Source organism: Lissotriton helveticus, chromosome 3_1 (genome assembly GCF_964261635.1).
Source record: "Lissotriton helveticus chromosome 3_1, aLisHel1.1, whole genome shotgun sequence".
Taxonomy (NCBI): Eukaryota; Metazoa; Chordata; class Amphibia; order Caudata; family Salamandridae; genus Lissotriton; species Lissotriton helveticus.
The window spans coordinates 194,263,442-194,335,530 of NC_136061.1; positions in this window are offsets into that span (position 1 = coordinate 194,263,442).

The following is a 72,089-nucleotide window of genomic DNA, read 5'->3' on the forward strand; positions in this document are numbered from 1 at the left end:
CGTCATTTTCATTGAACATAGCTTGTAATCTCTGAGTGTGTAAAATGTCCTCATTTTGAAGGAGGTCATCTACTGCTTGCACACATTGCAGTAGTTCTTGGTCCCAAGTTTCATCCATAAATTCTATATAATTTGGATCAATTAATTCTTGGCTGCTCTCTTGCAGGACAATTTGAAATGAAACTTTCTGTTCGCCTTCCATGTTGCCTGAAATTTGGATAAAAAAAATATATATTAGTAGAGATAGGGCACTGTTGGGATTAATTTTAGATAGGCAGTTTTTATCAGTGAATTTATCTTTGGGCAGTGTATAGTATCAGAGTGGAAGTAGGAATATAAAAAAGTGTATGTGATTTAACGTAAGTAAATTCATAATTATACAAGAGAAACCTAACTCCATCCATAACTATAACAGAGAAGTCTATCTAAATCTATAACTACTACAGAGGGATAGTATATAACTATCAGAACAAGTTTACCATATTAACTGATAGTGCACAATATACTTCAGTTTTTAAAATAACAACTTACCTTTACAAAGAAGTTGAAGTGATTAGTGAAAATCCAATTGAAATGTACACCAGGAAGTAGTAGTCAAAATGGCTGTGTTTCCTTCTCTTCCTTTATATATATTCAGGTATATAACCAATCAAATGTCAGGTAAAAAAAGTAGAAAATGAAAGTAACATTTTCATTGGTTGTCAATTCCAACACTTCAGATGTGTTTTGTGAAGTAATTTACCTCACGGTATTTAGAGAGGTCTACAGGCTAAATGGCTAAATGGAATTTCAATCAAATTTGTGAAAATGATAGGGATTGGTATGTAGTATGAGCTAATCTATATTTGGTGAAAGTGTCTCCAGTCGTTTTTCTGTAAATTACTTTCCCACCTTTTTTGATGGAGCGCTTCCCGGGGAGCGCCCCGGTACGCGAACTGGTGAGCGCCCCGGTACGCGAACGTGAAGCGTTACGGGAGTCCACCATTTTGTGTTTCGGTCGAATTAAGATACAAGATGGAGGGCAACTAATGTTCAGAATGGGTAGAAGGGGGCACGGTAGACTTATCTTGACCCCCTAGGTTTTCTGAGGGTGGCTGAGGAGGCCCATATGTGCGAAAAAAAACCATTTTTTTTTTAAATTTCGCGAGGTTAGCTTCCGGTTCGCGTACCGGGTAGCGCCCCGGGGAGCGTACTTTGTTCAAAATTAGTGAAAAAAGTTAGAGTAAAATAATAATTGTGAGTGATCAGATGTAGGGTAGCTCTGAGAAGAGCTTTTGGGTTTATGGTACATTTAGGTACTTATAAGTAGGTACCAATGCACAGTCTTAAATTCAGAATGAAAATTCTGTTGCCCTCATCTGAGAAGTGAACTCCATCTCCTCTGTAGATATCTTGCATGTAGTAACGCAAGTTATTGTTGTACATGGAGCCCATTCCATGGTCTCTCATGTAAGCTGAAACAGATTTGTTTACATGCTTCCTCGACTTCTCAATTTGTGGACAAAATTGGTTCGACCACCTCCATTTCTGTCTTTGGCATATATTTGAATGTACCAAGGCAGTCTGAGGAAAAAGTGCCATTAATTGCTCAAAGGTGTCCTTTAAAAGCATTTCCAGACCTACCCCAGTCAAAGTGCCCAAGTCATTACCTCCACAGTGCACAATTAACAGGTCAGGTTTTGGCAAATGCATAAAGGTTTTCACCAATGGTATCAATTGGTGACATTTTAATCCTCTGTGGCCAAACCACTTAATTTCCACATCTTGTAAATTGAGGTTAGGTAAATTTCTGTTCTTAGCATACCTGTGAGCCCAGTGGATATAACTATGTCCAACAATCCAGACAGAAAACATGGTGAGAGAAGGTTCTGCTGCAGTCAGATGAAGTGTGGCAATGAAATGGCAGTTGAAAAAATAAGAGTTTAAAATGAAAAAAACTGTGGAGTTTCTGTGTTAATGAAGCAGTAACAGTGATTGGTGGATTTTGATTGCTGAAAACAGAAAGTTAGGGTGCATGGATGAGTTCTTTGAAAGATGTATTTTGAATGGTCAAGAAAAAATCATTAAATGAAAGATTGCACTGGATATGCAGGTGCACTGAGAGTTCAGAGTTCAATTGAAACATTGTTGTGTGAACTTGCAAACACCAGAGGTCTTCCAAGAGGTGGTTGCTATGCAAAAAAGGCAGAGAGGACAGAGGGGGGAAGGGTTTTGATTTGAAAAAAGTGAGGGAAGAGTTTTGATTGGGTGACATGAGAGATATGTGTGAAGAATTACAGCATTTCTGTGCTTTTGATAGCTGCAGACTCTGGAGTGCATACCTTTTGCTCTGCTAAAGACAAAGTGGTGTGTTTCTGAGACTGTTTTGAAACTCATAAAGTATTTGCTAAGGTGAGAAAAGATTTATTTAATTTAGATAGAGAATAGTGTGCTTTAAGGAGAAAATTATGAAGAAAGTTGTGTTTTTAAAATGTTGCTTTGCCTCAAGTGTTTTACAAATAGATTTTGTTTCTTTGAGAAATTGTAATTGGAGAAAATGTGAAGTATTAGTACTGACAGGGTGTTTTTGTGCATAGGAGCTGTGCAGTGTTTTCAAATTATGACTTGAAAATCGTTTTTGAGGTAAAGGAATGCTTTTAACATTTATGACAAGGACATAATGGTGTCTGCTTCTTTATAAGGCATTTCAGTGTCTCTGATGTTATTTTTCCCATTTTAATGTAAGACCTTTCCCCGTGGTGCAAATTCCTTGTAAATATGCTCCCACCTGTGCTTGGCAAATTTACATTTTGATAGTTTGAGTTACATAGCCATGTTAAAAGTGACCTAAAAATGCTGCAAAGGCAATCAAAAAACGTTTTCATGTGTCTTAAGGACATTTTAAGTCATTTCCCCATGTGCAGTGTTTTCAAATTAAGACTTGAAAATCGTTTTTGAGGAAAAGGAATGCTTTTAACATTTATGACAAGGACATAATGGTGTATGCTTCTTTATAAGGCATTTGAGTGTCTCTGATGTTGTTTTTCCATTTTAATGTAAGACCTTTCCCCGTGGTGCAAATTCCTTGTAAATATGCTCCCACCTGTGCTTGGCAAATTTACATTTTGATAGTTTGAGTTACATAACCATGTTAAAAGTGACCCAAAAATGCTGCAAAGGCAATCAAAAAACGCTTTCATGTGTCTTAAGGACATTTTAAGTCATTTCCCCATGTGCAGTGTTTTCAAATTAAGACTTGAAAATCGTTTTTGAGAAAAAGGAATGCTTTTAACATTTATGACAAGGACATAATGGTGTATGCTTCTTTATAAGGCATTTGAGTGTCTCTGATGTTATTTTTCCATTTTAATGTAAGACCTTTCCCCGTGGTGCAAATTCCTTGTAAATATGCTCCCACCTGTGCTTGGCAAATTTAGATTTTGATTGTTTAAGTTACATAGCCATGTTAAAAGTGACCCAAAAATGCTGCAAAGGCTTTAAAAAAACGCTTTCATGTGTCTTAAGGACATTTTAATTCATTTCCCCATGAATGTAGGTAGGCCTCACCTTAAACAAACCTCTGGATAGGCCACACCTTATCGTCATCCTGAATTAATCATTTAAAATGCTAGGGACAGATTTATGATAGGTGTATGCCTCTTTTGCGCCACTGTGCGTCACTTTTGTGACGCAGTGGCGGTGCAAATGATTTGCTATGTGGCGACAAAATTACAAATTGATGCATCTAGGCAGATGTGTCATGCTGTAAAAAAAACCGTGCCACATGAAACCGATGCAGCAGTGATGCAAAAGATGCACCATGTTGCAAGACAGGCCTCACTTCATCTCCAACAAGATAAGAAGCTTAGGGATAGATTTATGATGACTGGTGCATCCCCAGGGATGTGCCAGTCATCCTGCGCCGCTGTTCCGCCACCCATGGTGCGCTGCATTTACAATGCGGCGCACCATGGGGCAAAAACAGCACAGATGCGTGACGCATCTGTGCCGTAAAGGTGGCGCATTGCTGGAGCTGCATCGCAAGTGCCATGCAGCTCCAGCAAGGCTCAGGGGTGCCCCATCTCCATTTAATCTGCAACCCTGAGTAGGCCTCACCTTAAACAAACCTCTGGATAGGCCACACCTTATCGTCATCCTGAATCAATCATTTAACATGTTAGGGACAGATTTATGATAGCCGTGTGCCTCTTTTGTGCCGCTGTGCGTCACTTTTGTGACGCAGCGGCGGTGCAAAAGATTTGCTATGTGGCGACATATTTAAAAATTGATGCATCTAGGCAGATGTGTCATGCTGTAAAGTCCTGTGCCACATGAAACCTGCGTCAGTTTTCATATAGGTGTTTTGTTGCAAGGTATGCATTAATTTGCAAGAAAGCCCTGTAAAACTAACACAGTGAAATTTAGAAGATTTCACTGACTCAGCTTTATAGCATTGCTGAATCAAATCATTACGCCTGTTTGAAACAGGCATAAGGAGTGATGCACCATGCAATGTGTGGCTTGCTCCTGTGCATTGCAGTAGACATGTTGCGCTTACGACGTGATTCCTGCAATGTGCTGCTTTTGCGGCACAGATGCGTGACGCATCTGTGCTGTTTTCACTCAATGGTGCTCCACATTGTAAATGCGGCACACCATGGGTGGCAGAGCAGCGGTGCACATTAACTGGTGCATCCCTGGGAATGCGTCAGTTAACATAAATCTGCCACTTTACATTTAAGTATGAGCAGGGGACACAGAGTTGGTAAGGCTTATCCAAGGTTAAGAAGAGATGAGTCCTGTTCACTGAAAACTTGGACATAGGCCTTACCTCCTCAGCATCGCTGGTCATGGCTAAATAATAGCTGCAAAATGTTACTCTTGTTAAACAATTTTACTATTATAGTCTCTGAGATTTGTGCCTTACTCTGCAACATCTCATTGTTGTTCTCTTTCTTTAAAGATAACGACAACATCAACATGAGCGACAATCAGCAATCAGTTGATCTCGACCTCATCATTGAACTCGTAATTGAAACATCAGTGGAAGTAGATCCCTTGGATGATTTAAATCCTGAGGATGAAGAAGAACATGATGAGGATGCAGATTTGTCAGAATTGTATGACATAGGGTGGGAAGCTGACGTGCTTGAGCCTATGGAACTATAAACATTTATTTTTAAAAATTTATAATAAATGAAAAGTAAAAATGTAAACCGTTTCATTTAAAAATAAAGACACCTTCAAAAACAGGTTATGTGTAGTGTCTTCAATAAAATATTAAAATATGCTCATAAAATTAGATCAGATTCACATATAAAACAGCACAGGTAAAATGAATATGAATTCCATTTCTTTTCTGCGATTTCTGTATTCTAAATTTGCCAAGCACTACAAATGTCAAGTAGTGTGTTAAGTTTTTGATGACTGTTATTGATTTACTGTTTGGTAATAGTGGTTAATAACATTTTTTATTATATTTTACCACAGATTCAACTGCAGATCATTTCAAGATTTCAGCATGCCAACTAAAGAAAGACTTAGAAAGGCTGCAAAACGTCAAAGACAGCAGGTACATGATATAATGCAGCAGTCCTCTAACAAAAAAACTTGTCAAGTCACCAAGAAAGCACCGGGTAAGAGCACAAAAACATTTATAAGAAATATTTGTAGTAAAAAAAATATTACTACAGAAAATGTTTCAGTCCAGAAAAAGAGAAGCATTTTAAACGGAAAGGAAAGGCCAATCAAAAATGTTACTGCTAGAGCAAGAGATAACTCTGTGCATGATAGTACAAGGAAACAACAGTTTAGGGACATTCGTAAACGAATGTTCCGCAACAGGATAATTGGCAATTTGTTAAAAAATATTAAGAAAGGTCAACAGAAAGTGGTTTTTTATAAGAGAAAAAAAAAAGTTGAGAAAGTTATTGATCAGGCATTTGAAATTAAACGTAAGTTATTTATTTTGATAATCAATAGAATTAGGAAGCTAAACAAGGTAATTTATGATTTCAAAAGAAATAGTAGATGGAAGAGAATAGTAAATCGTAGTAATTTTTGTGAAGTTTTTTCCGGAGAATGGATGCATAGTTCAAGTTGTGAGGCATTTTTTAATGAGGAGAGTTATTTCCAGGATAATGATTTGGTGCATGCAGTTGACACCAGTGGTCGAGCTTATGAAGTGAAAGATGGTTGTCCAGTTGAAAAAGAAAAACTTGTGACAACAGAGACAGAAGAGGTGTTAGGTAATGAGGTTTTAGGAAGACGTCCTAAGGGTCCTGTGTACACCTGGAAGTGTAGTAGTATTTGCAGTGTGCGACAGGATTCCATCAATTTGCTTTGTGATTTTGTACGGACATTTAATAAGAAAAGTTTGAAGCAGAAAATGAAGTTGTTGCAAGAATTAGATCCTTGCAGAGTGAGAGAAGTGACAGGTTTGCATGGTCATTCACTGGCTTGTCTTTCCAGGAGAGTATGCCAGAGTGTTTTTCATCATTTCAGGATGCTAGCAGTGCATCATAATAAAGTGAGGAAATTAGTTAGAATGTTGTATTATGCTAAGAGTCCAGCAATTATGCTTAAACAATTATGCGCTGCTCTTTTACATGGTTCTGAAATAGATGTGAAGAATGTTTGTGAAGAAATTGAGTTTTGTTACTTTGGAAGTAAAGAGGAGAATGTTGAAATTGACCAAGAAGAAGAGGGTAATGTGGAAGATAGTGTACAGGTTTCCAGTACAGATAATTTTCAGAGGGAAATTGCGACGTTTCAGGGGAAATCAAGTGAGAGGCCTAATTTCACTTGTGTGTTTTGTCGACGCACTTATTATAAGAATCAGACTAAGTTAGTGGATTTATATGCAAAAAGTGAAAGGGAAAATAATAGTGAATTGAAGGATTTCACAACATACTTGATGGTAGAAAAATGTTTTGATTTGGGATCGGATCAACGTGTGTGTACTTATTGTTGTAGCAAATTAAATCAAAACCAGATGCCTGCTAGAGCAGTTCATAATAATCTGGAATTGGTTGAGATTCCTTCTGAATTGAAGGATTTAAATACTTATGAATCTATTTTGATTCAAAGTATCCATCCCTTTCAGGCTATTGTAAGAATGGAGCCAAAGACAGGGAAATTGCCTCCATCAGATTTACAGAGCGGATTAAAGGGAAGAGTTGTTTATTTGCCTCTAGATTTGAAGAAAAACATTAACACAATTGGAGTAGAAAAAGTGGAAGAGGACCCTCTGGTTATCTTAGTTAATGGGGTTCCGACAAAGAATAAGAAAATATGGCAAGATTTAGTGGATGTTAGGAAAGTCAAAAAGGCAACATTGTACTTGAAAAAAAATAATAAGTACTATAAGAATATATATGTTGCAGAAGAGGAAGTAAGTGAGGAAGAGGATAGCGTTTGTGTGCTGGTCAAATTGAGAAAGTAGAACCCTCTACTAGTGAAGAAATATATGAACATTATAGTGTTCATCCTTTGCATTCCAAGGAAGTCATGGGGAATGCTATTGAGTTGTTTCAAATGAAACAAACCAAAGGGAGTCCCATTAGTGTTTGGGAGGAAAGTTTGGAAGCTCGGTGTTTCCCACAGCTTTTTCCAACAGGTCAGGGAGGAAGATATGATGAGCGACCTCATCAAATTCCTGCTTCTGAATACCGGACTTTGCGATTGTATGCAGGAGATGCTAGGTTTCGACAATGTATTCCCTATTTGTTTCATCTCCTGTTTGAAAGCGATCTGTCTGGACTGTCATATGCAGTGAACCACATCTTGAAAAGTGGTATACACATGCAAAACATCTCGGCAAGTGACTTTATGGATAAAGTCAATGTCCAAGACAGTATTTTGGATTCTCACCTGATTAATCTCATGGCGTGTCAGCGTGGTACTAATGAGTACTGGTACCGTCGTCATGGTGATTTAAAATGTATGCTGAGGAACTTAGGAACTCCCACATGGTTCCTCACTCTGAGCTGTGCCGAGTATGGCTGGGAAGACTTACTTGAATTTCTACGAGAGGCAAATGGAAACATCGAATTCAAGACACCCGGAGAACTGTGCTCTTTGGATCCAGTCAATGTATGCCGGTACTTCAATCATAGATTTGAAGCTATGATGTCTTTCATCATGAATAAGAAGAATCCACCTCTTGGAGAGGTGTTGGATTTCTTCTGGAGAAAGGAGTACCAAGCAAGAGGTGCTCCTCACATACTTATGCTGTTGTGGATCAAGGATGCACCTAAATTTGGAACAGATCCAGAAGACTCAGTGATGAGTTTCATACAACAGTATTCTACATGTGCTGTTCCAAACGCAAAGGAGAAGAAAAGCCTAAGAGAAAAAGTTCTACGTTTCCAAAGCCATCGTTGTGGAAAGTACTGTCGTCGTAAATTCCGAAACAAGGACAAGTTCTACACCAAATGTCGTTTCGGCTTTCCACGACCGGTGATTTCTAAAGGAAGAGTAAACAGTTTGATGTCTTCGCTGCGACATAATGTGATGAAGAAATCACCTAAAAACACATACAATTTGAAGAGGAACGAAGAGTCCAAGTACATCAACGATTACAACCCGGTGATTTTGTCCATGTGGAATGCTAACATGGATATACAGTTTGTGGCTGATAACTGTATGGCTGTGGCTCGGTATGTAACATCTTACATCACCAAAAAAGAGAAGACAGAATTGAAGGATATGTGGGAGGACATTTCCCATGAAAAGAGCCTCAGTAAGAAGTTGTACAGTTTCAGTCTGAAGATGTTGTCGCATCGAGAAATCGGAGCTTACGAATGTTCTGACCGGTTGTCTTCAGCAAGTCTCTATGCCAAATCTAGGAGTATCGTTTGGGCGAGTCTTGGTCTTGCTGCAACACGTAATCGAGTTCTGAAACCTGTGCGGGAAATTGAGTATTTGGCGGAAAAGGAGCCAAACAGTACCGACATTTTGAAGACCAACATGTTGGATACATATTATCCAAATCGAAGCAGTCACCTCGAGAATGTTTGTCTGTATGAGGTTCTACAAAATTACATATTCAAGAGGAACATCAAAGAAGATACTGAGAAAGGAGTGTATGCTGTAATTGGAAGTGAGGGATGTCTGGTCAAGCAAAGAAAATGCCACTTGGTAAACCATCGAAAATTGAGTGGCGAATCTCCTGAAAAAAAGGAGTTTTTCTATTTAGCACTTTTGCAACTTTTCAAGCCTTGGAGTGCAGAAGAGGAACTGCTTGGAGATTTCCTCTGTTACGAAGACTCTTTCACTGCCGCCAAGGAGACCATAGAATGTCCTGCTTTTCCCAAATATGTAGAAATGTTGAATGCGGAAATCGAGCAGGAAGCAACGATTGCAGCCGAGATTGCCAGAGACAGTTCTCAGGATAGTCAGAGTTCTGCTTCTTTGAGTCAGGATCCACTAGGAGGACCTGTTATTGAAAATGAAGCTGCCACTGCTATGAATGAAGTGGAAAGAGCCATGGCACATGCTCAGGAGGATGCGGTTAACTTAGAAGAGTTGGAAAGACAACTCAACGTTGAGCAGAGGAAAATATATGACGAAGTTACCATGCAAATTGAGCATGGATTAAGTCATGAGAAGAAAGAGTGCTCATGTACGTCGTTGAAGCCTGTCCGACTGTACGTGAGTGGAGAAGCGGGAACTGGAAAAAGTTTCCTTATTAAAGCAATTTCATGTTATTTGCAGGAAAGGACTGAGTCATCGCTGTCTTGTGTTGTCACTGCTCCAACTGGACTGGCAGCACATAACATTAAAGGGATTACTTTACATCGTTTACTGATGCTGCCAGTGGAGCATGACAACAAATTACAATATCACAAGCTATCTGGAGATGCTTGTTGTGAAGTTTCAAGAATCTTGAGGAAAATGAAACTTCTTATCATTGACGAAGTAAGCATGGTTTCCAATGTCATGCTTGCCTTTGTGCATTTGAGAATGCAAGAAGTTCTCAAAACAGAGTATGATGTGTTATTTGGTGGCAAACACATCATTGTTTTCAGAGATCTTCTGCAGCTGACACCAGTGAAAGGGCAACCTGTGTTCAAAATGCTCACGCATGAAGATACCAGGAAGTGCCTAGGGAGCATTGGCAACGTCAATATATGGTTAAACTTCAATTATGCTGAACTGCATGAAAATATGCGTCAGGCGAAGGATGAAGTTTACAAGAATATTCTACAAGATGTTAGAATTGGAAAAGTGACCGAGCATGGGAAAGAAGCTTTACATGCACGATTACTGTCAAATTTATATCCAGAACAAGATGTTGTGCCTGAGAATATTTTTCAGAAAATTACTGAGAAGAAATCTGGAATATGTTTGATGCCAACTCTTGCAGAATGTGCCATCTTCAACAACAAAATGTTGCATTTAGAAAAGCAAGAGATTGTGAAACTGGAAGCTATTGACAGAGTAGAGCATATGGGATCAACAATTATTTTGTCTGAGAATTTGAAAACAAAATTGGATTCATTAGAGAAGACTATATCTAAAACTGCAGGTTTTGAAAAGACTCTGAATGTGTGCTTGAACTGCCGTATAATTTTAAGAAGGAATTTACATGTTGAAAGAGGTCTGGTAAATGGATCAATGGGTAATGTTGTTGATTTTGTGAAATACAGAAATAGAGATGGAATTGAATTTTTAAAAATTAAATTTGATGGCATTGAGGAAGTACAGCTAATTGGTCATTGTTCTGCTAGATTTTTGCTTGTAAAAGACTTATATGTTCGCCGTAAGCAGTTTCCTGTTTGCTTGGCATATGCGGTGACAATCCATAAATCGCAAGGTTTAAGTGTAGACAGTGCATTGGTGAATATTGGCAGTTCTGTGTTCAAGGAGGGTATGCATATGTGGCATTGTCACGAGTTAGAACTTTATCGGGATTGTACTTGATTGAGTGTGATGTCACAAACATTTGTGCGGATCTAGATTGTGTTAAGGAATACAATAGGTAAAGAAGAGAGTATGCGCCACATTTGCCTCAATATCCTTTGTTTGAGAAATGTGTGGTAGGCCGGAAACGAACAAATGTGACCAATACTAGGGAGGTTGTAGCAAAAAGACGAAAAGTCGATGAACCTGAAATTATAAGCAGAAACAAAAAGGATTCGGTTGAAGATGTTGTTGGTTTTCAATTTGAAAACAATTCTGGTGTCAACTGCTATGCTACTGTAGTGGTTAATGTTTTGTTTTCTCTAGAAAATGTAAAAGAAGAGATTGTGGTCAATTCTGATCAAAGATTTTGCAGTTTGTTAAATTCTGTGTTAGAGAAATGTAGCACTGATAGAACAAAAATAGAAAGTGTGTCTGAAATTCGACATCTGTTAGACAGATGTTCAGGTCAAACACAATTCTCTAAAAATATTCAGCAAGATTGTCAGGAGTTTTTAATGTATATGCTTGATGTATTGCATGCTGAAGGTGTAGATGTAGATCACCTGTTTGGGTTTTCTTATCAATGGCAGCATGACTGCGAGAACTGTAGGGTATCAAGTACTACTAGTGTAGACTCAGAAAGATTTATATATTTAACTTTGCCAGACAGTAAATCAGTCTCTTTTAATAAGCTAGTAAAAGCAGCAGATCACAACATGGAATGTAGCCAATGTAAATCTGAAATGATGTCAACATTATTTATACGAACATATGGCCAGTATGTCATTTTAATGTTCCAACGATGTAGGCCTGATGGAACAAAATTGACAACTTTAATTAAAAATTTTGTGGCTTCACAGTTGTCAATATCAGGAAGGACTTTTGTAACTGTAGCAATTATATATCATGACGGTCCTTCAATAACATCAGGACATTACACAGCTTATTTAAAGTCTAGAAATTGCTGGTCATTCTGCAACGATTCTGTTTTAATTTTCAAAAAAAAATTGCCGTATGACCTTAAAAATTCTTACCTGGTGTTTTTAAAACCAAAATTTTAGGGAAAGAATCTCGGGATGTGCTCTGAGGAATTTCAAGAAGTTCTAATGGCTCCTACACGATTTGGCCTTGAGGATAAGTGTAGTACAGAGACATAACTTCTTACCATAACACTGGACGTTCTGGAAAAATAACTGCACTTTGAATGAGTTCAGAAAAACTATTTCTTTTTATAAGCTAATTCAAGCAGCCAATCAAAACATGGAGTAGAGGGAATGTAAGTCTGCAATGCTGTCTACTGTTTTATATTGCTTTGTGATTAAAAGTGATGTAGAGAATTAAATAATTGTAGTAGTCATAGAGGTAGTGTAAGTCTGCTTCATAGTAAGCAGTATCAGTGTTATAGGAAATGTAGAACATGAGTGAGCAAGAAGGGTAAGATATTAGTAGTCCTGGATTGTGAAAATGATCATCAACATTTTAATTCTGAAAGTTGCGGAAATACAACATGACGGGATTGGCTTACAAGAATTCCAAGAGTTCTAAATGGCTCTGACATGATTTGGCCTTGTGGAAACGTGTGGTAGAGAGCGAGAAGTCATTTATTGTATGTAACATATTTTTCCAAACCAATGGAGGTTTTCTTTCAGAAAGTGGCGGGCTGAAAGTAATAACAGCACAACAGAGTGTAAGCTGTTCATAGGACATCCTTCGACGTCATGGAAAGTAAGTTAACTTTAAGGAGTTCTGAATTCTGATTTGTTATGTTGTATGGGTTTTTTAAACACAATCATTTTGATTGTGTTTTTTTTTCCCCGCTGTTATATGATGAATACCTTCAAGTCACTGTTTTTAGTGAAATTTGATACATTCTGAGAACAGCAAAAATAAACCATTTAACATGTATAATTAATTCTGTACTGTTTGCATTTATGATGTACATGTAGAACTGTGTAGGAGGCATGGAGAAGGTGAGACTTCTGTAAGTGTCAAAGTTGTTGCATACAATGCTCATATTCTACGTAGTCTTTCATATGATAGACTACATTTCCACAATGAGATACCTAAGCAAAGGAAACACAGGTGATATGATTGTGGAATGAGCAAAAAAAATTGCACGTTTTTCAATTATATTACCTGTGTTTCCTAACATTACACATCACATTGTGTAGATGAGGTTTAGGCCTGTTCCTGGAGACAGAGGAGGTCTGACATTTGTTCAAGAGTGCAGTAGACATGACTCACTTCGTTGGTAGGCCTGCACATGTATTATCTCCTCTGTATTCTTCAACAAACCTAAATTTCATCTGCAAGTCTGAGTAGGACTTACCTGAAACAAATCTGTGGATAGGTTACACCTTATCGGCATCTTGAAACAATCATTTAAAATGTTAGGGTCAGATTTATGATGGCCGTGCGCCTCTTTTGCTCCGCTGTGGGTCACTTTTGTGTAAAAGATGCACCATGTTGCAAGATAGGTTTCAGTTCATCTCCAGCAAGATACCATCAGTTTAAAATTTATATAATTAGCACTGTGTAGGGGGCATGCAGAAGCTGAAGCTTTTGTAAGTGTCAAAGTTGTTGCATGCAGTGCTGCACTTCTGGGTACTGTTTCATATGCTGGACTACATCTGCACTATGAGATACCTAAGCAAAGGCAACACAGCTGATGTGATTGTGAAATCAGGAAAAGAAACTCCACATTTTTCAATTACATCACCTGTGTTTCCTAAGTTTACGAATGACATTGTGCAGATGAAGTTTAGGTCTGTCCACGGACACAGAAGAGGTCTGGCCTTTGTTCAAGAGTGAAGTGGACATGACTTACTTCATTGGTAGGCCTTCACATGTATTATCTCCTCTGTATTCTTCAACAAGCATAAATTTGATATGCAATCCTGAGTAGGCCTCACCTTAAACAAACCTCTGGAGAGGCCACACCTTATCGTCATTCTGAATCAATCATTTAAAATGTTAGGGACAGATTTATGATAGGTGTAAGCTTATTTTGCGTCACTGTGCGTCACTTTTGTGAAGCAGCGGCGGTGCAAAAGATTTGCTATGAGGCGACAAAATTACAAATTGATGCATCTAGGCAGATGTGTCATGCTGTAAAAAACCCGTGCCACATGAAACCGATGCAGCAGTGATGCAAAAGATGCACCATGTTGCAAGACAGGCCTGACTTCATCTCCAACAAGATAAGAAGCTAAGTCTTCTGTAAATGTCAAAATTGTTGTATATACTGCTCAACTTCTATGTACTCTTTGATATGCTAGACTCCATCTGCACTATGAGATACCTAACCAAAGGTAACACAGGTGATGTGATTGTGAAATGAGGAAAAGAAACTCCACATTTTTCAATTACATCACCAGTGTTTCCTAAGTTTATGAATGACATTGTGCAGATGAACTTTAGGTCTGTCCACGGACACAGAAGAGGTCTGGCCTTTGTTCAAGAGTGAAGTGGACATGACTTACTTCATTGGTAGGCCTTCACATGTATTATGTCCTCTGTTCTCTTTAACAACTCGAAATTTCATTTGGAACCCTGAGTAGGCCTCATCTCAAACAAACCTCTGGATAGGACACATCTTATTGGCATCCTGAAACAATCATTTAAAATGTTAGTGTCTTGCGACACTTTTGTGAGACAACAGCAGTGCAAAAGATGCACCATGTTTTAAGATAGGCCTCACTTCATCTGCATCAAGATACTGTTAGTTTAAAATGTATATCTTTAGGACTGTGTAGGGGGCCTGGAGAAGCAGAAGCTTCTGTAAGTGTCAAAGTTGTTGAAAAACTGTTTGTCCTTCAATCTTTTCCCTTGTCTTTTCTAATTTTTAAATACATGTTTTAATATTTTTCAAATGTTTGTTCTCTCTTTCACAGATTGAAAGTATAAAAATAAAAAGTGAGTAAGTTAACGACAATTATAAGGTAAATGTTTTGTACTCTTTTCGTTACATTTCTATCACATTCACCTACTATTAGTTCCACAGCTTCATTTCTTTAACCCTCAGTTTCCCGCCTTTGCTACTTTCCTCATTCCTTTCTCTATTACCTACTTACTCAACTCCTTCCACTCTTTTTCTCAGTCCCTCTCTTCTCATAGTTCCTCACTCTTGTTCACTCACTCCGTCTCTATTACTCTTGGTGTCTTTGACTGATCACTCTTTCACTACTTGTTCATAATGCTTTCTCTGTGTAGTTGAAGCACACTAAGGGGCATATTATGAACACAGCCAATAAAATTATTGCTGTTTTTATTGGCAGAAAACTGCTGCAAAAGTGGTTTTAGCAGCAGTTTTCTGCCGCAAAAGCGGCTTTAGCGACACATTTCTGCCGATAAAAGCTGCAAAACTTTTATTGGCTATGTTGATGATATGGCTCTATGTTATTTACATTTCTTTGCTGTTTCAATTAATCTTTTTCTGTTATTTTTTCTTTTCTGTTTTCTGTTTTTTCTCTCTGTTATTCCACATGTTTTAATCTTATTTTGTACATTCACTCACATTCTCCAAGAAACTCTTCTTTGTTATTGTTCTACTCTCTTTTTTTTCTTTCACTTCCTTTTTTATTTTGTTTTTCACAATTATACCCTCTTCTATCTTTTCTTCGGTAAATAGATCTATTAAACAGTATCTCTGGTTTACTCCCTATAGCTGTCTTTCTTTTAACATTACTCTCTGTTTACTTCCCTTATACTAACTCTTCTTTTTTTTTTTTTGGTTCGCTCCCGGTTCGCGAACCGGGAAGCGAACGGGAAAGCGAACCAAAAGAAATAGAGCTTGCCAGAGTGCTAAACATTCTAGCAATTTTTTTTGAAAGGGGAGGTAGTTCTGAAAATATGTTTTTGTTGTTTTATATATTTTTTTATTTTTCTGAACATTTTTTGTTTTTTTTTAACAGTTTTATGTTTTTTTTGGTTTTTGATGGAGGGGAAACAACAAAAACAGGCATTGGAAAGGGCTCAACAGGAGCAAAAAAAAAAATTACTGTCTGTGGCGTTTAGGGCAATTGTGATTTTCATAAGCTCGGTTGATTAAGGTAATACTCATTTTGCCACAAGACAGTAATGCACCACAATACAAGCAGGTAAACTTCATATGGACAAAGTTGTCCTGAATGTTTGGCACGGTTTCCCGTGCCTCTGCTGCTGTCAAAGATATCTGTGATGATGACCTGGCCACAGGAGTTGTTGGGTTGTCCTGCTGGTCACGCATCTCTGCCCGGCTGTAGTTTAATGGATGCCACCTGCTCATGTGACGATGCATGGTGTAGTTACCGAAGCTATACTTTTTTAAGGTGCCTCTAGATAACTTCTCTTTACATATGAGGCAGGTGACATATCTGGCATTTACTTTCTTCTGCCCTTCAGGGATCGAAAAAAACTGCCAAATAAAACTGGTTTTCCGATGAGAAACCCGGGGCTGCTCTTGTAAAAACTGTGGTCCTTCTGTCTCCTCTTCCTCTTGCTCATCCTCTTCCTCCTCTGTGTTGCTGATGAACTGGGGAGGTGGTCCTCTCTTCCCATGAGGAGGTGGTGGTGGTGGTGGTGGTGGTGGTGGGGGTCCACCAGCTGAAGCTACCAATGAAGCCATTGCTGAAATATCAAAAAAGGTCTTCCTCTCACAAAGATGAAAGTCAGAGTGAGGAAAGAAGGAGGGGTTTTCATCATTTGGGAAAAACAATAGTTCTAAACCAATGAAAAGTGTTATTTTTAGGTCACCTGACCTAGCCTTACATCATTATGAAACCAAAAGTGAAATGAACCAATGAAAAGTTTTATTAACAAGTCACATGACCTGTTACGCTTATGTTACGTGCTGCGGAACGCGCCCCGGATCGCTTCCGGGTCGCTGCGCTTCGTGCCTCGGTTCGCGCTCCGGAGCACTTCCGGGTGCGCTAACGCGGCGCGTCATAAGACGCATTACGCGGCAACGCGATATGTCGCGCTTTCGCGACGCGCCCCTGATCGCTTCCGGGGAGCTGCGCTTTGCGTCTCAGTTCGCGTACCGGAGCACTTCCGGGTGCGCTAACGCGGCGCGTCATAAGACGCATTACGCGACAACGTGATACGTCGCGCTTCCGCGACGCGTCACGATGTTGATTTCTAACGCGGCAGTTGCGCAAACGGAACGTTTACCGGTTCGCGGACCGGGTCGCGGCATCAAATTGAGCTAACGGGAAGCTTCCCGGTTCGCGAACCGGGAGCGAAGAAATTTAAAAAAAAAAATAATAATTATTAATAAACATATAACATATATTTTTGGATTTAAAGAAGAATACATTTTACAGCTACAGATATTAGCTTTTAAAAAACCAATGAAATTCACTGAAAAAACCATAGGTTATAGACCATATATAGTTAGGAATTAGCATTTACAAAACCTTGAAAATTCACTGAAAAAACCATAGGTTATAGACCATATATAGTTAGGAATTAGCATTTAAAAAACCTTATTTTACTCACACAAAACCATTGAAATTCCATATATAGTTAGTTGTACTAACTATATATCGCGCACCCGCAATCCACTGCTGATCATGTCACATATTACATCATTCATGACATGGTCAGTGACATCACTGATGACATCACTGATGACATCTCAAATGACATCACTGATGACATCACTGATGACATCTCAAATGACATCACTGATGACAACATCCAGTGACTGTATTTTTCTGTAAAGTTAAAATATGTCTTACATATTGAAGAATGAGTGGATGTATAAGTGTCTTGATGAAGGATTTAGTAGGGGCATGACTGACTGTATGAGTGACTGATTAAATGTGTCTCACTGAGTGTATGGGTTAGTGACTAAACTGTCTTAATTTGTGCATCATTATGTCTGTTGTTCTGTAAACTGCTGCATGTGTTGATCAGTAGCTATATGATTAACTATATGGGTTATTGATTGGTTGCCCAAGCATTTGTATGGGAGACTGAGTGTGTGTGTGGGTGGCTGGGAGGTGTATGACTCTCTGCATAGATGTGTGAGCAGTTGATTCACTAGATGTATGGGTTCAAAAGTGCATGTGGAAACAGCTGTATGGGCGGTTGACTGTGTGCATGAGTGTATTGGTGAGTGAATGGATATCTCAGTGCTACATGTCAAAGTAAGTACATATGTAAAATACAGTACATGTGAGAGTTGACATATATAAATAACTGTGCATAAGAGCCAGTGAATGTGTGAGTGGCTGTATGGATCATTGTGAACTTGTATCCAGGATTGTATAAGTGAGTAAATATGTTTTAGTATATGTTTGAATAAGTAAGGTGTGTATAACTGTATAGTTGAGGAAATGGAGGTGTGATTGATTCTTTGCATGACTGACTAGGTGTGTGAGTAACTCCATGGATGAGTGACAGTCTGTGAGTGTATGTTTATACTGAGTGTATCTAAGATTATATAAGAGTCTGAAGAGGTTCATCATAATATCACATGAATGATGTCATCAGTGATGTGATCAGTAATGTCAAATGAGATGTCATCAGTGATGTCATTTGAGATGTCATCAGTGATGTCATCAGTGATGTCAAATGAGATGTCATCAGTGATGTCATTTGAGATGTCATCAGTGATGTCATCAGTGATGTCACTGACCATGTCATGAATGATGTAATATGTGACATGATCAGCAGTGGATTGCGGGTGCGCGATATATAGTTAGTACAACTAACTATATATGGAATTTCAATGGTTTTGTGTGAGTAAAATAAGGTTTTTTAAATGCTAATTCCTAACTATATATGGTCTATAACCTATGTTTTTTTCAGTGAATATATATGTATATATATATATGTATATTCTATACCAGGAAGGGTCCTTCTGGGATCATCTCCCTCGTCAGGTGGTGCGTCATTCGGCGAACCCCATTGCCGACAAAGTGAAATTCCAATCCAAGAGTTGCTCGTAAGCAGACGCGCACTCAGAAGTTGGTTTTATATATATTAGAGGAAACCCAATGATATTCCATGTTGGTGGAAGCTCCCTCCACGTGGGTTTCCTCTAATTTGCCAAATTGATGTTAGAGGTAACTAATGACTGGGGCAAATAGACTGTCCTGAGGAAGACCGACGTGACCCATTTAAAAGAAGGCACCCTAATACGGTCGAAACATGTTGACCACCGCAGTCTAAGGGGTAGTGTTTTAGGATCTTGACCTTCTGCCTAAACACTTTTCATCCTTCACATTTTTTTATCCTGACAGTGGAACCTATGAATAAAGGGTTAGCAGGTATCCACGAGCCAGTTTTAACGAGCACTACCTAACTGCACTTTTTGTCTATTACTCACCCAGTCTTTAAGGGTAACACTTATTGTTGTGATCACTATTAGTCACATTTGTGTTTGTCCTTGTTTTTTTTGTGTTCTGTGTTTGCCCCTCCCTATGCTCTGCCCCCTGCGTGACTACGCGGGGCCGTATTGTAAGCAGGCCCGATGATGAAGCATGTCACATACATTTGTATGTGAGTGAAGGCAGTTTTTCAAAAATTTATGATTTTTCATAGCCTTTTTCTTCATCTTTAGTTGTGCTTCTTTCTCCCCACCCTTTTATGTGTTTACATGTGATGATTAGGGGTTTCGGGGAGGTGGAGTTTAGTTGTTGACCCTCTCCCCTCCTTTGCGTAAATGAGCACTGTTTAATTGCCTGGATGTGTTTTCTTACTAAAGTGGGGAGCTACTGGATCAATGCCTATGGCCAACCTTGAGACTCTTTTTTTTTTTCTTTTTTTCAAACAAAAAGAGAGGTCGTTGTATATATTTCCTGCATATTCACATTGAGGGGAGTTGATGTACCTTTTTGTTAGGTACTAGTTGGTTACTGCCTCCTATTTGTTTACTTTAGTAGAAGGTATCACGACCCATATGACATTGTATTACTTAGGGACCTGTGTTTCTTTTTCAACCTTGAGACTCTCCAGGTGATAATCCCAAAGCTGCGATGCATTTGGAAGCCTACTCTCGTTTCTATTTTCCTAGTACCTGTATATATGCAATGTCTCAACCTTGCTGGAACTCAGGGTCCATGTCAAAACTTGAAACATACATTTTTTGATCCACACCCCGTCTCGAGTGGGTCATCTCTAGAGATGACTGCACCCTCCTTAAAGCTGCACACAATAAGCATTAATGCACATGTCTCTCAACACATCTGCACCCAATTAGCATCCATGGACAGATCCCTCATCAGAGTTACCGCAATCAGCATCCAAGGACCGCATACTCATCGCACCACCCAATCAGCATCCCTGGACAGCTCCATCACCACAGAGGTAGCCAATCATGAGGCATTCATGAGGAGGGCAGATAAAGCACTGTGGACCACACCAGCGCATTACTAGGAGTCCATGCACACAACAGTCGCATCAACCAACGTTTCTCTGGTGCCCTCTGTAATGGTGTGGGGCCCTAGGCCCACATGGTGGAAGAACTGTGACACAGACACCAGAGGTATCGTGGGTTAGTGAGCCCCGAGCACGTGCGCTCGGCTCCTTTTATTGACTGTGTCACGTGATGTCGTGACATCAGTGGTGGGTGGGTGTTTAGTGTAAGCATACAAAGTTAACCCTTAACAGTGTCAGCTAGGACACTACATTCCTCCCAAACTTTAATAAAAATTAAGGAAAGGCAAAAGTCCGAGCCTGTGGGAGGAAGTACATAAATATACAGTAATTACAAATTTACAGTGAGTCTCTTCAGCTGCTTGCTTGATGACGGTGATGGAAATTGCTGCTGGGACTTTTATTTCTTCTTGGCTTGACGTCCTGGTTCTCGGTGGGCGTGTTCTTCTTTGCTTGCGCCGTGGATGTGTGGTGGTCAGTCCACGGAGATCTTGCTTTTGAGGATGACGTCAAACAGGATGACCAGAAGTTAGACTTGGATGAGGTTGTCTTCAGCTGGTCCGTCGGTTTCTTCACTGTAGGCAGCTTGGCTTTACTTTTCAAAGGGTGGAGTGTTCGAAGGACATTCTTCTCACTAGGACGCCCCTCTCGTGGGTGGTCTCCTGCCACGAGATATCACCGGAGGCCCTTTTACCAGGTTTCCACTGGGCCGGGTATTATTCCACAGCGTTGCTCCAACTCCACAGTCTGCGTGTGAATGGAGGAGTCGATGGGGTACTACCTCGCAAAGTCCGTAGCTCCACCTGAAGGGTAGTTGTTGACTCTTGCCTTTGCGCACAAGTTCCTCATCTTCCTGGGACGTGCAGGTTAGACGGCGATGGACTCATCTCTCGTGTTGGGACCCTCTGCCACCGGTGTCCCTGAGGCCTTTGCCCCTTGGATCTCCACGGGCTGGTGTGGATTGGTCAGTTCTCCTTGTTCAGGACATCTGAGCTCCCTCAACTTCCAGACTTCCGCTCAATCCCAAAGGTGGGTGTTGCCAATGGTCCGGCCTGTGCTCGCCTACCGTCCACGGGTCGTCGGGGTCTTGTGAATAGGTGCCTGTTCTGTTCTTGGTGCTATCAGTGTTCTCCAGGACGTGCGGGTCACTGTACACGATGTTGTGGTGTGTCACCTCTTCTTCTTCTTGTAGGTGTGTGGACTTGTTACACCTCTCTTCACCTTTTCTAGAAGTTGTTGATGATGGCGTCGTGCCACATGACTTCTTACTTCAGTTCTCTTCTTCATGGCATCGTGCCACTCTTCTCCTTTTCACGATACAGTGCGGTCACCTTTCTTCCTTTGTCTTGCTGACCAGGCTTCTTCAAGCAGCGTGCACTCCGCCTGTTTCCTTCTGGTCTTGTCCTGTCTTTAGGACACTGTCTTCTCTCCACTCTTCGGTGACTGGACCGGTCATTACGATCTTCTCTCTTGCTTCCTGTTACTTCTAGTTTCTCTGTTGGTGTTGCGTCCGTCTCTCCGGGTCTTCTGATCTCTCAGTTCACGGACGTCTTCTGGCAGGACATATTCATCCTGACTTGGCAGAATTTCTTCTTTCATCTTTGGCGATCATTTGGGGTGATCGGCTTTTGTTTGGGTGCCCCTCTGGCTTGTCGGATCATCCTTTTTTGGGCGATCGCTTTGCTTGCAGATGGGGTGGACAGCTTCCTCTTCGTGAGTCTTCTCGCTATCCGCGACCGTTGGGATCGCTGTTAGTTCTGCTGCAGTGCTTTTGCGTCGGCGCAGTTTCTCCTGCGCTCCTCGTGTGCTCTGCTTTTCCGGAGGGTTAGCGTCACCTCTCCCTGGACCTTCTCCGGTGGATGCACTTCTCGTGCTCGCTTCCGGTGAGGCTCTGTAGCTTCTTGGGGCATTGACCTTGCTTGGTTGTTTCGCCTCCTTTTGGCTGCGGGGTAACTTTTGCGTTACTCTTCCGGTGCACGTCAGTGTGCAGTGTAGTGGCAAGTTCTTGCTTCACTTGGTACCGTCGTGATACATCTTCAGTGTAGCTTTGTTCCTTGCGGTTCAATGGATTCTTTGGCGTTGTCGCTCTTCCACTTGCGTGTCGCACTTTTCTTCTTCACACTTGGGTACTTGCCTCGCACGTCTTCTGGTGCTTTGGGTGTGGCTTCCTTACTTTCAGGCGCCGTCTTGTACTGTCCGCGTCCGGGGTACACTTGCGCTCTTCCAGTTGGTTGCCTGTGAAACTTGCTGCTTGCGGTAGACGTCTTGACTCTTCCTCTCCGTCCAGCGTGAGGTTGTCTTCTGCGATTGCGGTGAGCACCTGTGGCCACAGGCATCACTTCTGCAGTGTTGATGGGTCTCCGTCTTCGTCCGCGTCGCTGCAGGCTTGCTTTCCTTGTAGGCTGTCCCTTGTGCTTACTTGTGCTTGTTTCCTTCTATTGTGCCTCTTTTGGGTGCAGTTTCCTTCTTTGTCCGCTAGATGGCAGTGCAGGATTTAGATTCCCTGCTTCAATAGCCTATTTCTTCTTGGTGCATTCTTTCCAAGTTTTCTGTTTCCTCCTGAAGTCCCGGGCTTGAGGAATCTGCTGTCTTCCACTGGAACGGGCAGGAGAGGAGGGGGCTTGGAGGCACTGCTGGCTGAAGGTAAGTCTCAGCTAATTATGCTGTTTAGCTTGGTGGCAGTAGGGCAGAAAAACACTTCGAGGGAGCTGCAGAGGGAGGAGGGATCTCATCCGTGGCAAGCAGCATGCATTGCTGCATTTGCAGTTCGTTCCATTTTGAAGGTGCTGGCAGTTTGCAGATTTGCATTTTTTTTTCTACCGGGGCCAAACTGGCAGCCATGCAGTGCAGTGCTTCCCTTTTTCCTCCCTGCCTGCGGTAGCTTCACCTAGTCCTCGCGCAGGCAGGGGGGCCGGCTTGTCCTGCTCGCGGTCTCCCGGTGTGTGTCTCCTGACCGGCTACAGGCTGCAAGCAGTCTTTTCCCCGCCCGCGGCAGCTCTTCTCTTCACTTGCTGCGCAGGGTGGGGAACGTCGGTGCTGGTGCCTCTTTTTGCCCGGTGGGCTGAGTCACGGGCGGCCACTCGTCCCCGCATGTGCTCACTCTTTTGCAGCCCCTCTCCCACCGAGGCAGCCTCACTCAGCTGTGTGTACGGAGGGGGGGGGGGGGCTGTGGCCGTGCTCGCACTTATGCGGCTCTGAGTTCCAACATCCTGCGGGTAGGCCACACTTGCCGGGACAGTGCCTCGCAGCTCTTCACACGCTGCAGGCGCTCGCGCTGTTTTGTAATAGCGGGTAGGCTCCGCTTTAATTTCTTTTTCCCCGCTCCATGCGCTGTACCGGCCGGGGAGCGATCCAGGCAGGCCGCGGGTGGGCTCCGCCGGCGCTGCTTTGTTTTACAGTCTTTCACCCTCGCCGCGGCCGCCTCTCCTCACACACGCGGCGCGGCGAGGGACAGCAGACGCAGCAGGCAGGCCGCGGGTGGGCTCCGCTGGCACTGCTTTAATTAAATGTCTTTGTGGGCACACTCACGCCCGGCGAGGCGCGCTGGTCATGCGGGTGGGCTCCGCTTATGGGCAAACGATGAGGGGGGTCGCTTCTGGCATACGTGACCCCCCGGGGCCATACGCAGTCCCCGTGCTCACCTCTGGCCTACGGGCCTTTTCTTCCGCTGCGGCCGTGGTGGGTGGGCACCGCACGGTCCGCTTTATCCTCGAGTGCCTCGCTCAGCAGGACAGCTCCCGGTGGGGCCAGAGAGGTGCGGGGTCAGCTCCCGATCACCTCCTTATCAAAGGTTAGGCCCGGGGCACGGTGCACGCCCCGTGGGCACTCGGCGGCCGGCGCTGCTTCCTCTGGGGGTGCCCTTCGCTCGGGCAGGATTCTCTCCCCCTTTTTAGCAGTGGCTGCGTCGCGTGGAGTCCGAAACACTCCCTCGTCGCCATTGTAATGGTGTGGGGCCCTAGGCCCACATGGTGGAAGAACTGTGACACAGACACCAGAGGTATCGTGGGTTAGTGAGCCCCGAGCACGTGCGCTCGGCTCCTTTTATTGACTGTGTCACGTGATGTCGTGACATCAGTGGTGGGTGGGTGTTTAGTGTAAGCATACAAAGTTAACCCTTAACAGTGTCAGCTAGGACACTACACCCTCGTGTCAAGTTGACCCCCCACTTTTCGATCCTGGCAGGCCACCATCTCTTCCGGCCCCCAGGCCCACTGGGGTTGACTTGTTCTGGCATGAGGGTGACCTTCTACAAGGAGGCTCATGATGGATACAGGCTGCTTCGTTCCATGATGCTCTGAGACTTCTCAGCAGTTTTTTTCCGCTTCTCTCACTTTCTTCCTTTCCCACCAAAGTGATTACGTTTCTATGGTAAATCCATTCCAAATTTATCTCTGACGACATCTAATGTGCTATATTTCTCAGTGGATAGGGCGATACTTCTGCCTCTGCTTGGAATTAACATTTTTATTGCTCTAACTCCCCTTTTATTGCATGTGTACCAAACTTTAATAAAGCCGATTAGATGGGAAACCTGGCAGAGAAACGCCACCGGATGGCCCAGGGGATTCTGTCCTGTTACAGTCTGCCTCCACCTCCCTCTCCTTCCGCGCGCGAGACGTTCGTTAATGTAAATAGCCATTTAATGAACAGACGAGCGGAGTCTGCGACAAGGTGCTGCGGCCATGTAAAGCACACCCCAGACGGCTGCGAAGCCTCGAGCACTTGTATATTTGAATAATTCGCTCAGCCATACAGATTCTGACAGAAATTAGTTGGTGAAGCATATTTACCATTCTTTAAGGGGACAAGCTCACCTCACCACGTGCTTGCCGGTTGCCCCTCCTCGAGCCCCTTTCTTCTCAGGGCTTTAGCAGGACCTGAGTTGAAATTATTCCTATCCTGGCAAAAGTGTTAAATTCTGCTCTCACAATTCAGGAGGCCGTGACCAGAATGGTGCGATGGTTGCAGTGGCGGCATGTGACATTTGAAAGTGGCGAGGTGCAAAAGTTGGATATGAGTCTTACATTGCGAGCTTGCGAAGCGCGCAAGCATGACCAGCAAAAAGGGTGTTTGGTGTTTTTCCCCCCCCAGAGAAAATTTTGAGGAATACCGTGGCAAATGGTGCATTTCAAAGCAAATTTGAGAAAGGAAGGTGGTTTATAAAGCAATTGTGAATGTGTGGTCTTGAATTATTTAAACACATTAAAAACTGCCCCAAATCTTACTGCATTTAATATGTTCATATGCATATTGTACAGTACCCTGAAACTATGGAAATGTCGCACATAAGCAATCTGAAAACCCACAGAGGGCAAATTCAATTGCTTCACATGTGAACATCGCCCTCAACACTGGACATAACTGTCATTTAACCAATAAAAAACACAGAAGGCAAATTCAATTGCTTCACATGTGAATGTCACTGTCTACAATTCTGACCAGCTTTCCCTACTTCAAGACTGTGCGGCATTATTTATGTTTACTTTCGCTCTACACATTCCAGCAGCAACAGTGACCAGGGAAAAAACATTTCAGCTCAAAATGTATGCGTTCACAACAATAAAACCAGTAATTTACAGGGCTTTCAGTAGTGACAACAGCAGGGGTTCAGACAAATGCCAGTTCAAGGCACCTTTCCAGGCATTCATACAAATGAATGAATCAATCAGGCGTTTGTTAAGCACAACTACTCACCCGTAAGGGTCTCCAGGCGCTGGGGGTGGGGAGGTGCAGGTTCCGGTCCATCAAGGAGGGGGTCCGTTGAAGAGCCAGGTGTTGAGATCTCTTACGAATATGGTGAGCGATGTTGTCTGCCTGAGGTGGAGCGGAGGGGCTTTCCAGGCCTTGGACGCAAGGAAGAAGTAGGAGGGGCCACACAATCTGGTTTTTCAGGTGTGTGGGACCGCAGCGTAGGAGAGCTGGGCTGATCGTAGGGTCCTTTGGGGTGCGTGGAATTTGAGTCAGCTGTTTAGGTATGCTGGTCTGGTGTCGTGGAGGGCCTTGTGTGCGTGGGTGAGCATCTTGAAAGTGACTCTTGCCTCGATGGGGAGCCAGTGGAGTGTGCGCAGGTGCTGGGAGATGTGGCAGTGCTTTGGCAGTTTGAGCACCATTCTGGACATTCAGCCTGCGGGTGAGGTTTTTGTTAATTTCGCCGTAGAGTGCGTTGCCGTAGTCGAGTCTGCTGGTGACCAGGGAGTGCCTGACGGTCTTTCTGTGTTCAAGGGGGTCCAATTGAACATCTTACAAAGGATGCGGAGGGTGTGGAAGCAGGAGGACGAGACTGAGTTGATCTGGAGGTTCATTTTGAGCTCGGAGTCCAGGATGATTCCCAGGTTGAGTGCGTGGTTCGTGGGGGTGGGCGGGTTTCCGAGGACGGGGGGGCCACCAGGTGTCGTTCCAGGCATCGGGGTGCGGGCCAATAATAAATATTTCTGTCTTGTTGGCGTTCAGTTGTAGGCAGCTGTTTTTTTCATCCATTTGACAATGGCTTCCATGCCTTCTCGAAAGTTGTGTCTGGCATTGTTGGGTTCATTGGATAGGGATAGGATGACTAGGGTGTCGTCTACGTATGACGTAGGCGTAGATTCTGACGATGGGAGCAAGCGGAGCCATGTAGATGTTGAAGAGCGTCAGGCTGAGGGAGGACCCCTTGGGGACTCCGCAGGTGGTTGGCATGGGCCCGAGAAAAAAGGGGGGAGTCTGACCCACTGCGATGTGCCGGACAGGAAGGAGCTGATCCAGTCGAGGGCCTTGTCCTGGATTCCTACGTTGTGGAGTCTGTGTATTAGAGTGCGGTGGGAGACTGTGTCGAATGCCGCTGAGAGGTCAAGGAGTATGAGGGCTACTGTTTCTCCTTTGTCCGGTGGAAAGCAGATGTTGTCTGTTGCGGCGAGGAGGGGGGGGTTCGGTACTGTGGTTTTCCTGAAGCCGGATTGGGAGGAGTCAAGGATGTTGTGCTCTTCGATGAATGTGGCGAGTTGGTAACAGGAGGAGGGAGATGGGTCTGTAGTTTTTGAGGTCAGTGGGGTCCACCAAGAGTTTCTTCAGGAGGGGGTTGACCTCGGCGTGCTTCTAGTCGTCCTGGAACGAGACAGTCGCCAGGGAGCGGTTGATGGTGTGACGGAGCATGGGGGCGATGGTGTCGGCGGCTCTGTTGAAAATGTGGTGGCGGTACGGGTCTGTTGGGGCCCCGGAGTGGATTGACTTCATCATCTTCAGTGTATCTTCGGTGGTGAGGGCAGTCCAGCTGTCAATCGTTGACTTCTGGTTGTTGGGTAGGGGTTCCGTGTGTTGGTTGTCTTCGTCGAAGTTGTTGTAGATGCTCTTGATTTTGTGGTGAAAGAAGGTGCTGAGTTTGTCGCAGAGGTCTTGTGAGGGAGGGATGCAGTCGACTCGCTGGTGGGTTGGGCGAATTCCTTGATGATTTTTAAGAGTTCTTTGCTATTGTGTGCGTGTGTGGAGATTCTGTCTTCATTCACTTTTTTCCTTGTTTTTCTGATGAGTTGGTGGTGGGTGTTGGTAGCAGCTCTGAAGTTGTTGTAAGTTTCTGTGGGTTTGATTCTCCTCCAGGTCTTTTCGAGGGGGCGGCAGGTGCGTCTGGTCTCTCGGGATTCGTTGGTGGTGAACCATCTGGCTTTCTTGGCATGGGTGTTGTTGTTTCTCTTGAGGGGGGCTATGGTGTTGGCGCTGTCAGAGATCCATCTGTGCAGGTTTCGGGCTGCTGTGTTGGGGTCGTTGTTTTCCGCGATGATTGGGGTGGAGATGCTGACTGAAGAGGTAAGCTCTGTGCTAAGCAGGTTAGACTACTGCAACGCCCTTCTGCTGGAGTCTCCGAGCTATCTTTTGGATAGGCTTCAGAGACTTCAGTCTGCAGCTGCCAAACTGGCTTTAGGTTGGCCTCCAAGATCCTCTTCTGATATGGCTTTGGCACAGCTACATTGGCTGCCAGTGAGGGAGAGGGTGACCTTTAAGTCCTTGTGTCTGACCTTCAAAGCTCTTCATGGGCTGGGCCCGGCTTGCCTTCATCGGATGTTTTTATGGTATGTACTGGCCCGTAATCTGCGCTCCTCCCTGGCCAAGGTGGTGGCTGTCCCTAGGTTTAAAAGATCTAGAGCTGGAGGCAGGTCATTTAGGGTGGCTGCGGCTAAGCTGTGGAATTTTCTGCCCATGGAACTTAGGCAGATTGATTACCTGCCTGCTTTTAGAAGGCAGCTAAAAACTTGGCTTTTTCCACGCTTGCCTTAATCTTCAGCCGCCTCCAACTGCCCTTCCTCTCTGATTTTGCTACTGCCAGCGCCAAGATGCCTCTTGAGGTGATAGCGCGCTCTACAAGTACAATAAATAAATAATAAATAAGCTACTGGTCGGTGATTCTGGTCCAGTTTCTTCGTGGGAGCAGGTGCTGGTGTCTGTGGATGAAGGGTGTCCTGAAGGTGAAATGGATGCAACGGTGGTCCATCCATGGGAGTTCGGTGATGTGGCTGAAGGTGATGGACTTTCCTGTTGCAAAGAGGGGGTCGAGGGTGTGTCCTGCTGAGTGCATGGGTTCTGTCACGATTTGGCGGATTCCGATGTTGTGGAGGTTGTCCAGGAGGGATGTGGTGTTGGGGGTCCAGTTGGTTGTCGATGTGGAAGTTGAGATCTCCCAGCAGGGTGTAGTTGGTGGATGCGATGGCATGCGGGGAGATGATGTCGTAATGGAGTTGGTGAAGGGTCCGCGTGGTCTAGGGGGTCTGTAGATGAGGGTTCCTCGGAGGGTGGTGGTGGGTTGGTCTGTATCTTGAAGTGTAGATGTTCCATCGTGTCTGTGGGTTCGTTGAGGAGTGTGCTTAGGCGGAGGGTGGATTTGTGGATGATGGCGATTCCTCCTCCCGGGTCGGTGTGGCGGTCCTTTCTGAAGATCTTGTACCCTTGGGGGATGGCGATGTCCGGTCCCGAGGTGGTATTGGTCCAGGTTTCTGTGAAGAACGCTATGCCCGTGGTGGTGCTGTTGATGAGGTCCCAGATTTCGGGGGTACGTTTGTGGAGGGATAGGACGTTGAGGAGGATGCATTGCAGAGTCTTCGGTTCGGTTGTGCTCTTGCGGTTGGGTGTTGCTGGGTCCTTGTTCCTGGCAGTGCTGTAGGTTTGACGGCAGCGGTGGCAGCTGAAGGGTCATTGGGTGTCGGCCGCCGAAGCTAGCTTGCAGTTGTTGTTGTGGCCTGTGTTGAGTTTGTGGAGTGCTATTGGGCTGTAGCGTTGTCAGTGTGGGGGTTCAGGGTTCCTGGCGCTGGTTGCAGTTGGGTCGCAGACGGGCGCAGATGGGCTTGCCTTTGGCGCACCTACGGCATGCCAGCGGCGTGACAGCGCAGCAGCCGCCATAAAATAGGGGAGGCGGAGGGACGATGAGCTGGGAGACGGGGACAAGCGTGGGCAGGGGGAAGGGGCTGCAGGGGCGGCAGCGCCTGGGCGAAAGAAAAACAACAGTGGGCACAGGTGGGAAGAGCAGGGGCACAAGTGGGGAAAAACAGTAAGCAACCAACACAAGATAAGATTACAACAAAGAAGTCAAAATAGAATTCAGGAAAAGAAAAGAACAAAAAGTACTGTCAGGCAGCAGCTTCAAACCCCTCGTGGAGGAGGCAGGGGCTCGGCGGCAGCGTCGATGACACAGAGCTGCGGGGGAAGAGCACGCCAGTGACAGGGTCAGCAGACTCACTCGCGCTCCCCTGCAGCGGCCGCCATAAAATAGGGAAGGGGGAGGGATGATGAGGTGGGAGGCGGGGACAATCGATTCAAAAATGAAATCTCATCGCTTTTCAAGAGGCCTCAGGCTGCAGTAGGTTGCCTACTGTCCATTCCGGCTTCAGACCAAAGCGATGACGAGAGTTGGTTGTGCCACAGTAGATGCTGGATCTCATTGTGTGCAAGCGCACTGAGCCGTGCCGTTTTTTTATGGCCCTGTTGTCTAAGGGGAGGTAGCTAGGAGATCCTCCCCAGTCAGTGGTTCGAGGAGAAGCTGCCTTCCGGGAGATGTACACCTTCTGAAACATGCACAGCACCACCCATCCCACACACAAGGTCCCGGCTATGGGCATGCATTTAATGTGTCTGTCCAGTTCAGTGTTCCATCTAATGCCTCAGACACACACCCGCTCCGATGTCTGTGCTGTTAAGGGCAGAGCTGCCAACTTTGCAACTGGGAAACTGGGTTTGAGTCTTCTTGGCATAGACTAACCATCCTGTGATTCTGGGCAAACCACAATCTCACTGTGTCTAAAATACAAGTGTGACCCTTTGAATTGTAACTGCTGCATTCTGCTGCAGAGCAGCAGGCGGTAACCTAGCCAAGCCAAGGCTCCTGCCACCTCCAGTGCTGGGCGTCCACAGCCCTCTTAATGAAATTACTTGTACTGATCAGTGGTGCCAGGACCAGTTCTTCAAAGATGAGTTGAGATCGAGGATGCACCTCAAAAGCACCCCAACAGGGAGCATCAAATTACAACAGAAACCCGGAAAATTATGAGTTATTAGTGCCCACGGGAGGCTCCATAGACAAAATGCAAGTTTGCCTTTGAAATCTTTGCATCGTTATTATAGGCTGTAACGCAATTCACTCACCTGGCAGGGGCCTTTCCACAAAATATGGCGGGGAGATGAGGGAGCCCTAATACTCCTACAGCAAAAAGTAGCTTTCCAAGAACCCGCATTGAGCTGGCCCTAATGAAGCACATGGCCTAAGGAGACTTATATTACAAGGCCTAAGGTGCGTTTATTTACTGTAAGCTGCACCAAGAATCGGGGTGGCACTATTTTAAAGCATGTTCTTTCATCTGGATTTCATATAAAGAGAGGACTTTGGGCAATAATGTTAGTGCTCGAGAGCTCCCCTCTGCTACTTAATTACAAATGGGCGTTTGTCAACGTGATAAGTCCAGCAGATCAAACAACTTTTGCATTCAATTAGTTTTTACTCTGGTTTATTTTTTGTTAGCTTTTACCGCTGCATTTGTGACTTGGTACTTACGTATTTCATGCATTGATTTGTTTAAGAAGCCCTTCCATTCTAGAGTAAACCGAAAGAGCTTTGGCATACCGCTGCTTAATAAAATCAGGCCCAGCTAAAGTAACCAGATTTTTGATAAGTCATGATTGATGACAGTCGCAGCTCGCAAATTAATGGCGGAAGAGATGAGGGGGGAGTTGCGCGGGGTTTCGCACGGAGGTTACCTCAGGAGGGGGGACTTTAAAATAAAATTAAAATTAAAGCTTACCTGACCGGATACGCGCCGCCTCTGCTCCTGGGTCGGGTCCAGTGCCGCCTCTACTGCTTCTGAACAGGAATAGGCATGCTGATGCTCCCTCCCCTCCTGTAAGCCAATCACAATGCTGCAATGGCAGTGTTGTGATTGATGGGGAGTCCCGGACAGCGCCCAGCCAGGCACCTCTAGGGGAGACCATCTTCTCTATGTAGGCTGAGAAAATGTAGAGTGCGCATGACTGCTTTGGTCGACCCTCAGGGCACTCAGAGTGGTGCAAGCCACTCCTCCCTGACCCGCCTATCTGCCCACCCCAACCAGGCATGCCCTCCGACCCGCCCCCAATCAGGCATACACCTGCCTTCAGATTTTTCGCAGCGGAGAAGAAGCAGAAAATAAAATGGTATTTTAAACACTGTGAGAAAGCAGTGGGGCGGCGCTCTAGCACCCTAATGGAGATGCCGCCACTGCATGGTTGGGTCACGGCAGATCCTCCTGCTCTGGAAGCAGACCATAGGGAAAATGCTAGAGTGGCTGCATGATCAACATAGCCCTGGGCTCTAGGGGTGGGAAGGACTTGGAAAGCCTCCAGCTCCTGCCTCTACTTACAACAAGGATTGTAAGAGGAGCAGGGTCAATGATACATCTCTGACCTGCCACTCATCTAGCCCTGATTGCTTCTGGAGGAGCAGGTGTCTGATAGTGTCAGTCTCGTATTCAGGAAGAAGCATGGGCCTCATAGGGCCCATCCAGTATAACATGTAATTGAGGGTGATAAAATGAGGACCTGTTGTAAAGAAATCAACTATTATTTACTTTGTTGAGAGAAAATCATGTTTGTGGTGTCCACATAATAACAGTCAAACCATTTCCCTGGGTGATATGGACAATGTTATATGCAGGGCGTCTCTAGTTGACAGAGGTAGGTACCTTTGTCCAAAAAGGACCCTTGCTTCTAGTCAGGGTAAGGGGGATACACACTCAAGATAACCCCTGCTCACCCCTTTGGTAGCTTGGCACGAGCAGACAGTCTTATCCCAAAGGCAATGTGTAAAGTATTTGTGCCAAAATTCACAGTAACACAGTGATAACACCACATCAGTTTAGAAAAAAAAAGTATCTTTATCTAAACTTTAACAAGACCAAAATGACAAAAATCCAACATTCTACTATTAAGAAAAATTACTTTCAAAGGGTTTTAGCAACTGAGTCCATAGAAAACTATGGATGCCTGATTTCTTACAAAGTACCTGTCGATGAGACAAAATTCACCAACCAAACAGCCGTAGCGATGGGAAGCGTCGAAAAACAAAGAGATGCGTCGATTCCTGAGACCTTCGTGGATGCGATGCAACAGTTCCGCTGGACACAGAGGAGCAGTGCGTCCGATCCAGTCTGTAGTGGGAAGCGATGCGTCATTTCTGAGATGACTCAGATCAGTGGGTGATGCGTCGGGGAAAACTTGCCGCACAGGGATAATGCATGGAAATCCAGGATGTGTCTGCAAACGATGCGGCGGCATTGAGCAGTGCTCTGTGGATTTCTTCAGGCGCGATCCGTCGATGCGTCGATTCTTACAGCGGCAACAGGCGCTGCGTCGTTTTCAGCAGTGGTGAGGGGAGATTCTTCTCGCATCACGGCGTTGCGCAGGAAAATCTGTCGCAAGAAGAGCATTGTGTCGATTTTTTTGATGTTTTGTTGCTTTCCAGCTCCCAGCAGCAGAAACAACCTCCAGAGGCCGCACACAGTCACAGGCACTCCAGGCAGATCAGAACTCCCAGCAAGAAAGTTCAGGGGAGCTGGGGGTGAAGTCTTTGTGTTCCTGAGACTTCAAAACAGGAGGCAAGCTCTACTCAAGCCCTTGGAGACTTTCCTCCAGCAGTTGACACAGCACACAGCAAAGTCCTTCTCCTTTCTTTGGCAGAAACAGCAACTGCAGGCCAACCCCAGACACACAGCAAGGGAAGTACTTCTCCTCAGTTTCTCCAGCTCTTCTCCTCATCAGAGGTTCCTCATGATTCCAGAAGTATTCTAAAAGTCTGGGGTTTTGGGTCTGATACTTATACCTCAAAATGTCTTTGTTCTCTTTGAGACCCGTTCAAACCAGTTCTGGGGGCACTCTGCAAGTGCACACAACATCCATTGTCAGTGTGAGCCTTGGCACCAGACACACGACAGGGGGGCAGAAACAGTATTGTGGAAGGCAGGCACAGCCCTAGTCTGGTACAGGTGCTACTCCTCCCACCACTCCAAATGCAGATCAGATCTATTCAACCTAGTGCTGATTCATCCAGACTCCTGGAGCCACAGCACCTCACCAGCCCCTGTCACTCCAAAGCCAGACAGTCAATCCACAAACAGGCAGAGGCACACAAGATGGTTGAACAAGAAAATAGGAGAAGGTCTGAAAGGTACGGTGTTCCTTGGTAGGATATTAGCCACCTTTTGTATACTCTAGGTAGTGAGGAGGTTGGGGAATACCTCCTGTTGGAACTAGGACCCTCACACACCTAGCAAGCTAGGTGTCATGCTTCATCATATGGGTCTGCTCTTCGTCGGGCAGGCACTGCAATGCTCGACGGGCACCCATAAAGGGGCTCTTTATCGGAGATCTTTTGTTCCTCGCCGTATAGGTGCCGTGGGTGTGCCAATTTCCGCAATTCTTCCTCCACTTGTGGGCGCAGGTGGAATGGCACCCTTCTGTACCGTAGCGCTGTCAGCCGGGTCAAGGGTGTCAATGTGCAGGTTGAACTGCTTGTCCTTGAGCTTTCCCAGATCCTTGAACAGTTTCAGGAACTTGCGCAGAATGGCATCTGCATGGGAGTCATGGACCTGGTTGGCGAAGAAGACAAGTTGCAGGTCTTCTGCAGTGTGGCAGCTGTGGAGGGTGCCTTTCTTCCCATCAGTTACGTGGAAGTGGACTTGGGTGAGGTGTTTCTTGCTTGCCACTTCCACTTTGATCACCCCTCGCAGAGGGAGAGGTTCTGTTCCACTGTACATGTAGATCTTTGCCTTCGCGGGTGAGTGGGGGGCAAGGTGTGATTCACTCACACTGGTCGGAGTCCATGATGTTCATGGACGCTCCTGCCTGTGTCACTGTGGAACCTGCTATTTTGATTCAACACATGGGAGGTGACCGCCGATTGGTGTGGCTGGTGACAGACACCACAAAGGTGCTGTCATCTTCTTCATCCAACGCAAACCCCGTGCCTGGAGGGTTCCTTCTTCTTGCCCTAGCGGGCCATCGAGTGACAGCTGCTTAATGTTGGCTGGCATCCCTCGCGGCCTGTTGAGTGCGACTCTGGATCTCCAGCTCTGGCAGAGCTTTGCAAAATGATTCGGCTTGCCAAACCTTGAGCACGTTTTTTGTTTTGCACGACAGATGCCGTTTGGTGGGTGCTCAGTGCCACAGTTTCCACAGGGTCCACCCTGGGCATTTTTGGGGCAAAATGTGGCAGGTACGGGTGCCTCTGGATGGCATCCACTGTTTCCTCCTTGATTTGGGTATGTTGATGTTCCCCCAATGTGAGTTCGTGCCTGTGGAGAGCTGCCTCCATCTCGTCCGCACATGCAGTAGGCAGTTTGTGGGACCTCGCAAGTACGAGGAAGTCCTCCAGAAATATCCCTGGCTGTCAGAAGATCATCCCGCGCAGTAACACTGACTAGCATCCTTGAATGAGCTGGGCTCTTATTTCTTTATGCTGATCGTGGAAGCTACATGTACTTGCGAGCTTCCTTAGGTGGGCATAGAATACATCCACTGATTGTTTCAGCCTGTTTGGCTTGGCGCAGCTTGAACCTTTCAAAGTCTGGGTTGATTGGAGGGTTGAAGTGCTGATTTAGTGCTGTCACGGCAGCGTCGTAATAATCGTTGCCCCAGTGTCTGGGAGGGTTACGAACAGGTCATATAGCTCTCCACCCCCATAGGACATAAGCAGTGACCTCTTGACTGTGCTGTCCCTCTCTCCTGCCCCTGAAATAGTAGTCTAGGCGTCCGATCCATGACTTCCAGCGGGGAGCTGCGGTTGCTGGATCAGCAAGTTCACTGAATGGTGGGAGTGGGGCCATGGCTGTGTGGCTGTGTGGCTGTGTGGCTGTGTGGCTGTGATGGCGATGCAGCATCCGCTGATGGCCCGGCGGGGCTGGCTTGGGCTGGAGTGCTTATGGTTTGAGAGGAGTTGTAGTATCCTGTGCTTGAGAAAAAGAGAGCGAGGAGCTTGGGTTAGGTGTGTCCTCTCTTCTGCATTTTCAGTTGTTTGACCCTTGTTCCCTTTGTTTAAGTCCTTTTTGTTTTGTTTGTTGTGTCCCTCTTTTTTTTCCTACTCTCTGGTGACGACCTCTGCACATGGTATGCTTCAGCTGTGTCTCTTGCCGTGCCCCTCTGCGGAGAGTATTTCTCCTGCGTGCTTGTTCTTCTTTTTTTGTGTTTGGTTCAAGAAAGTTTTACAGTATTCCCTCTTGCCATGAAGGGGCAGGCTGCACTCACCGGGAGGGGGGGGCAGGGAATCCTCCTGCCGTCGCCAGGATATGTGGATCTCCAGGCCGATGTTGTGAGCATGCTCTCAGCGTGCGGGTGGAGCCTCACCAGGCATGTCTTGCGGAGAGGGCTGATTGCATGCCAATGCAGAGAGAGCCGATCGCATGCCAATGCGGAGAAGGGCCGATCGCATGCCAATGCAGCTCGGCAGAGTGGTGGTGGTGGTCGGCTGAAGCCCTCAGTGCGCCTCCTGGGACAACACGGTTGACTCAGCCACGGAGGGAGAGGACCACAGGTGGGGCCTCTCACCTTGATGGTGCATGGCTTTGTTGGTTGTGAAGAAACACCGCGGCTGCTCTGCCGAAACAGCTCTCCGCCACAGTGTGGGCTCCGCTGCGCCAATGTCTAGCTGGAATTGCACTGCAGACGACGCGGGTACGGTCTGCCTCATCACCAATGTGGTGCACCAGTATCTGGGGGATAGCCTGGTCACAGTTTATTGAGGCCAACCCTGGTACCAACACAAATAATGCACAACCACACTTTAACACATTGTAGAGCAGTGGCTGGGTGGTTCACTACAAAGAGCTTCTGCTTAGACGTGGAGGGACTAATGCTTGCTGAGACAGTGCAACTTATACTATTTTGCCATCCTGCATTATACACCTATGGTATCTTGTGTTGAGGAAACGGATCACTGCATTCCTTCAAAGCACTCCTGACTAGATCCGACCTACTGATGCTGCAGCTCCATTGTCTGGTGCAGGTTTGGCAGTCGCAGTGTACAATGTATTACACACCGGTTCGCGTGCACCGGTAGGACCACGCAACACGAGCACAGATTAGGGGAAAAGGGAAGGAAAGCTAACCAACTAGTTGTCTTTCAGAACTCAGTCACCTATGAGAAAGAGCAGAGGATGAGCCCAAAGCCTCTCATTCGATTTCTTCCGTGATAGAACAAACCTGAGAAAATGCAGTACTTCAATTACATCGGATTAACTGTCCCACCTGTTGAAACTCTCCTCTGTGCCTGTCGAATAGCACTTAGTGTGAAATCGCACTTTGCATAAATGCGCAATAAAGTATTCATATTGTTACACTTTGTTGTGTAATATCAGGTATCCCCTTGGGATCGGGTATCCCCTGGCCTTCGGCAACCTACGGAGGTCCTGTCTATTGGACACCTCGGGCGAGCCCACGGAAGCCCCGCCCACCGCTGGAAATGCGAGCCTCGGCTTTAGCAGGCAGAAGCAGCAGCGTGCCGAGCCAAACTGCTGTTGGGACTGCACCTTTCTGCTCTAAAGTCGAGGAGCCATTTCTTTCATACAGGGTTAAGACGCCGTGCCGATTCTCTCAATGCAATTGTAAAAGGAAACCACCAGTTTACAAACGAACAGAAATCATATGATTGGAAGTAGTCCGTAAACAGGATGATTAAAACAGTGCACATGACCTGAAAGGCTTGGTGGCATGTTCGTATTATTTTCACTATGAGCCCTTGTTGTACGAGTTGTTTTCCCTCTAACTTGTATTTAGGACACACTTTCACTCATTTAAAAGCAACAGAGAAAATGTGGCATTACTAGTACAGTGAAATGCGTGTACCTTGCTCCAATTTTGAAACTCTCTGGCAGACATTCGTTTTTTTTAATTAATAGAGGGGTTTACATCTTTGTAAGCACAGCGCTATGTTGTATATTCTCATATGAAGAATGATAATGTTTTAGTTTATTGTAATAATAAGGGATATGGTAAAGCTCTACTAGACACCTGCCCCAGTGCGCTTTGGGTGTGGACATGTACCAGGGGCCTCATTTATGAGGCTGTGCGTCACTTTTACGCCGCCGGTGCGTCACTTTTTGTGACGCACCAGCAGCGTTAAAAATGTGCTTTGTTGCACCATATTTACATAGTGACGCATCTAGGTAGGTGCGTCACTTTGTAAACCCCTCCGCTACATTATACCTACGCCAGGTATAATGTATGCGGGGGGGGCGTTCTGACGCAAGACAGGGTCATAGAAGTGACGCAGTGAAATCTAAAAGATTTCACTGCGCCACTTCTAGGACACAAATGCGTCAATTTCCTACGCCTGCCTCACAGCAGGCATAAGACTGACGCAGGCCCTTTCACATGGGGCTTGCCCCACGTGAAAGGACACATTGCTGAAGTTGCGTCACTTTTGTGACACACTCCAGCAATGCATCACTTTTACGCCATACAGGTACGTCAGAAATACTGACGTATCTGTAACTCCTTGCTCCATGATGCGTTATACAGTAAATATGACGCATCATTGGTCTCGTAAGGAGGGCGCAGTGAAAAGTGACGCATCGCTGTTTTCATGCAGCGATGCGTCACTTTTCATAAATGAGGCCCCGGGGGCACAACCAGAGGCGCAACTAGAGTCAAATTTTAGAGGGGCGGCGGGCAGGGGGGAGGGGGTGTGGGGGGTCTAAGAAAACATTTGTGTGGGGGTTGATTCTTCAAGCAAAAGGCAGAGGCATGCTGCAGGGGCTCTAAGAAGGGGTGAAAAACATCAAAGCCTCATTTACAAGCAAAAGGCATTTTAAAGACCTTTGAAGTACTCGGGTGCGGCTCTTTGTGTGCCCGGGCAGGTGTCTCATCCCGGCTGACACACACGACGGGGGGAGGGGCTGAAGCCCTTTGAGTCCAATGGGCGTTGCGCACCTGGGCACAACAAGACCCGAACTTCGGGAGGCGGGGGAGGGCGGGGTTGGCACAGTGTAACCGTTTTTTTTTGGGGCCCCCTGCCCCATTTCCTCCTTCTTCATGAATTCCCTCACTACCACTCACCAACAATGCACCTCATCTCGCTGTAGCACCTTTCTGACAAAAATTTCATTTTTTGTAGCGATACTTATAGTTTACTTACACTCAGTTCTGTGATCTGCATGGTACATTTTCTTGGTAGCAGGCACATTAATCCTCTGCGCTGTGTGGTTGGCAGGAGTGCCCATGTGAGTCCACTGTGAGCGATGCGATAGTGTGAGAGTAGGCTGGATGAGGTGACCATATGAATTTGGGCGCACATGTTAGTGCAAAGTGGGACTAATGAATGCATGGTTAGTGATGGGCTTGTTTGAGTTAGATTGCAAAGTGAGGATTGAGGCTGAAAGGTGAGTAAAGTGTCACATAAGTGCAGGGTGGAGTGTGATTGTGTGACTGCAGGGTGAGGTACAGGGTGAACAGCCCAAGTGCATTATGAGTGCAGAGTGATTACTGTGAATGCAGGGTAAGTGGGTGAATGGTGTGAGTGCATGGTGATCAGTGTGAGTGCATTGTGATCGCTATGAGTGCAGGGTGAGCATGAAAGTGAAGGGGTGAGAATGAGGAGTGAGTTGTCTGAATGCAGGGTGCGTTCCCAGACACTTGGAGTAACTCAGCATGTTATTGACAGCGGCGTAGGGTTTCAGATAAATGTTAAACTATTGCTAATATGCAGGGCTTTGAGTGGGGTAAAAAAATGCGGGGTGTCTCAAAGGGGCGTGGATGATATGATGAAAACATTTATGCTAAAAGTCTGTGCTCAGCATAATGTGCCGAAAATGATTTAGTTCTTGCGCAAGCGCTTATGGCGTAATGGCTAGAGCTGTCAACTTTGGTGCTGAGTAAGCAGGTTTGAGTCTCAACGTCGGCTCAACATGTGTTATAAAGGCAAACCACTTAATCGTCCGTGCCTACCAAAAAATAAATGAAGACGTCCTTGTTGGTGTTGATGTAAAGCACTTTGAGTTTGGCAATACAGAACAGCAAAAAAATAAAAGTTACATCACAACAGTGAACTGCTGCAGAGTTAAGATTTTTTTCCATTCTGAGTATGAAGGTGAAAATGTAGAGCCATATAGACAACTGTCTCGGCACCTGCTTTTAAGAACTGCAGTGCCGAGCACCGGCAGGTCCTGGCCCACTTAAAGCCCTGCTATTATGGCCTTAACCAGGGATCAAGGGAGGAGGAAATAAATAATGTGCTGATTCTGCAACAAACTTCCAGTCTTATGATTAGGGTTGCCAGCTCATTATTTTGATGTCCCAGACGGTACAAAAATGAACAGTCACATAATGCTGTATTTTCAGCATATATCTGTGCATACTTCAAACAGCAAATATATATAGAAAGGACTTTTAATTGTGTTCTAGGGCTGCCTGAATGGTCCATGACTGACAATTAAAGGGAACAAAGACAGAGAAGTCACATTACAAATGAATACATACTTTTTTATTTATAACCCTATTTAGGGTCAAGACAAGGTCTTTGCAGGCTTTTTAAACAACTCATGGCTGGCATTTTTCTTTCGGCAACCCTACATAGCATTCCTTTTCATGAAATGCATTCTTACACTACGACAGTAAATGTAAAATACAAATGTAAGGGGGCCCAGGGGGTACTGAAACCAGAAAATAAACGAAGCGTCGGTGACCAGTTTACAAATGTATGTATATATGCAAATGGTCTTCAAAGACCTGTGAAAAATGTGGGCGTTCCGGACACTCCAGACACTGCCTAGCCTAGCCTACAGCAGCTTGAGCTGCAGCAGCACGGGCTAGGACACACGACGGGAAGGGCTGAAGCACTTTCAGTCCTATGAGCGCTGCGCGCCTGGCATGTACAAAATAAGCGGCCCTAAGGCTGAGCTCTTTCATGAGACGCAGGTAGACTATGGGGTAAGGGATTCTCAAGGAAGATAACATTCCAAAGCCATGAAGAACCACATCCCTGATGTTTATTTGAAGACAGCAAGTCAAAATGCTGCCAGTACTTTAGAACCATTGTTCCTTTACAAAGTTATGAAGATTTTAAAAAACTAGGGTGGTGTGTCTAAGGTGCGCAGTGTGTATCTATCTATCTATCTGTCTATCTATCTGTCTATCTGTCTATATGTCTGTCTGTCTGTCTGTCTGTCTGTCTGTCTATCTATCTATCTATCTATCTATCTATCTATCTGTCTATCTGTCTAACCATCTAGTCATCACGGTACAGACCACGGTATCGAGCTCAGAAGGATGGGAGACTCACCAGGCCCATCGTGCCAGTACTTTTTATTTATTTATTATTTTATTTATTTCATTTATAAAGCACAGCTGTCACCTAGAGAAGGCATCCTGGCGCTGACAGACTAATAACGACTGAGGCAGCTGGTGGCGAGCTAGGGTTTCGGGAAGAGCAGTGTTTTCAGTCTCCTCCTAAACAGGAGGAGATCGGACATATGTCTTAGCTCAACCGGGAGGGCATTCCACAATTTCGCCACGGCTACGCCAAACGATCTTCCTCCTGCTTTGGTTTTCTTAAACCTAGGTATTGTCACCAACCTAGCAGAAGAGGATCGTAGGCTGCGGGCTGGAGCATGCCACCGGAATTTCCTATGTCGGCCAACTGGACCCAAACCATGCAGGGCCTTAAAGCCCAGACAGAGAGACTTAAATTGTACCCTCTGTGTCACCGGGAGCCAGTGTAGCTCGGCCAAGGCCTTAGACGAAGAAGCTCTCGTCGGCCACCCCAGCGCTAGTTTGGCCGCCGCAGACTGGATTCTCTGGAATCTATCCATAAGATAGCTTGGAGAATCCAACAGCAAAGAGTTACAATAATCTAGCCTGCTGAGCACAGTGCAACGTACCACCTCTGCCCGGGCGGGGGGCGGTAATAGTGGAAGGATTTTTCTCAGGAGTCTAATAATGGCTATGCAGCCAGCTTCCAGCTTCGATACCTGCGCCTCCAAGGAAAGATCGTTGTTAAACATAACACCTAGGTTTCGCACTACCTTCACTGGCTGTACCGCTGAAGAGAAGTCCCCAGGCCAAAAGTTACAGGGTAAGGGAGTTTGCACCCTAGGCCTCGGGCAGTATTTCACCTCCGTTTTCTCTGCATTAAATTGCAGGGAATTAGCCTTCAACCATCCCGCCGTGTCTCGCAGACAGTTGTGAAATTCTTCCAAGGAGGTTGAATCATCTCCATCCAAGGAGAAAATCAGCTGCGTATCTTCAGCGTAGTTGACAATTTCGTTATTATATTTTTTGATGATTGCAACTAAGGGGTTCATATAGATGTTAAATACCTTGAGGCACAATGTATCAAGCTCGGAAGGATGGGAGGCTAGCTAGTCTGCTGACAATCTGGCTGTTGTCAGCATGCCGAAGATTTCCAGAACACCCATGCACACTGTACCTTGGAATGAAGGTGGTCTGACTAGCCCTTGGGCCAGCACACTGATGCACACTCTATCGAGTTCAGAATGTTAAGATGCTGACTAGGCCCTTTGTGCCAGCACTCTAATGCATACTCTATCAACTTTGGAAGGACGGAGGGCTGACAAGGCCTGTCGTGCCAGCACTCTGAAGCACACTCTATCGAGCTCAGAATGATAAGATGCTGATTAGGCCCATTGTACCACCACTCTGATGCACACTCTATCGAGCTCAGAAGTATAAGATGCTGACTAGGCCCATCGTGCCAGCACTCTGCTGCACACTCTATTGAGCTCAAAAGGATAAGTTGCTGAGTAAGTCCCTCTTGCCAGCAGGGCCGGACTGGGAACCACAACAAGCCCTGACAAAGTGCTCGGCCAGCCCCCCCTCCCCCCTCGGGGGGTTGGAGGTGCCGCCGAGTTCTTTGCCGGGGCCGGTTTTCGGCCGATTTTGGAACGGGGCCGATTTTGCAGGTAGGCTGCAAAAACGGCCCTGTAACAAAAACGACCCCTAAGGGCCCAAAACCGTCCCCCACCGGTCCGTCGCACCGGGGGATTGCCCGGTGCCCGCTTTGGCCAGTCCGGGCCTGCTTGCCAGCACTCTGATGCATACTATATCCAGCTTGGAAGGGTAAGATGCTTATTACGCACCTCATGCCAGCACTCTGATGCATACTATATCCAGCTTGTAAGGTAAGATGTTGACTAGGCCCCTCGTACCAGCAATCTAATGCGTACTATATCCAGCTTGGAAGGATAAAATGCTTACCAAGCCCCTCGTGCCACTACTCTGATGCACACTCTATTGAGCTCAGAAGGATAAGATGCTGACTAGGACCCTCGTGCCACCACTCTGATACAAACTGTATCAACCTTGGAAGGTTGGAAGGCTGACTAGGCCCATCGTGCTAGCACTCTGATGTATACTATATCCAGCTCGGAAGGATAAGATGCTAACAAGGCCCCTCGTGCCTGCACTCTGATGCATACTATATCCAGCTTGGAAGGATAAGATGCTGATCGGGCCCCTCTTGCGGGCACTCTGATGCATACTATATCCAGCTCCAAATGATAAGATGCTGGTTAGGCCCCTCATGCCAGCACTCTAATCCATATTCTATCTTGCTCAGAAGGATAAGATGCTGACTAGGCACCTCGTGCCAGCACTCTGATGTATACTATATCCAGCTCGGAAGGATAAGATGCTAACAAGGCCCCTCTTGCCTGCACTCGGATGCATACTATATCCAGCTTGGAAGGATAAGATGCTGATCAGGCCCCTCTTGCGGGCACTCTGATGCATACTATATCCAGCTCCAAAGGATAAGATGCTGGTTAGGCCCCTCATGCAAGCACTATAATCCATATTCTATCCAGCTTGGAAGGATAAGATGCTGACTAGGCCCCTCGTGTCAGCACTCTGATGTGTACTGCATCCAGCTCAGAAGGATACGATGCTGATCAAGCCACTCGTGTCAGCAGTCTTATGCACACTCTATTGAGCTTGGAAGGATACAATGCTGACTAGGCCCCTCATCCCAGCAATCTGAAGCACATCGACCTTGGAAGGATGGAGTGCTTACTGGGCCCTTCGTACTAGCACTCCGCTGTATACTATATCCAGCTCCGAAGGATAAGATGCTGACTAGGCCCCTTGTGCCAGCACTGTGATGTGTACTATATCCAGCTCGGAAGGACAAGATGATGACTAGACCCCTCTTGCCAGCACTCTGATGCATACTACATTAAGCTCAGAATGATAATATGCTGACTAGGACCCTCGTCCCAGCAATCTGAAGCACACTATCGACTTTGGAAGGACAGAGGGCTGACTAGGCCCGTAGTACCAGCACTCTGATGTATACTATATCCAGCTCCAAAGGATAAGATGCTGACTAGGCCACTCGATCCAGCGCTCTGATGCTTACTATATCGAGCTCAGAAGGATAAGATGCTGATTAGGCCCCTTGTGCCAGCACTCTGGTGTACACTCTATCACGCTCGGGAGGATAAGATGCTGATTAGGTCCCTCCAGCCATCACTCTCATGCGTACTATACCAAGGAAGGAAGGATATGATGCTGACTATGCCCCTCGTGCCAGCATTCTGATGCCCACTATATCCAGCAGGGAAGGATAAGATGCTGACTAGGCCCATCGTGCCAGCACTCTGAAGCACACTGTATGGACCTTGGAAAGACAGAGGGCTGACTAGGCCCGTGTACCAGCACTCTAATGTATACTATATCCATCTCCAAAGGGTAAGATACTGACTAGGCTACTCGTGCCAGCAATCTGATGCGTACTATATGAAGCTCAGAAGGATAAGATGCTAATTAGGCTCCTCGTGCCAGCACTCTGATGCACAACTCTATTGAGCTAGGAACTGTAAGATGCTGATTAGGCCACTAGTGCCATCACTCCCATGCGTACTACATCAAGGTTGGAAAGATAAGATGCTGACTAGGCCTGCCATGCCAGCACTCTTTTGGGTACTATATCACACACACACTACAGTAAATGTGTACTTTTTCGGTCAAAAATAGTCTACATTTTATATTACATCTCAATAAGGCACTTGCTGTTGAGATCACTGTGTAAGCAAATTCCTATGTAATACATTGATGAGATATCTATGAAGGTTAATGCCCTTGCTGAACAGATCTGTGTACAGCCTAGTTACATGTTTCATTTATCATAAAATAGCATAGACTTCTCACCAGATCTTGCTCCAACACTACCAGCAGAGGGCATGACCCTCCCTCCCCCAAGATGTTTACACCTTGATACGTATGCTGCGTTGTATAATGAATTGTTACTCAAATGCTTTATTGTGTATTCATTGTATTTTTCACTCTAAATACACAATAAAAGATTGTTTTTAAATCTTATTAAGGGTTAATATGCCTGTTGCAAAGCACAGTGTGTAACATGCAAGTAAATGTAAATGTAAATGTGGGTGTACTTGTAAAGCGCACTGCGACTCAAAGGAGTATCCTGGCGCTGAAGACCGCTGGGGAACCCGTCCTGGTTTTCCCTGTGAGATGGTCCCTTTCTGGGTATCTCCAAGGTGAAACCAGGCATCCCCGGCGTCTGTGGGGGGCCGTTGTAGAGATGAGGCAAGCTTAATGCCCAGAGTTGCCGAGTGTGCTCCCTGGTTAGAGTAGGCACCGAGGCGAGAATTATAGAGTCCGATTTGACCCTGGTCCACAACCCTGCCGCGTCGGGAATTGAACCCTGGTCCCGGGCCGTTCTCTGCTTACGGGTCTGCCGCCTCTAACCAGTGAGCCACACCACTCCACACAAGTATGTATTCTTGTGTGATAGCTTTGTGTTTTAAGTGGACAGCTCAGTGGGTTATTACTTTTTTGTGTGGTGAGCCTTGTATTAGTAAATGTATCCTAATAATGACTCATAAAGATGCATCTGAAATTCTAATAAATCTTACATATGTCTTAGTTTGGAAATTTCAAACATTACACCAAATGATGGATGGGTCAAACATCTTCCACCTCCATCATGAAGCATCTACCCTAGTTTACCTCTTGAGTAGTTATGAAGTGACAAGCTCTGATAGATCTGCCAGCCATCAGGTGGAATTTCCCCAAATATTTGACTTTCCTCCTCCATGGATTCTGCCACTTTACCTCTGCTAACCAGTGCTAAAGTGCATGTGCTCAATTCTTTAAACAGGTGATGTTGGCTTATCCCCAATTGGCATATTTAATATCCTTTAAGTCCCTAGTAAAGTGGCACTACCTTTGCTCAGGGTCTGTAAATTAAATGCTACTCATAGGACTAAATCACTGATTGGGACACCCACTGAAGTAGCCCTCGGAACATTTCTAAGCCTGTCAGCACAGAATGTGTAAGCTCATTTAAACTTCCATTTGAACCTGGCAAAATAAACCTTTTATCTAGGTCCAAACCTTCTTGTTTAATACAAATAAGACACCCCAGGGTAGACCGTGGACAGCCCTGAGGGCAGGGTGCAGCGTTGACATGTCCGGGTGGTCAAAAACCCTTAAATTCACTTTTTTCTTCTGCAAGGCATACCTCTTCCACAGGATAGCATTGCTGTTGCACTATTAGTTTTAATAAGCTGTAATTTCTAAATGGGAGCAGGTAACCAGTTCATGTTTGGTGGTTTTGGAATTGTATTGAAAAATTCTAACTTATGATTAAGTCAGATTTTAGGTTACAATTTTGAAAATACCACTTTTGGAAAGTTGGCATTTTCCTGCCCTAGCCATTTAGTGCCTGTAACATTTCTCTTGGTCACATGACTGGGTGTAGCTGACAGATGGGCTTTGTAGGTTCCTCCTAGACAAGCACACACACTAGAGAGCTACGGTGTGCCTAGTAGTTTCCATCACTGGCAGGATTAGAGAGTGGTGCTGGACCCAGCGCTAGTTACACTTGAATAGGCTGTGTCCTGACTCCACCCTAAGGGCTGCATACTCCCTGTAGTTAGTTTGGAGCCAAGGCAGGGAAGGCAGGATCACTGAGGACTTTAGAGGGAAACATCTAGAAGCTCCTTCCCACTTTTAATGCACAGTTTAATATAAATACTGGACCTCAGACGCTAACTCTTCAGTACACTTCTGGATCTGTAGATACTATACCAGGAAGATGGACCACTGCCCTGCTATGCTGACCTGCTGTCATCTTGCCAGAGTGAGAAGGACTGGATCTGCATCTGTTGAACCCAGGACCACAAAGTGATTAAATGGTCTTAATAGAGCGACCCCTGACCCTCCTGGTAGGTCGCTCCCCCTCCACGCAGCTCTGCTGTGTGCCCCTGCCCCTGCTGCCGCTGCTAAAGACTCGCTGTGCCCATCCGTTTTCTCTTCTTTCTGTGTCACTTGTTTTTCCCCTCCTTTGTGCCCCGTTTTTCTTTCTGTGCCACTCATTTTTCCCCCTGCTTTGTGCCCTGTTTTTTCTGCTCTGTGCCACTGTTTCCCCCTCTTTTCTGCCCAGTTTCTCTTTCTGTGTCACTTGTTTTCCCCCTCCTTTGTGTCCTGTTTTGTTCTGCTCTGTGCCACTGTTTCCCCCTCTTTTCTGCCCCAATTTTCTTCTGTGTCACTTGTTTTTCCCCCTCCTTTGTGCCCCGTTTTCTCTGCTCTGTGCGACTGTTTCCCCCTCTTTTCTGCCCCGTTTTTCTTTCTGTGCCACTCGTTCTCCCCGCTGCTGTGCCCACTGCGGCCCTGCCCCCCTTCCCACTCGCTGCTCCCGCCTCCCAGCTGCTCCTCCCTACCACCTCTTCATATATGCCAGATGCTGCGCAGCCGCGCCGCTAGCATGCCGAAGGCGCACCTCAGGCAAGCCCGTCTGTGCCCGACCGTGCCTGGACAGCGCCCAGCGCCAGAACCCCTGGCCCCCGCGAATGCCACAACACCAGACTGCGATACGACGCCAGCACCCTCCATGCACTCAACACCGTCCGAGACCGCAGCTTCTTCCCGGCCACCCCGAAATGCTCCCATGGACCTTTCTCCTGCCGCACCTGCAGCTTCACCTGCGACAGAGCCACCAAACCACCAAGGACCGGACCCAACCACCTCCACTGCATACTCCAAAACACCCGCTCTGCACGCAAACACGCCGTCGAGCTCTGGGACCTGCTCGACACCTCCATCCCAGACGTTGCCTTCTTGAACGAGACCTGGTGAACGACATCGCCATAGCCATACCGGACGGCTACAAAATCACCCACAGGGATCGCGCCAACGGAATCGGAGGAGCAATAGCCATCGTCCTCAAGTCCACCCTCAAGGTCACCACCCACGCAGACGACACCCTCAACACCGCCGAACACCTGCACTTCCGGATCCACACCGACCCCAACACCACCCTCAGAGGAACACTAATCTACAGACCCCCCGGACCCTGGGCTCAGTGCAGCGACTCCATCGTCGACCTCGCCAGCACTCACGCACTCACCTCCACGCACTACATCCTCCTCGGGGACCTGAACTTCCACCTCAATAACAACAACGATGCCAACTCTGCCACCCTGATCGACAACCTCGACAACCTCGGCCTCAGACAACTCGTCACTGCACCCACCCACGCTGCCAGCCACATGCTAGACCACATTTTCTCCTCAGGCACCCACGTCACCTTCGACCACACCACCGAACTCCACTGGACCGACCACTGCTGCATCCATTTCACCTTCAAGAAACCAACCACGCACCACCGCACCCAAAAGCTGCCTCGCCGCTGCTTGAGCAAAGTCAACAAAGACCAGCTGATCACCACTCTCGCCCAGAACCCACCCACCGACCCCACCAACCCAGACGCCAGAGCCCGCAACCTCAGACAGTGGATCGATGACTGCGCCAACACCCTCGCCCCGCTCAAGAGACCCTCCAACAGCCACACCAGCAAGAGAGCCACCTGGTTCACCGACGAACTCCAGATCTCCAAACACGCATGCTGGAAACTGGAGAAGATATGGCTCCACAAACGCACACCGGACAACCACGCAGCCCACAAGGACACTACCCGCAGACATCACCACCTCATCAGATTAGCCAAGAGATCCTCCTTCAAAGACCGCCTGGATAACAACGCACATGACAGCAAAGAGCATCCTAAAGGAACTCTCCAACCCCAGCGCCAACACCAACGACATCCCGCCCTCACAAGAACTGTGCGACTCATTAGCCATCTTCTTCCATCGCAAGATCGCTGACATCCACACCAGCTTCAACACCACGACCGCACCGACTAAGCCAGACTCCACCTCCCCTGTGAACACCACCAGCGCCAACCGCCTGACCTCCTGGTCCAACGTCAATGACGACGAGACACGCAAGGTCATGAACTCCATCCACTCAGGATCTCCGTCAGACCCGTGCCCACACCACGTATTCAACAAAGCAGACGCAGCAATCGCACCCCAACTACGGAAGGTCAACAACATCTCCTTCGAAACAGTGACATTCCCGGAAAGCTGGAAGCACGCCGAAATTAACGCCCTCCTCAAGAAGCCAAAGGCGGACCTCAAGAACTTCCGGCCCATCTCCCTGCTCCCGTTCCTGGCGAAGGTCATCGAGAAAATCATCAACATGCAATTGGCCCACCACCTCGAAGGCAACATCTTGGACCCGTCCCAGTCCGGATTCAGACGAAACCACAGCACCGAGACAACCCTCATCGCCGCCAACGACGACACCAGGCGCCAACTAGACAATGGCAAAACATCAGCCCTCATCCTCCTGGACCTGTCAGCTGCCTTGGACATGGTCTGCCATCACACTCTAAAGACATGCCTCCTAGAAGCCGGAATCCATGAGAAGGCCCTTGACTGGACCACGTCCTTCCTCACCGGCAGAACCCAGAGCGTCCGCCTCCTACCCTTCTGATTCAAAGCCACTGACATCATCTGTAGCATCCCCCAGGGCTCATCCCTCAGCCTGACGCTGTTCAACATCTACATGGCCTCCCTCGCACAAGTGGCCCGCCATCACGACCTCAACATCATCTCCTACGCCGACGACACCCAGCTCATCCTCTCCCTCACCAAGGACCCACACACCGCCAAAACCAACCTCCATGAGGGAATGAAGGCCGTCGCCGACTGGATGAGGAACAGCTGTCTGAAGCTGAACTCGGGCAAGATGGAGGTCCTCATCCTCGGACCCTCCCCCTCAGTCTGGGACGACTCCTGGTGGCCGACCACACTGGGAACAGCACCGACACCCACCGACCATGCACGCAACTTAGGATTCACCCTCGACTCCTCCCTCTCTATGTCTAAGCAGGTCAACGCCGTCTCCTCCTCCTGCTACAACACTGGACTACGGCAACGCACTCTACCAGGAATCCCAGCCAAACAACTACGACGACTACAACGCATCCAAAACGCCTCCGCCCGACTGATGGCCAATGTCCCTCGCCGCAACCACATCACCCCCCACCTGAGAGACCTACACTGGCTCCCGGTCGACAAGAGGATCACCTTCAAGCTCCTCACCCACGCACACAAAGCACTCCACAACGCCGGACCAGCCAACCTGAACAGCAGACTCAGCTTCTACACCCCCACCCACCAGCCTCGCCCTCCCCGCTGTGCCCCGCATCCAACGAACGACCTCCGGTGGCAGATCCTTCTCCTACCTCGCCACCAAGACCTGGAACACCCTCCCTACCCACCTACGGCAGACCCAAGACCTACTCACCTTGAGAAGACTCCTCAAGACCTGGCTCTTCGAGCAGTAGCGGCACCTCCCCCCTCCCTCAGCGCCTTGAGACCCTCACGGGTAAGTAGTGCGCTTTACAAGTACTCTGATTGATTGATTGATTGATTGAATGGGCCAGTTGGCGGCCATCCTGACTTGGGCCTCAGGGACAGTAGCCTCCTGTAATCTTGAACTCAGCGCTTGGACTGTGCCATTTGTGAGTCTACCCTCTAAAGTGGTGCCACCTCAGTCCCGAACCCTTGTAAATGGGCCTAAGGTGCTCTGCCAGGCTTTGTGAATCCAGTGGAAGGGATGCATCTCCACTGCTTCCAAGGACAACTCTGAGCAGAACTGATGTTTGCCACTGCTGAGTGGATCAGTACCGCGACAAAGAGCTGTATTGCATCTCAGCCCATTGATGCATCGGAACTGCCAATGTGCGATGCATTCTTGGTGCAGGGCTTCTCATCCCTAATGGACAGCAGCCTCGAATACGATGCAGAGTGGAGCATCGCAGCCTCTTAGCTCCTCAGAACCGAAGCATTGCCCAGACAGTGAAACCCTATCTTGAATATGGAATTTGCATGCAAGCCCTCATAAATAGTATCGTCAAAGACCGCGCAGTATCTTGCACCTCAGTGTTGCTGGACCTCAGAACTGACGCATCCCTTCAGTTTGGCGATGCATCTTTGACTCAGAACCACACAATGCTTTGCAAACCAGGATTGAAGGTACCTTGTTCAGCAGGCCTAACTGGGTTCCTGTAGCTGGCCCACGCTCCATCAAGGGTTGACCGGAACCTGTTACTTTGTCCTGGTCTGGTGTAACCAGGTATCCATAGTTGACACTTTGTGACTTTTGATTCTATTTTTGCTGAAATCTTAAAACCTGCATATCTCTGGTTCTATTTATTTGATTTTTGTTGATTTTATCTTCTTTTATTTATAAAAATGTACTGTAGTTTTCTAAACTGTTGTGGAATCCTTTTGTGGAGTGTTTTCACTCTATTACTGTTGCACAATTAGACATTGGTTCTGAGGTAAGCCTGACTGCTCTGTGCAATCTATCCAAGGGTTCAGCACAGGTTAATTTAGGGTTTGCTTGTGACTTTACCCTGAGAAGAATTGTGGTTGCTGCTTAAGAAGGGTTTCACCACCACTCAATCAGTAACCTAATTCTTACAAGCTCTTTCTAAGGAGCTTAACAAACAACTGGATGAAAAATCAATGGCATCAGAAGGGGGATTGAAAACGATAATTTTAGGTTCAATTGTTTTTATTGTCATAGAGAGCAATGAGTCACAGCATGGCAGACTACATAAAAAAGAAACAAAACTAACTCCCTTCCCAACCCCCAACCCATCCAAGTCCCTCCCTGGATGCTCCTGACCCCCTACACCTGTCTTATTCCCATCAGGGCCAGTTGAATGTCATGTCGCTGTAACCCATACAAGTTCACTAGGATGTTGTGCCTGGTGGTGCCAGTGGAGTGGATTCTTGTGGGGGTTACGAGAGCTGCAAAAGGCGCAAGTACTTAGGGCAGGTGAGTTCCCTCAGACCAGTGCCAAGTAAGGAAAAAGACTGGTGCCAAAGATCTGCAAAAGAGGCCCCATCTCCCTGTAGTGAAAGAGTTATGCGTTTCATGCCCAGAACGTGCCATCATTTGTGCAACCACCCCTGGTATGTAGTTATTCTATTTATGCCCCAGTGGGATATTATGTTTTGCAATGCTTCCCCAAGGGCTATTCCCATTTGTCTACCCTTGCGCGACCTGAGGGGAAACATAAGTGCGATGGGTAGGACCAAGACGACATACACCGGGAAACACGGTATCTGTGTGTTGAAATGGTTGTCTATGTCGCCTAAAATTTGGTTCCAGTAGGGTGAAATGACAGGGCATTCTCCTAGTAAGTGTGTCAGTGTGCCCACTGTGTCACATTCCCTCCAGCATTGCAAAAAGCGATTGGGATTGTGTCTGTGTAGTCTGGGAGCGTAAGGTACCAGTAGGTGACTACTTTGGTCGCTGTTTCAATGCTGGAAATGTTCCATGCGTGTGTGGTAGTAAATGTCGCCCCATTCATTCTGCAAAAGTGTTCGCCCCAATTCTACTTCCAAACACCATTGCCCTGCTAAGGAGGTCACCATTTCTTGGGGGCACAGAAAGTGATAAAGTTCAGTGATAAGGTGTGAGTTGGACTTCTTGGTGTGGAGCCATTTTTCCTATGGGGTTAGTGGTCTTTGGGCCCCTAGTCGCATTGAGGGGTGCATCAGCCAATGTCGTATCTGATGTAAGTGGTATCGCTCGGACCATGGCAGAGACGAGTTCGGAACGAAGATCTTTGAAGGTCAAAGGACCCTCCAAGTCAAAAAGGTGTCCTATTGACCTACACCCTTCTCTATCCCAGCATTGGAAAGCCCTCTGATCTAGATCTGGGGTGAATTCCGCATTTTTGACTATAGGTGTGAGGGGTGATGGGAAGGAAGTTAAGACATATCTTGTTGCAGTGTTGTCTTATACCCTCAAAGTCGTGTGAGTGATTGGCGAGCCATATAAACCAGCTGGGCATTGATTCTTGTGAAGGAAAGGGATCCCCCACAGCGCCTGACCTGAGATCGCTCTTTCCATAAACAGCCAATGTTTCTCCGACTCACTATGGGACCATTCTACCAAAACACGCAATTGGGTAGCTTGTAGTATCAAGCTATATTGGGGACTCCCAGTCCTCCCTCTCGAGAGGGCCTGTAGCTCAATTCCTTGCTCATTCCAGCCTTTTTTTCAGCCCACATGAACAAACAAAATTCCAGCTGAAGCGATTTAATAATACCAGTGGGAGGCTTCACTGGGAGCATTTGAAAGATGTATAATATCTTGGGTAACACGTTCATCATGAGTGCTGCTACTCGGCTAAGCAAGGGAAGGCTGAATGGCTTCCAGAGGCACAGATCTTTATGAACCTGGGAGAGAAGATGCTTATAGTTCAGGGTAGCCGTAGCACACGTGGACACCGTCAGCATGATCCCCTAGATATGGAATTGATTCCGTCTCCCACTGAAGTGGAACAGGACGCGCAAGGGTCTCCCGGGTGGAAGGCCGTTGGGAAATCCCTAGGACTCACGATTTCGTAACGTTGACCTGGAACCCAGAGCCCTCCGCAAAGCTCTCGAGTTAAGCGAAAAACACGGGGATGGAAGTCTGGGGTTTCTCCAGTGCAGCTTCTGCTTCATCTGCATACAGACTGATAGTGTGAAGGTCCCCCCTGATTCTAACCTCAGAGAACAGCGGGTTCTCCTGCACCCTCTGGGCCACGGGCTCAATGTAAAGAGCGAAGAGCAGGGGACAGAGTGGACACTCCTGCCTCGTGCCGCGGGCGATTGGGAAAGAGTCGGAGGAGCAGCCATTCACCCGCACCGTGGCCATGGGGTGGCTACAGCTGCTGAATATCCATTTACAAAAACAGTTGCCCATCCCAAACCGTGCAAGGGTGGTCTCCAGACACTTCCAATGTACTCGGTCGAATGCTTTTTCAGCATCAACCTATAGCACCACACGTTCCTTTTTCTGGTGTTCAGCTTTGTCGAGAAGGTAAAGTAGCCTTCATGTGTTGTCACTTCACTGTCTGGTGGCCACAAAGCCAGACTGTTCGGGATCCAAGCAATCCTGGCATCATTGGACCTAGCCCTGTAAAGAGCTTTAAATCAGTGTTTAAAATGGATATTGGTCTGTAAGAGGCACAGTGTTGAACATCCTTGCCAGGTTTTGGAATCACTACAACCGAGGCCATTAGCATCGTGGGCGGGAATGTCCGAGGTATTGCCTACCTCATTGAAAAGCTGGGTGAGAATTGGCGTCAATGTTGTGCAAAAGGTCTTGTAGAAGATGATGGGGAACCCATCAGGGCCCTGGGACTCAAGAGGCTATAGCTGTTATCACCTCGCCTATGTGAATAGGGCTCTCCATGCTGGCTGCCTGATCCGGTGTTAGTCTGGGGAGAATTGCCCCCTGTGCGTAGGTGAGAGAATCTTGTTCTGAAAGGTGTTGGGCTGTGTATAGTTTTGCATTAAAATCACGGAATGCTCGCGTTATGGCTGTGTCATCTGAGAACTCATTGCCAGACTCGTTGAATACTGTATGCACGGAGGCTGATTGGCGTTGGACGCGGAGCTCATTAGCCAAAAGGCGTCCGCCACTATCTTCCCCATGTAGAAAGAATGTCGCAGCTTAAGGGCTGCAAACTCCGCCTTATCCAAATCTAGGCGAGTGAGTTGCAGGCGCACTGCCTCTAACTCTCGCCATACCCAGGGGTCCCGGTTCAGACTTTAGAAGGATTTCATGGACCGCCAGATTACTGCCCTGCTGCTTGAGGCCTGCCTTGGTCCACAGAGGACTGCCATGTTGCTACCAAAATACTGCACCGCTGGTTGAGACCCGCCTTGCTTCCCAGAAGATTGCCCTGTTTCTAGAGCCCAACATCTCTGCTAGAAGAGAACTGCACCATCTCCTTGAAAGCAGGACAGCTAGATGTGACTCTATGGTTTAATTGGGCCTCCTGTGTGAGCTACAGGAGCATAACGAGCTCCAGAGACCGTGAACCCTCACCTGGTCCCTCTGCTAGAGTTAGTCCTTACAGCCTCTAAATGCTGCCCCCTCGCCCATCCTGCACCTTTAGAAGTGGTGTTAGAGGTGCTGCTCCCACCTACTCTTAAATCTTTTGACTTCAAAAACCTTTCACCACAAAGTGCTAGAAGAACCAGCAGAAGACTGGAACCTACCTGCCAATCGAGCCACCCAAGGTGCATTGCTAGTTGGTTTGACTTTGCAGTAGCTCCAGCTAATTTCTTCACCTCAGCAGAAAATCCTGTTCACCTGGATTTCTCAGTGATGGCATCTGGCCTTGTGGAGCCCTTTTTGCCTACATCTTGTAGCTTTTTCCCGCTGGAGGTTTTCAACTCCCAAAAAGTTGTCTAAGCTGAAAGGAAATAGTCTTCACCGGGCTCAATGTCGATCAGCTCTCCATCAACAATGCCAAACTCCTCAGCCTGGATGTATGACGTTACAACGCATACTTTTACAACGCCTACCTTTACAACACGGTTTTTACCACGCATACCATTACAATTCATAGCGCTTTGGGGTGCTGGATAGTGAATAGTTTAATTTACTATTCCAACTCCAAATTAACATATTCCCTATCCTAGAGCGCCCCCCAGAGCAATGCGTTGTAATAGTTTGCATTGTAAAAGTTGCGTTGTAATGGTAGGTCGTTGTAAAAGTTTCGTTGTAAAGGTTACATACCCCTCAGCCTGGAAATTAAGCTTTTTCTGCTCAGAGCTGTTTATTGCCATTGTCATTTGCTTCACCAAGACTTTACCCAGCGCTCCCCAGCGATGACAAATCCTCTTTGGGCACAGCCTACTGCCTTGCCCCATTGAACCTCACCTTTTCCTTCTTCTTTTCTTCAAATGTTCTTCTCAGTCCAAAGGTAAGCCAAGACCAGATCCAATCCACCTTGTGTATCTGACTTGTGCTCCATTGCAGTAAACCCTAACTTTTGACCGGTCTTGCGCAACCAAATACCCATGGTTGGTACTTTGATCTTTTAGGCTCTAGATTTTACTGAAAACTTTTAAAAATCATAACTTCAGTTGTGCTGATTGGATTTGTTTTGGTGTAATTACATTTATTAAAATGTATCTACATTTTCTACGTTGGGTTGGGATTTTTCTTGTCTTGTGTTGCACTTCATTACTGTTTATATGCTGCATAAATACTTTACACATTGCCTCTAAGTTAAGCCTGACTGTTTTTTTGCCAAGCTACCACAAGGGTAAAGAAGATTAATTTAGTAACTTTTAAGGTTTTCTCTGACCGGTATTGTGACTGTTGCCTCGGAAGGGCCCACCTCCCTTCCCCTCAACCAACAACCCAATTGCCCACAACAGCCTTATAACATTCATTTTGTAGATACGTGACACCAAGATCTGGATGTGGCTGTGGTCAGTCTCACCAGGAAAAATGGAGCACCCTCTTTTACAACGCAGAGCAAAACTTCAGAGAAAGTAGTACCCAGGAGAAGGGACAGGATAGAAAGAAGGCACTGTTGAGAGGAGAGTGGCCAAGGAGAGTGTGGGAATAAGATAAGGAAATACTGAGAACAGAGCAGGCAGGGGGAGAGACAGTGAGAGAGCATGCACTGCTGCACGTAGAGGGGGCCAAGGGAGGAAACGCATTAGAGCAGGAGATTTGTAGGCACGAATCTTTGGAGGAAGAGGGAGAGCAATGACTGCTGAGGAAAGAATGTCCAGTCCGAAAGGGAATATAAAGAGTAAGAGCAACCACTGCTGGGGAGCAAGGAACTAGAGAGTGGAAGGCTGGGAAAGCAGGCATTGCTTGGGACAGACTGGAACTCAGTCAGGGCCTGACTCTCACACAGGGGCATGCCCTTCGCTTTTTCATCCTAAGGTATCAAAAGAGTGAGTCTTCAAACTGTTAAATATTTAACAGCTTTCACTATGTTTAATTGGTTTTTCTTTTCTGAGTTGCAATGTGCAATTTTTCCACCTAAAATATACATTATTGCAACTTTCATTTGTGCTCACCAGGCATTTGAGAAAATAGATTCACCAAGTCCTCGAGTATTTCTTTCCTTAGTATTATACCTAGTCACTTTCGGCGAGCAGTAGACTCACTAAAGATATCCTGGTGCTGCATGACCCATCTACCATCAACCAAGAAGCACTGTTGGTAAAACTGCCCATATTGTAGTTTAGAACCTTTATATTTGAGCAAAAACAAAGCTACCGCCATAGAAAAAATGATGTGCAAATCATTATCCTGAAAACTTCATAATGCCAAAGACAAAACGCATAAAACAAGAGACTTGAGATGATGCTCAGCCATGAGAAACATCTGGTACCTAAGGGTATTCCAATGTATATTATTTACTCTTATGTTACAGCCAGTCACCAATTACTGATATTGCACACTTGTAAACAGCTTCCAACGACGTATTTTTAAAAATGTTATTCTGGTATATTTATATAGCGTAAACTCCACCCGAAGGCACACAAGTCCTTCATATGAGCACTAGCTGTATTATGCAATTATTTTTTTTTTTGGGGGGGGGAGTTGCACAGGGAGATTAAGAGATTTGGGTAGGAAGGTGAGCCCTGACGCCGAGACTCACAGCTGATTCCCAGTTGCAAAGTCGGCGCTATGATGTAATGCCAGATCCCTTTGCTCTGATTTTTTCATCAAACAGGGAATGCAAAGGGATCAGCACTCACTACAAAATTTCAAATAATCCACGGTATGACATAATTTCTGTCACTAATAAGGTTAACACTACCTTCTTTGTTAGAGATCACCAGTTTTAATCCTGAATTTTCACGTCAAATATAACTCTATTTCCTCAAAGCCATAAAAGTTTGATGAAATACAAGAAATATATAGGTAAAAGAAAAGTGTGACACATTATTACATTGTTAATGTGGAAGTTGTCACAATGCCAAGTATCAATCGACATTGGAACCCACAAACTGTTAAAAATAACAAAACATTCAAAAATTGATAACACCAATACCTGTGCATCACTATCCTAAAATCAATATAAAAGACATAATCATTTTATGACAGTTCTGCTCTTCGCCCACAACCGCCCTAAAATTGTTGCGACTGCACAGGTATACAGTATCCGAAGGGTCCGATTTAAATAGCCTCAAAGCAATGCAGTGGCTCAATTTATCCAATTGTCTGCAAATGGGAGACAGAAGTGCAGAGTGTGACTGGATATTAGCTGAGCATGCAAACAGCAAATGTGGCAAAGACTCTTTTTGATCAAGACAGAAAAGGTAAATCCGAGAGACAGAGTCCAACCATCTTGCAGTGAATGATTTCAGATGGAGCGTCGCTACTTTACATTGATTGTGTCTAAAGGCCCCATAATTAAGTCGTAGTACTACTCTAGGTCATACACTGATTTAAACATAAAAAATCCCCTCTCAGTGAAGTGCCTGCAACATTTTGCTCTTCCCTCTGCAGTATAAATTACCAATACTGTTTTTTAGTGTCTCCTAGGAGGGTATTTGGGGTTCATTAGGGGTTCAGTAGTGTCAAATATCCCTAAAGCCTAAAAAAACAGACAATGTTTTGGTTGCGGTCAACCAGAGAATGTTTTAAATTCTATCTAACTTAATAATGACTTGTAAGGCCGCAGCATTTTGAGCAAGCTCTGGGGAAGGCCATCATCTTCGTCAGAATAACATGGACCAAAGGGGGACATTAAGGGCTACCTTTTTATCTCCCATTTAAAAAAATAGAAGGTGCAATGGTGTACTTCGTGGAAGGGAAATCAGTGATCTTAAAACAAATTCTCTAATTGCTCCAAAACTGAGACGTCACCAAAGCCCCACAGCTCAGCACCATATAGTGCTGAGCCAAGGGCCTTGGGCTCATACACCTGTGAAGCTGGCACTATTGGCTTATTGAAAGAAGCCTGGTGTTCTTTGAGGACGGCACCAATAGTCTGTCTGTGCTTCAAGCAAGCACTACTGATATGTGGACACCATGACATATTGGCTGACAATTTGATTCCTAGGTAATTAAACACATTGTAGTGTAGTTCCTATATTCCCAATAGGCTCTGTGCATTGGAATAACATAAAATATAGTTTAGACGTAGGACTGAGGTCATCTAGGTCTCTACTGAATATGTTAGACTTAATTATGAATGCCAGCTAGCTCAGAGGTCACTAGAAACTTTCTCGAGTGAACAGGAAGGATTTAACTTTCCTGAATAGACAAGAAGGGATTCGTTTCTGACAACCGCATAAACATGACAACTTTGCTCCCTCAGAATAAAGAGAATATCTCCAGAGTCGTGTGAAAATAATAGACAGCTATTTCACTCAGTCAATCGTGCATGCTTAGTTTCACCAGAGTGCAGAGAAATAGAGAGACAGGCGTTTTCAATAAAAGTTGTTATTTATTGAGCAGTCCTCTTTCTCATGCAAGAGAAGTGAATTGCCACAATTGCAATACTTGTCATAAAGTAAAGTGCGTACAGAAAAAGGAGTATTATAAAATAATACTGTAAAAGCATTGATATGGTTTCTGAGCCATATGATACTTAAAATGGATAAAATACATAAAACGATAAAAGGTTGATTAAATGTGCTCAACTGGTGTTTCTAAAATACGCCTACCCCGGTGTACCTGACCTAAGCCTAATACGTGGGAAGGAGTAAGTAAGTTAAGATAGTTTTGCCAAGAATCTGCTTCAAGAATTCTCTTAAGGATCTAATCAGCTCCGTACCTTGTTTATAGAATGAAGGCGGTCTTGTATCTCTTTCTCAGGACTCGATCTCCCAGCAACCCGCAAGGGTGACTGGAAACACTGGAGCTGGATTTCTCGGCAGGAGAAAAGACAGCGTCTCTCTCAGTGCGTAAAATGGGAGGGTCGGCTTCCTTCAGCACTCGCATCAGCTGGGCGTCAGGCAAGTAGATAGCTGCTCTGCTCCAAATCACCGTGTGTTTGCTTAAGGCAAATGCTGGTATATTTATACCTGAAAGGTGCCGGGTTTGACGTAAGGTTGGACATAAGACGTCACTAAGAACTTACAGTTCTTTCTGGACTCCAGGAGTTCTTGCACAAATCAAAACAAAAGCAGGGGGAATTCCCGGGCTGCTAGAGGCTTGGTTTGTTTAAAGAACGCGTTGTACTTTCTAGGAGTCTATGGGAGTAGCCTTGGCGTATTTGGACTGCATTGGCTATGACTAAATATGGATATGATTCTTATGCCTTTATAAGGATATTATTTGTTATAACCACATAAGGGCATGAATCGGGAATATTTAATTAGGGTCCTAGATACGTTTACAACAACATCAACCCACTCTAGGACCTTAGCGCCAGGCATCAGCTTTTCCTTACCTTTTTTAAGGTTGCTAAACAGCGTACATTTTGTTTTGTCTGCGTTGATTTCTAAGCCACAACTTGACAAAGGCTAGCTGTGCATTTTTTTCACCCTCTTGAGGCGGAAGCCGGGAGGTCCTCCTCTACAGACTTTACCTTGAGCATTTCCATTGTAATAATTGTATTCTGTTTGATTTAAAAAGCGTCTGAATTTTATTTCGTGTTTGGCATTTTAGCTTGATTTTCGAAGCGTTTTACCCTGCCAGACATCCCTCCTCACCCTTCCACCACTCGGGCCACTCTCAGCTGAGTATAGATGCTGAGAGATCGGTCCCGAGGAGACAAAGTTTCCACAGCGGCCATATTGGGGGTGTTTCAGCGCTCTTCCGCGCTCTAGCTGACTATAAAAGGGGACGGCCTCCCTCCGCGCAGCGGACGCGTTCTGCGGATGCGCCGGAACCACGCTGGAGTCATGCCAGAGTCCTGCCCTTCTGCTCCTGTCAGCGCCAAGGAGGCGCCAGGGGCCATGCATAATGTCCCCCTTCCTAGAGGCCCCAGCCTGCCTGGGGCATGTCTACTCTCTCTGAATAACCTTTTTACTCATTGCCATGATGTGCTGAAACCTGATACATGGGATGGCCCGGTCTGCTGTCAACATTGCAAGGTGACACTTTGCCCGGAGCCAGCATCCAAAGGGAAGCCACGACCCATTGTTCTACGAGGGGGGCTTATTAACGCATGGTCAATGTGCAAGAATGCTCAACATATTTATGACCTGATTATCGAGGGGGATTTAGACTGGCTCCTCATCACTGAAACCTGGTTAAAGGCCTGGTGTAATCCGGACATAGCAGTGGCCCTTCTTCAAGGGTTTTTAATCCAGCGTCTGGATAGGCAGGAGCAACGGGGAGGAGGGCTGGCTATTATTTACCGCGACACTATGACATACACTACATATGAGTTGCCAGACATTAAGGTGGCAGAGGCTATGGCCTTTTGTCTAAATATCCATGACTCCTTGATGTTTTCTGGTGCCCTGGTATATCGTCCTCCGGGTCAACCTAAAGAATTCCTGGAGAGCATTGGGGATGTACTGAGCGATCTTACGCTCAGATTCACCCAATTCACGTTGCTAGGGGACCTCAATCTTCATTTAGATTTCCCTAAAAAACCAGGGGTAACCTGTTTTATGGATATAATTAGTGTCCTTGGCTTAACCCTGTTGACGCAGGAACCCACACATATAGCAGGTCATATATTAGACTGTATTTGTTCCAACTCAGACATCCTGACCATTAAACCCCCCTCTGTCCAAACCTGGTCAGATCACAAATGTATCCCTTTTGACCTTGTATTAAAACATAATGTCCCAGTAAAAGTCATAAAAAGAACAGTGGGCAGTCATAAACCTGACTGGAAAAAATTACTTACCCGGCCAGATCTTTTGGAGAAAGTAAGAGAGAGTAAACCCATACTAACTGAGCACACCTCGACAGACAATCAGCGGTTTTGCGAGTGGATCATGACACTAAGTAAGCAGTCAGAGCCAATGAACTTAAAAAACTAAGGTGGTATTAAAAATAAAAAGAGCGCCCCATGGTTCTCACTAGCCCTGAAAGTAGAGTTAGGTGAAGTAAGATCATTGGAACGTAGGTGGCGTAGGAATTACGGAGCTGATGCTCGTAGTATTTATAAAGTAGCCCGTAGGCAGTACCACCCCTCAATTCAATTGGCGAAAAAAAGCTTACTTCTTAGAGGCAATTGCCTCCTCTGAAAATGGACAGAAAGACATATTCAAGATTGTAAACAGTTTCACAAATCCTAGAGCACTTTTACAGGAAATTCCCCCTTCCCTGCCTCTCTGCAACTCCATTGCTAATTACTTCGAAAAGAAAATTCTAGACATTGTTAAGGATTTTCCCCAACCGATATTGACTTCCTCTGATAAGGAAAGGGTGGAGCTAAGCAGGGAGAATAATTTTAACATGACCGGCTTTAACGTATTTGCCCCCATTTCCTTAGAGGAGTCACATCAGGCCATTTTATCTAGCAAATCTGGATCTCCCTTTGACCCCTGTCCTACTCTGTTCCTAAAAGCTTTGGTCAAAGAGGTAAATCCTATCATTAATGGCATCATCAACTCGTCACTTGTCACAGTTGAGATTCCCTGTGATTGGAAATTAGCAGCTATTAAGCCCCTTCAGAAAAAATCTTTACCTGATCCGACCATTCTTTCTAACCTGAGTCCCATTTCATTGATTGCATTGGTGTTTAAATTGACCAAATCTTTTGTTAACAAACAACTCCCGAAATTCCTAGAAGATAATAACATCTTGGACGCCAACCAATCTGGCTTTAGGTCCAAACACTCTACAGAATCCGCCCTCCTGTTTACGGCAGAGACCCTGCGAATCGCTATGGATCAAGGGAAGAAGGCCGTCCTGATATTACTTGACCTATCGGCGGCCTTCGATACGGTCTCACATACAATCTTGGTTGACCGCCTACTTAATTCAGGGATAGGAGGAGTAGTGCTGATTTGGTTAAAAAATTTCCTCAGCCAACGACGTCAACTCACGGTACTGGGAGAATTTAACTCTGAAGAAAAATCCATCAGCACAGGGGTCCCTCAGGGCTCTAGTCTGAGCCCTGTTTTCTTCAATCTATATATGGGCCCCCTGATTGAGCTTATCTCTTCTTACCAGATCAGCACAATATCTTACGCTGATGATACGCAGCTTATCCTGGTATTGGACAGGGAGCTGCCTGAAGCTGAAGAAAATCTTAAAAACTGCCTCACTGCTACATTTGAGTGGATGAAGATCAACCATCTCAAATGTAATTCGGGGAAAACTGAAATCTTACCTTTCGGTCCCCAAAATTTGTTCTCCCCCAAACAATGGTGGCCTGAAGATGCTGAAGCCCCTCCCAATACCATCTCCTTCGCCCGTAATTTGGGCGTTAAGTTTGATGACTTATTGTCATTCAAGCAACAAGCAACTGGCGTGGCTAGCACTTGCTTCCATATCATCAGAACTCTTAGGAAATTTTTTGACCTTCTCCCACTGTCAGCAAGGAAAACGGTAGCGGTGGCGCTTATAACATCAAGACTGGACTACTGCAACAGCCTGTATGCGGGAGCGAGTAAATCTGTGCTCCACAGGCTGCAGATGGTCCAGCATGCCACCGCTCGCCTGGTCCTTGGCTGGCCCAGAAAGTCATCTGCCTCGGCTGCACATAATGCCCTCCATTGGCTTCCAATACATAAGCGTATTCTATTTAAAATTCTAGTCATCACTTTTAGAGCTTTTCATTTACAAGGGCCCAGGTATCTGTCAAAAGGCTTTAAACGCTATCTACCCGTTCGGAGTTTGAGGTCCTCTAACCAGAATCTATTAGTAACTCCAAAATTCAGGCTTGTTACCAAAGGTGGGAAATCTCTTGCTGTCTTGGGTTCCAGAGCATGGAACAAATTGCCACTCCAGCTCCAGCAAATCTCTACAGAATCCCACTTCAGGAAAGCCCCGAAGACCTGGGTTTTCTCTCTTACTGATGCTGCTTGTAAAGCTCTAGTGTAAAGAGTGTAGTGTTTTTCGAACTGCTTCAGCCAACCGACCTGTTCCATCTGGGTTGGTATTAAGCTCCAAGATGCTCCTTGGAGTGGTAGTAGCGCTCTAGAAATGTATTTTTACATTACATTTACAAAAGACAGCAAATTTGAAGAATGTTCAGGCCACTCAGAGTTTTCGATATTAAAAGAATGTCAAATATACGGATCTTGGTGTTAGCTATAACAGGGACATCCACTGGGCAGTCAAAAAGATAGTCGCCCAATCCATTTAGATACAAAGTGAAGAGAGTGGGAACTAGTACACACCCTTGCAGAATACCTTTCAGCACTGGGATCTTGTCGATCAGTTGGCCCTGTTACCCCCATCTGACAAAGGCGAAGTTATTCTCATGAAGCTTAATCAGTATTTACGGAATATTGTGAGTCATACCCATCGCCTTCAAAACCTGCCACAGCCTCAAGCATGGAACCAGGTCAAAGACACATTTTAGATTGAAAGAAGCAACAAATAAGTTGCCCTTGCTGATCAGATCAATCTTCCAAAACAATTAGGATAAACCTAGATTCCTACTCAATCGTAGAGGTTTTGGCTCTGAATCCCACTTGAAGTTGGCTTATAATATCCCAATCTGATACCCACGTTTGATTTCATACCAGAACCAAACGAGAATAGACTTTGTTAACACAACAATAAGACTAATGAACCTATAATTCATATATACTGGTATAACTTCGGCGCCCTGCCAAGATTCTGGAATAGATGTTCATATATAATGATATTTTGTCGCCCTTCATATATATTGGTATAACTTAAGGCACCCAGCCAAGATTCCTGAATAGATGTTTCCCAGAGCAATCACATTTGATAAAGCTACTATATAGTCAGCCTAGGCATCAGCATTATGAGCAAACAAATAAAGAGGAATGGCAACTGGGCCTGGAGCCCTTCTCCTCGCCAATGTTGACAGTGAGTCTAGAGCTTTCTCTCTAGAGAATGGGGAAGAGGTAACATTCTGGAGGCTACTATACAATAATAATAATGAGTTTTGTAGAGCGCAAACAGCTACCTCACAAGGAGGTGTCCCGGCGCTGAGAGAACAGAATGGCCAAGAGTTGTGTGGCGGAACTTAGCGTTGTGAAGTGAAAAGCCAGGTTTTTAACAATCGTTTAAAACAGGTTTCGGAAGGGGCCTGTTGTAGAGCAGGAGGGAGAGAGTTCCATAACCCCGCCACATTGGCCGAGAAGGTTCTTCCCCCAATCCGTGCCCTTCGCACTCGAGGGACCACGATCTTCACCCGCCCGTTGGAGCGGAGGGTCCTTGATTGATGATACCTGGGGAGTCTAACTTTCAGATAGTTAGGGCAGGTGCCAAACAGGGACCTAAAGGCCAGCGTCAGGGTTTTAAACTTGATCCGACTGGCCACTGGGAGCCAGTGCAGAGCCCGAAGATGCGGAGAGACTGGGTGTTTGAAAGGAATACACCTTAGCAGTCTCGCAGCCGCATTCTGCACCGTCTGATGGCGCTGGATTAAATAACGGGGGAGGCCCAGATAGAGTCCGTTAGCGTAGTCCAGCCTCGATGTTACTGTGGTGTGGACTACAGTTTTACGACACTCTACTGGCAGAAGTCTCAAATCTTATGCAGGTTCCTCAGCTTAGTTAAGCAACATCCAGCGACTTGCCGAATATGGGAGGCGAAGGAGAGGCTGCTATCCCAGCGGACTCCCAAATTTTTTGCGCTCTGGCTTGGCGACAGAGGCGTACCCATTTCCACCGGCCACCAAAGTTCTGCAGGGGGGGCAGCCCTTTGCCAAAGAAGATAACCTCAGTCTTCTCCGCATTCAAATTAAGTTTATTGGCGTTCATCCATCTGGCCACATCTCGGAGGCACCCCTTGAAAGTTGCAAAAGCCTCCTCCGACACCTCCGAGTATGGGAACACCAGCTGGGTGTCATCAGCATACGAGATTGCTTTGACCCCCCAGTTTGAAATAAGTGTAAACAGAGGAGCCAAGTAAACATTAAATAGTAGCGGGCTTAGTGCCGACCCCTGGGGAACACCGCATTTTATCTTGGAGGGTTTTGAGACAATCTGATCCAATGCCACCTTCTGTGTTCTCAATGACAGGTATGACTGAACCCAGCTCAATGCTTGATCTTTTAGCCCTATCTCAGCCAGCCGTTTTAAGAGCCTAGCATGATCCACCGTATCAAAGGCGGCCGACAGATCCAGGAGAACCAGCATCGCTGATTCCCCGGCATCCATCGACCACCTCACTGATTCCGCTACTTCAATTAGTGCAGTCTCCGTGCTGAAGCCCGGTCTAAAGCCCGATTGAGTCTCATGTAGGACGTCATTGTCCTCTATGAAATTATTCAGCTGAGATTAACAGAGTAACTTTGGTGCCAGGAACTACCTTCTCATAGTACAGGGCAGCAAAATGATTAACCTATTCTGAGGGTGGAAAATGGTTTTGCGGTTCTTCCCCCCTGGGATTTGTACAACTGGCAACCAAGTGAAGTGCGAACAGCCTCTGGATTATCATGCTTCCGCTAACTCCTGCTATCCATTATTGTCACACTCCTTCTTTGCATTCAATATGCTAAGTTTGTATTACTTTCTGATGGCTGCAATCATGGATGGCCTTTTCAACTTGATCGCCCTAGCTAGATTGCGCCTCAGGTGCCCACACTCCCTGTTAGACCACCCATTGTCTTTTATTTGGGGGGCTTCTTCTTAAATCCTAAAATAAAGTGCAATCCTCGCAAAAATTCTTTTTGCAACACACTTAAAGTCTAGGTGGTCTTCTTCCTTTTCCATACTTTTTGCAATGGTACTCCGAGTTGCCTGAACATCTTTGTCGATGTTTGACAAGATTTCTCGCTTTCCATACCCTGATGCCATTTGAGGCGACATCTCTCATATATATGTACAACTATTGTATACTTATCAAACAAAGCTAGCAGCCTAAGACATAGAGGGTCTCTCTCCAGTCTTTCCTACTACCTGTACTACCATGTCACCCACTCTGGACCACAATCTTAAGTCGATGAGGATGTAATCAATTCGCATTTTGGACAAATGGTTTTTAAAAGTGTATACCCCCTTGGTATCGTAATTAGTACGACCATTAGTAGCCCGACCCCCAATTCAATGGAGCGCGCTATCATCTGAAGAATGGCTTGGGTCCATCTTTTGATTGAGTGAGGCTCCAGCTGGGGGATAGCCCAAGATTCTTTCTCCTCAGCAGTGATTTCAATATCATCCCTGACTAGGGGCTCAAATGAAGAATTAAGTCCCCTGCAATGATCATATATAAACTTGAACAAGACTTAGCAGATGAGACTCTAGGGCTTGAATTGTCCCCGAAGTGTGTCTACCCTTCACCACATGTGCATATATGTTGAAGATCATCACACCATGGTCCCTCGCCCTACTTACTTCAATGCCTAGTATGTCAGTACAATCAATTGTCAATCAGAAAAACTTACAATTTGGGAAGGAATTCACCCATATTGTTAGACCACCCATAGGTCTTACAAACTTAGTAGGCTTAGCTGAAAAATTAAAAAGACAAGTTGTGAGAAGTTGGCCTGGTATATGCTGTCCACTAATTAAAGTGGGCAACTTGCACCAGTCCAAACAACCTTTATGGTGATTTAAGAGGTCAAAGATGACCTTAGAAAGCTTTCCAAGTAGTAGCTGTTGAGAGCAGCCTTCAGGCTTAGTCTTGAAGGAATGTTAAGTAGATTATATTACCAGAATGCAATCTTATAGTATTGGTTAAAGGAAAGGAGAACCACACAGTAGTGATACAAATATGTATTTATTAATATAACACTATCTAGTATGACACAGTATCTCCTACATGGACATAACCACAAAGCACACACTACTGGAGCACAGAAATGACAGTAAATAGCACTAATTCACAGTGGGCCCCAGTGGGGGACCAAACCATATACTAAGTGAGTGGTATAAGAACCACAACTCAAGTCAAGACAGTGTCAAGAGGACGTAGAATCGCTGGGACTCCAAGGAACCACCCAAGGTGAATACATAGGGACCCCACTGAGGACGGGTGCAGTGTGGGAACACTGCACAATTGTACGGGAAAGTCACGGTGGAAGTTTCAGAGTTTAAGGACCCTTCCCAGTGGACTTCAAAGAAACCCAGTGGAAGACAGAAGGTTGTAGAGCCACCCCACCTGTGGATACTGAGATACCCAAGTTATCTATCCCAGGGAAGCCGGGTGCATAGGTCTGAAGTGGTGTCGGAAACCACAGTCAAACCCAATGAAGGACTTGGAAGAAGAGCTGCTGCTGGAAGGAAGAAAAGTGTCAGTTGGAATCCAAAGGTGGATTCTTGTTGAGAAGTACCTGAAAGCAGAGGGGACAGAGTCTGGGTCACTTGTGAGTGACCAGGGGCTTGGTAGACGAAAGTTCACCGATGTCGGGTGCTTCAGGTGAGTGGATGGAGTCCTTGACTCTGTAGCCACAGGGACCAAGAGACGTCAAGGACAACCAGGAGCTGGATATGAGCTGTCCCATGAAAGATGTAGAGTGCCGAGGGGTCGGGGTCTGGTAGGAGCACCAACAAGCCTTGGCAACGGCAACCCACGCAAAAGGTCAAGAATGGTTACGGCTCAGACCAGCAAGATCCAGGAGACTCACCACAGCAAGAGGAGTCCTGGCAGGCCTGGAGCAACCAGGGGACCCCAAGAAAAGAAAAGTGGACCCTCAAGTGGACCCAAAGGCCGGAGGCACAGGAGTCGCGAGAGGACCTCAAGCGTTTCACCAAACAACAGCCCACAGAGCTTTCGGTGTGAGGAGGTCAAAGCTCTTGGTAGGAAATAGTGTCAGTAGTTGGGGCTACTCAGAGCCCAATGAACTTGCAAATGAAGACAGTGTACAGAGGTTCGGGTATTGCAGCCCCCATGAGAGATACTAGCCTAAAAATTGGTAAGAGGACAGCTTGGGCCTCGAGGGACATAGAAACCCACCTCCTGTGTTGCTGGACCCTTCAGAGTACGTAGGAGCTTGGGATCAGCAGACTGGTCAACAATGATGAGGTGCCTGTGAATGCAGGGGAGGGACTCCTTCACTCCAAGGTAGATATTTTTTGGTTGTCCTTGATGCTACACAGGTCCTGCATGTATCCTGTATGGTGAACGGGCACAGACGATGCAGCAGACTGAGTGGGAGACAAAGATACTGTAGCCTGCTATAAAATAAAAGTAAACTTTAACTGGTGAGTGGCTAAAGGGTAACCCATGAAACTTAGGTGATGCGAGATATTACAGCAATGCGTGAGCCATAATATTTGGTATCCCCATAGTAACTGATGTTGGAAAGCAAAAGGAAAGGTGCTATTTAGCATAGAAATACTGTGCTCACCCATGCAACATAAGACCATGTCAAATTTAATCCTGGGAAGTTCTAACCCAAGAAACATAAGCAATACCAAATATCATAGCTGGTATAGGCCATTATATATGTTATCCCCTAAGGGAACCAGACGTACAATTTTGTGGAATGATGTCAAAAGATACTGTAGTCTGTTATCAAAGAAAAGACAACTTCAAGTGGTCAATGGCTAAAGGGTAACCCATGAAACGTAGGGGATACATGATATCACAGCAATGTGTGAGCCATAATATTTAGTATCCTCTATGGAAACCTGATGTAAAACCTTGTGGAATTATGTGAAAAATATGAAAAGATACTGTAGTCTTCCATCAAATAAAAGACAACTTCAATTGGACAATGGCGAAAGCGCAAGTCATGAAACATAGGGGATAAGAGATATTGCAGCGATGCATGAGCCATAATATTTGGTCTCCCCATAGTAAACGAAGTTGGAAAGCAAACAGGAGAGTGATATTTGGCATAGAAATACTGTGCTCACCCATCCCACATAAGACCATGTCAAATTGAATACTGGTATATTCTAACCCAAGAAACACAGGGGATACCAAATATAATAGTTGGTATATGCCGTAATATATGATATCACCTAAGGGAACTGTACGCACAATCTTGTGGAATAATGTACAAAATGTGCATAGATACTTCCGCCCCAATTTAAGCACCGAGACGGCGCTTTTGGAGGTGTCTGAGGCCATTAAAGAGGCGCGGGATTCGGGAGGCAAAGCCATGCTCGTAATGCTGGACTTGTCTGCCGCCTTTGATACCGTCCCCCATGAGGGTCTCCTCATCAGACTCCATGAGATCGGTCTGAGGGGGACGGTGCTTAGTTGGTTTAGATCATTTCTGGCTGGCCGCCGACAAATGGTCTGGGCCCCACCCAGCTCCGCCGTGATGCCGCCTTTGGGAGTCGGAGTTCCACAGGGCTCTGTGTTGAGCCCGACGCTCTTCAACATCTTTATGACCCCTCTCGCGGCATTGGTGGAGTCTTATGGGGCCCAGATCGTATCCTATGCCGACGATACCCAGCTCCTCTTTACGTGCTGAGGTACTCTTCTTCGGCTGCCCTCACGATCCAGACTGGCAGGAATGGTGGCCGGTTAATATGTTTCCTCCAGCACATTAGTCCCAGCTAACTAAGAATCTGGGAATTAAGATGGATAATGGCCTGGCGTTAAGATCTCAGATCCTTGGTCTTACGGGAACTTGTTTTGGCCTGCTTAGGATGCTGCGCAAGTTTCTTCCTTTGTTATCAGTAGACCATAGGAAGTTGACGGTGCAGGCCTTAATTGGCTCAAGATTGGACTATTCCAACGTCCTGTATCTTGGCCTGCCGGACTATCTTCTGCAACGTCTCCAGGTGGCCCAGAACTCGGCCGCGCGGGCCATTTTTGGCCTATATAGGCGTGCCAGAGTTTCGGGACTCCTGCAGTCGCTCCATTGGCTGCCTATCCGGAAACGGATAGTGTTCAAGGCCTTGACCCTGGCCCATAAGGCTCTCCATGCTTCGGGGGCAAAATATCTCCAAAGGAGGCTTGCCTTTTACCATCCGACCCGATCTCTGAGGTCTGAATCTCTGTTCCTTGCGGCGGTCCCTCGAGTAAAAAGGGCCCGGATTGGGGGGCGCTCTTTCGGGCTGTTGGCACCACAGATGTGGAACACGCTGCCTTTGGCACTTCGCAGCACCTCTAACTTGCTGATTTTTAGGAAGGGCCTTAAAACCTGGCTTTTTGCCCAGTAGTCCGTTTCTGTTTCCTGTTTCACTTTGCTCCATTGTGTTGTGTTACTCTGTGATTGGTTTTAATAAAAGCGCCGGGACACTCTATGGAGTAGCCGTGCGCTATAAAAGACAAAAATAACATAACATAACATAACATACTGTACCCTGCTATCAAATAAAAGACAATTTCAAGTGGCCAATGGCTAAAGTGTAACCCATGACACATAGGGGATATGAGATATTAGAGGAATGCATGAGTCATAATATTTGGTATCCCCATACTAAACGATGATGGAAAGCAAAAGGAAGGATGCTATTTGGCATAGAAATACTGCGCTCACCCATCCAACATAAGACCATGTCTAATTGAATCCTAGTAAGTTTGAAACCAAGAAACACCGGGATACCAGACATTATAGCCGTTATAGCCGTTATAAGCCATTATATTTGGTATCCCTTAAACAAATCAGTTGTAAAATCTCATGAAATGATGTAAAAAATGTAAAACGTTACTGTAGTCTGCTATCAAACAAAAGGCAACTTCAAGTGGTCAATGGCTAAAGGGTAACTGATTAAACACAGGGGATACAAGATATTACAGCAATGCGTGAGCCATAATATTTGGTATCCACATTGTAAACGATGATGGAAAGCAGATGGAAGGTTGATATTCGCCATAGAAATACTGTGCCCATCCATCCAACATAAGACCATGTCAAATTGAATACTAGTAAGTTCTAACCCCAGAAACACAGGGGATACCGGATATTATAGCCGGTATAGGCCATTATATATGATATCCCCAAAGGGAACCAGAGGTAAGTCTTGAGGAATGCTGCACAAAATGTGAAAAGTTACAGTAGTCTGCTATCAAGTAAAACACAACTTCAAGTGGTCAATGGCTAAAGGGTTAACCCATAAAACGTAGGGGATACAAGATATTACAGCAATGCTTGAGCCATAATATATGGTATCCCCACTATAAGAGGTGTTGGAAAGAAAAAGCAAGGGTGCTATTTGCTGTGGGAATACTATGCTAATCAATCCAACTTAAGACCATGTCAAGTTGAATACTGGTAAGACCTAGCCCCAGAAACACAGGGGACA